This window comes from Hyposmocoma kahamanoa, unplaced genomic scaffold (assembly GCF_003589595.1).
Source record: "Hyposmocoma kahamanoa isolate Upper Pololo Valley unplaced genomic scaffold, ASM358959v1 100021, whole genome shotgun sequence".
NCBI lineage: Eukaryota > Metazoa > Arthropoda > Insecta > Lepidoptera > Cosmopterigidae > Hyposmocoma > Hyposmocoma kahamanoa.
The window spans coordinates 10,368,804-10,431,794 of NW_020653200.1; the positions used below are offsets into that span (position 1 = coordinate 10,368,804).

Here is a 62,991-nt window from a genome sequence, read left to right on the forward strand (position 1 = left end):
CAGTCTTCTGTGAAATGCCGAGAGCAAACGACGCTGTAATTGCTTGGAAACCAGTGTTCCCTTTTCATGGACGCAATCCATTTTTCCTTAAGACCCGGTTCCTTAGGAAATCTTCAAAAAACAATACAAAAATACTAAGTTTATTTCGGTACTTTTTCAACAAAACAACTGACAGTACACAACACTAACTGCCCATAGGTATATATATATAAATGTAGTCTTAAACAGAAACAATTTTCCTTAGCAATAAAAATTGGACGATTACAATAACGATTCTCTAGAGAGTCTGTCATCTACTAAATCATACCTACAATTCTACAATCTATTACACAATAGTTAGTGTTTCTTGTGCATAATCTGACATACTTATAAAATCGATACATTATACTTATGGCTCAATACTTAACTACGACGACGTTAGATGAAGATTTTTTTACTTTACCAATTGTTTAAATAAATAATTATACAGTAATAATTATACTTGTAAATATCGATACACATTATGATTTTTTCAGTGCAACATTAGTAACGCATGCCTAATGAATAGAGTGAGATAACGTAATGGGAGTTGCATTAGGTGGAAGCAAGACTCATGAATGATTTGAAACAATTGATGGGTGTCAATTCATTCATGGGTCAATTGTTTTACTTTAAATCTACCAGTTTTACTTGAGCTATGCTATAATGAAAATTTAAAAATTACATATTTAATATTTAATTACCGATGAAATATGATTCCGTTTGTTTTGTAATTACATGTTTTTTGCTGTTTTTCCTCCACCACCGAATAGAACGGCACGCCATCATTAGAGATGTTATCTTTATTACAATAAATACAGAGTATTATTTGGAATGTACAAAGACGTACACACAGGTCAGTTGTTGGCGCTATACTATTTCAGTGCAAACGAGAGTTGATATTTTTAATTGATGTATCACTGATGTGTTACCAGGAATGTATGGCCCATATTTCGTCTCTATTTCTGGTTATACCATCTCAGTGCCCACACGAAGATGTAAAAGTTATTTAATTATTCGACGACCGTGGTCGAGTGGCTTGCGCACTGGTTTTCATGATGTCGCCATCTCATGAGGTACCGGGTTCGATCCCCGGCTGAGTTATTGTAAAAAAAAACTAAATATTCTATATTGCGTCGGGTCGGGGTGTTTGCGGTACCGTCGTTGTTTCCGATTTCCGTAACATAAGTACTTTAGTTACTTACTTTTGGGGTCACACCAACCAAACCACGTATGTATATTGTCTAATATATAATTATATGTACCAAAGCAGTAGTTTGGTTGTTTTCTAAAAAAACAATAATGGTGTTGCATTGAACATCACTTTGAGTATTTAGGAAGTCCAAAAAGAAAACAAACAAAGTTTAGCAAGTCTTTAAATTTTACAAATCAATGTATGTGATAGATACTTTGCAATGCGCTCCTTCTACAAAATTAGTTTAAAAATAATCCGTATTGGTGACAAAACGGATTTAAAAAAAATTATGCTATCAAATTGCAGGTGTCGAAGTACGGTCCCTTGCCCTGCTCTGTTGTGACGACTACCCGGAAGTTCTTCACGGTTTTGGCGTCTGTGATTGTATTTGGAAACGTCCTGATGATGCGTCAATGGATTGGCGCCATTTTGGTCTTCAGTGGTAAGTCATTTAGTCTTCTCTGTGTCATTAGTCTCGTCTGTCTCTAACAGCACATGTAGTATGTACCATTTTCCAACATATCACTACAACACTCTCACGAAATATTTTACTTAAATGCGGCAACCCTGAACTGTATGTCCCGAACGAGGTATGGCGGTTCGAATCCCTAGCCTCGCACACCCCTCACGATTGCTCAGTCTAGACGAGTCCGTTAAACGACTATAGGAATCGCCTGCACGGATTACAATAACCGAATGAAAATTCTTCAGTTCTAGTTCTAGTACTCTTCATCTGGAGTCCGAGTTTTAGTAGCAGTAGAGTTCCTTGTGCAAGAGTTCGTCCAGGGAAGTACTGCCACCTTACCTATTTCTGCTACCAAGCACTAATGTCGCCATTACTGTGTTCCGGTTTTGAAGGATAAGGGTGCTGGTGTACCTGTACACATGTGACTTGTCAACTTATGTGTCAAGGTGACTGGCGCAGTGGCAGTGCCCCTCAGATCTTTGCGATTTAAAGCTCTGAGTGGCACTGCAACTGTTATGGACAGATGTGTAGCTTACCATCAGGCGCACGACTTGTTCGTCCCGCCACTTGATAAAAAAAAAAGAGTTGTGAATGATGGTGAACGCAGAACAATTACTGGTAGAAGACACCCCTATAATACATGTCTAGTGACAATAAATGCAGAAAGCGGTGCTGCTTCATATAGGCACGTGTCGTTCGCGGGTTGTTGAACCGGTCGCCCTGACTTCGGCCGACTACCATAACTGGAAAATACTATCATATCGCCTATTCCATTTAAAAATTTAATATTTTTCTTTTTGAGCGGTTACGTACGGCGACTTTTAGCAGCGATAATAAAAAGCGCGTTGATTTCATTGCGATATTAGCGATTTGGAAACGGTTACGGTACTGTGTCGCGTTTATATCGCGATCGTATCACTGCAGTTGCGACCGCATCGCGTTTGCATCGCGTATGCATCGCGATTGTATCGCTGCTTGATGATTAGCGATTGCATCGCTACAGCATCGCTGCAGACGCACTGCTAACAGTCGCCGTGTGTAATCGCACTTGGGCCTTAAAACAGGTGATACGATTGGAAATCAAACTAATTTTTTCAGATCTAAGTCGTGTATATTTTATTTTTTCAGTGCATGTTGATAAAATATTTTACAAAATGATGTAGTTAAAATATAATTATTTCATCATTCATGGTTTGCGTTCATGCAACTTGTTGATAACTAATATCATCGCAATCAGCCGCGCAATTGGACGTGTAAAGAGCCCGAAACGTTGGTTTGTTTGAAGAAACAAATATACAAACATACAAACATTTAGATCTGTAAAATTAGTCTCATTTTTATTGTATAGCAATCGTGAAAATCTAAGAATTCGATAAACAATACGTATAGATTTAAACGATAACAAAGACACCAATTATTATTATATAACGACGAGGTCGGTTTAATAAAACTTGATTTTAAAGTTAAATAAAAACTTTGTTGAGAATTTATTTTTATTTCTTAATTTAGAAATCCTTACTAAGCGATTTTATTAAAACTAGCACGAATATAAAAAAATTTAAATGAAAATGTTAGGTGAGCTCGATATATTTTTTGAAGAGGGAGAAAGCAGGATTTCGCGTATTCCGTTTCTCATTTGTAATCGGAACATCCGAACTTGTCGAATTATGGTATGAACTTTTGCCACACTAGGTACCGATGTTTTTATTTGATATTTTACCAATTTGCATCGAATGAAGAAGTGATAGCTGAAACAGAAGCTTATTTTTCAGTTTGACAAAAAATACTTTTTTTGATGGGTTGAAGAACTTGGGACATCCCTGGTCAAGGTGTAATAGAGTTAAAAGGAGACTAGACGTAGAAAAATAAATCATAATTAATAAACTTATTAAACCGCCCTCGTATATTGTAAGTATTAAATATCTTATACTAATGATTATTGTTCCAGGTTTATTCTTAGACATTATCTACAGTAAAGGTAAGGGCCAACCACCCAAACGAGTTGCTGAGAGGCGTCAGAGTCATTAGAATATTTTATATTTCTATGCTAAGATGAATGTTTTAACAACCTATTTGTTAATAATAAATGAATGTCTAAATTTCTTTGAAAAACTGCGTAATATTTCAATGGTTATTTATATAGTGCACTTGTCTATATTCCTTGTGGTAAACTGAAAATATTCATGGCATTTATAAATATTTAATTTTTATTACGGTACAATATTGAGTGCATATCGAAAAGATTCCGGTAAGGTTAGCACGACAGCGACTAGCGCGAGAGCGACAATAAGCTCGTCATACTGTACCGGGTTCGATTCCCTAGTTTTATTTTCCCTATGAGGGTAGAAAATCAAACGAGAAATTCCGATAATTGAATTAATTATAATAAAAATAAATAAATTACAATTTCAAATAAAAAATGGCGGTACATGAATTTATTAAGGGTCGTGGTAATGTGCCTTAAGACTTTAGGTTTTCCGCTGCCGAGTATGGTACTCTGGTTCAAATCTAATTGTATATATATATGGTACCATACAAAACATGAAATTAGCAAATAAAAGCGTTACAAGTGTTTTCTTTTTGTGTATCATTCAACTTACCCTAAACCGATAACTTTCACTTTCACAACTATTGAAGTACGTTTAATGTGATTGGGAAGCAATAATCTTTGATTTACAGTAACATTTTTCATATTTAAAAATACATTAACGGTTTTTTATATCGTGAGCGCGGCCAAGGCGAGTGTGGACTAGCCCTGAAGACGTTCTCACGCTGTCTGTCAGAGCCGGAGCCGGTTTCGGTTTACCGCATTTTCCCACTCTGCATCATTCGAAAATGCAACGTAAATATAGCCATAGATTTAACCAATTTTGTCTATGGTAAATCATGGTTTTAATCAATTATTATTTAAAAATAGGACATATTTGTTGAAGACAATAGTTGTGTTGAATTTTTAATACTGTTAAATTTGAAAAACGATTTATTCTAACAACGTTGTAACGTTTCGTTACAATACTGCCAATCTCATATAGAGATCACGTGCTTTATGTCCTTATCGCGCAATTCGCGCTTTATGTCGCTATCGCTCATTTCGCGCCTTGTCGTGCCAGCCCTAATGGGATTTCATAAGGATTCCGTCAAACTTTTGTACTAAAAAAGTCAAAACAAAAATATCTTCTATTTTATAAAATATATAAATATTTTACAATAAATGATACATGTAATAATACATCATATTTCAGTCGTTCAAAATCTAATAGGTGAGTATATACTTTCACTTAACAACCAACAGACTTATTTACAACTGGCGAAGACATCCAGAACGTGTAACAGAATGTTGAGAAAAAAATCAATATAGAGTATAAGGACAAGAAGACCTGGTTTATCTGGATAAACAACAGGTAGTGCTAACATCACAAAACGAGGACAAACGCGATGAAACTATTTAATAGGTTTTTGCACACCTATGTCTATCTACCATCTACCTATCTGACCGTGTTCGGTCACGGCAAACCGCTTTGACTCCTAGTTGGGTTGGCGATGATGCACTCGAAGATGACTAATATAGTGACCTCGTGCACATTGATGCCTTTATCTCGTCAGGTTTGGCATCGAGTACGACTTACGTTGCTCTTCAAACTCGTGAATTTTCCTCTTCACAATTTCCCTCCATTCAGGACCCAGTGCTGCCAAATCCTCGCATTGAGACGGCTCAATTTTACATCTTCTCATATGTCGCTTCTGAACATCTTTATACATTAGGAGTTGACCGCCACGTTCCCTCCTCAAGTTGAGAGTATCCCGACGATTCAGCTAGGTTGCTTTGTACTATATGTATTTTACTGATTGTAGCTTGCAGGTTCACTGGAGGTACGATGTTACGTTTCCAATTAGGCGGTGGAGTAGTCCACCCTCGCAATATATTTCACTGCCATACACAACAGCAAAGAAGTCTATACCTGAGCCATATTCTGATAATCAGTTGATCGCGAGAAACGATATTGAGTTTTTGCAAAATACCAAATTCCATGCTGCTGATAACTTCTATCCTCCAGATTGAAATCATTTGGATGTTATTTTCTTAAATTTGAATCACTTAATACAATTCCATCCAGTGACTTGTTCCTCTTTCCAGTATATGTTCTACAATCGCTGATTTACTGCATTGGCGAATTACAGCCATACAGTTGGGATGTGTTCTTTGACCCTGTTAGTGACAGTTCTGTTCAAACTAAAGATCATCTTAATGGATTGTGCAATTGATCATCGACGTTTGAGTGCGTTCCTGTTACAATTTGTCGCATACCGTGTATCTTTCAACCCGGTCACTGGCTTGTCCTCAGTAGGATAGAAGCCAAAACCTACCAAAAAAATGCCTTTAAAGTTCCGAAATTACAATACAATATTCTATTTTGAATAATATGATTGCTCTATTTCTACTGCCAAACTACAGTGTTGTACACCGAATCGACGAAAAGGAGAACCAATGCAACTCCAGCCATATGAGGATTGCGACCTTATGTCTGACACACATCAACGCATTTGCGATATTAAAGTGGTAGTAACCACATCCCATCGGACGGTATCTGTATACTTTCTGGCAAACTAAGAACAACTTACATTAGGCAAACAATACACAACTGAAAGGGTACCTGCATTATAGACGGCCGTCCAATTTCTAAGCAATTTCGACTTTTCTTACAAGTCGATCACTGAAAAATTGTATTCGCGATGCACCTGATGCGAGATACAGCCGTTTCTGAATAATGATAAATAGCTTTGTCGTAGCTGCAGCGCTTTGCGCCGCCGCTGTTTGCCGCATTTCGCGATGAGAAAAATTGAACGGTATTGTGCCAATGTTCAAGCACTTGTTTATCCAGTAAACCTTGGTACATTTTTCTACTAGCATTTGTCCTAACGTTGATATTTGTTTGTACTATGTACGATTTGAATTGAGTCACAATTTTTTCTGTTTATGTAAATGCTCCACAAAATTTATGCTATGCAAAAGTAAAGATTAATTATAATTTGTATTCGTAATCGAAATCATCTAGTTCAAATATCTTCCATTGATACTTAGATAAGATAGAAAAGTGTGATGATAATATACGGTATATAATATGTCGTTTTATTAAATTATATATATTTTAATTATTTATTGTCTTTATTAAATCATTCCGATAAGGCTTATGCATATTTTGAAATATATGTGTAAACAAAGTCTTTATTTATAAGTTGTATAACGAATGTACATCATTAAACGTTCTATACACATTCACGTCGGCAGTGGTTGGATATTGTTGAATTACATGTGAATGACTGTTTGAGATACGCTTACTGTCTACTATGTAATTGCTCAAATTAAAAAAAAAGAACATTAACGGAATAGATGGTATAGGCGTACCTCAGTTGACTGGCTAGTTTATATGCGCTGAAATCGCGACGTGCCCTACAGTTTGGTGGTATACCATAGGAATCGGACAAAAGTAAAAAAAGGAAGTAATAAAGAACGTTAGTATAATAAAAACGATCAGTAAAACAATACTTTGAATTGTAATATTTTAAATCTGTTATGCAAGCACCAGACACCACGCAATGTCATATGTAGGTAATCAAGGAAACGTCACCGCATTTAACGTTCGCTTTCCATCATCTAAGGTAGGCGTATTAACTTGTCCTTTCTCTTTCGCCTTTTTTAAATTATGGAGTGCTAATTAAATAAATTTCTCATTTAAATTTATCATTCAAAGAAAGTAGTCTATTAGTATGAAAAATTCTAGCTAGTGGCAAGTGCACATTGGTCAGTTTACCTACCAATGATGTCAGGCGTTCTGAGTTGACAGTAGGTACCGCTTGCGCGGCAATTTTTTTAAATTACGTTCTAACAGTTTTAGGGTCTTCAAAAGATTTATTTAAGTTAAAAAATATGTTTCTTGGCTAAATACTGTCTGAAAAGTTGTCCGATTCCCTCCATGCTCGGCCTAATTCATTAGCTCACATAATATGACTGATTACGTACTTTGTAACACTAGAATATTTTTTTAATAATTTCACTAAGAATTGTATGGAATTTCGATCATCCTAAAGATTTACAGTTCTGACACTATTGTATATTAATAATATTTTCTTGTAAGAAACTTACACTCTACTTACGTCCCTGGAATGATAAAGTTTATGTGTACACATATGTATACATTCTTTACACATACACGGTATATTTAGAGTCCCGTAAACTAGCAAAAAGCCCAAAATTATGGTTTTTCAAAAGACTGGCTGGTTTATTTTATTTTTCTTTTGGTCTAATTTTAAAATTGAATATTTATCGTCTTATTTTAATCTTTTGTTTTTGAATTTTTTACTAATATAGGTTTGCCGAGAGTAGGTTCGAGGCAATTTTGCGTTTTTGTCAATTTCGTAAACTTTACTTGAAAAAGTTTTTTGTTATTAAAGTTTGATTTAGCCAATGTTAAACCGTTGCAATTTTTTAACTTTCAAACGTTTCTGCTTTGTCACAAAAAGTAAGAAAATGCATTTTGTTTAATTGTGATTTTTTGTAAAGCCTAATCCATCTTAAAAGTTAATTTATATGCTACTTTATATGTATATCTTCTTATTGAAAAACAAATATTACTATTTTATGTTATTTTACATTGTTACGCTAAATATACCTGTATGTGTTATTTACCTCTGTAATCTGTACGTCTGAAAAAGTACATATGATTTTTTAAAGTATTTTGTACTAGGTTATTGTTCCATGACAAAAGCTACTTACTTTAATTGTTTTATTTATTTAGATACATCATCGGCACATACCTATTCATAGAGAAACTTACAAGGTTATGTCTTTCATGTCTAAAACGAAATACAAATAATATTTAGTTTTTAGGACTATATAACTGTCCAGAGAATATCACATAATATCTTCCACTTATATGATAATGGTACGTACAAGAATAATAATGTAATTGGTATTCATAGGATATATAATAATCATACATTTACCAAAAATAGATGTGTATGCATTTTTCAATAAAATAAAATGTAATAAATAACAAGCGGTTTTTTTTACGGTCAACACAAAATTATTAAGAATAAGAGATATTATATGAAAAAAGGTAAGTAAAAAAACCTATTAAGTGGACGTTTGTAGTCTCTGAAATAATCGGGAGACAACTGTGATAATATGTGTAAAAATTGAACAAATATATACGTAAATGTTCAATTTTATTACGTATTTCGTTATACTAATTCCCTTGATTTATAAACGGCCTTTTTTGCCTTTAATTTAACTGCCTGTGTGGAAGAACGATTACCATCTTGGTCTGTCACTCGAGAGGTCCCAGGTTCGATTAATATCGAGAAATATTTTTTATATGGCCTAAATTTATTTGCCCCTTTCGTGAGTTTGTGTCCATGGCACCCGCGGTTTTCTCAATAATAGTGCTATGCTGATGAATTATTTAGTTTTCGGAAAAAATAATTTACCAAATAATTTGTTAACGGAAGTGGAACGAAAGAAAGAACGACAATGCTAATTAGACATAAAAAGCACAGTCGGATGCTTGAAAGATTTGATTGTAAGTAACGTAAGTGAAGATACAGTTACTTAAATTATAATAAGAAATGGAATCTTTTAGTCTAAGATGATATTGTATTGCGGAATAACGCAATTTTCCGCATCTATTGCGTTATTACGCAATAGACGGACGTCTAAGTAAGAAAGCATAATTTATTTTCGAAGGGTTGATTTGAAGACTCCACGTCTTGCCCAGGCATCAGCAGCAGTATAACATCGAGGGCTCTACTCGCTGAACGAGACAATACGCAATCGAGTTGCCTATTTATTGCCGAATGACCATCTCAGCAGCCCGATTCAGAACTCTTCGGTATTTTAATTGAACCGTTCGATACATCGTTCTCGAATTGAACGAAGCATTGCGAGCTATTCAGAACATTCACGTCAAACGTTCGATTCGGATTAGGATACGACATCGTTATCCAACAGCGCTTAAGAATTTAGTCGGTGAAATAGATTATAAGAAAAACGAAAAACTTTTTGTGTTCATTTTTAAAACTTTAAAGGCCTAAAATATAAGTATGAATGAGTCTTACACTAAAATAAATTAATAAAATTGAACAAAATCCAAACTTTATTTAAAAGAATAAGAAACTTTCACATACATCGTCAGACGTCTCCGTCTGCTATAAAAATACATATCACACCTTCCATGGTGATAGTGAGGCACTCAACAATATTTATTTCAAATATAGATGTACTCATCGGATGCTTAGGACCACTCGATAGGTTACCGAAGAAAATAATCGAACGTTTGGTAACTTTCATTCGATAACTGTGTTTGGAATAACGGGCTACAAAGCCCTTGCTGGTCATGAAGTTCGAGTAATCGTACGGGTGTGACGTCATTTCGGATAGGATTCGAATACGACAGTTTGACGTTCGATTCGGTTATTGTAAATAAAAACAAAAAGAAATCCTATGATATCAAATCGAATCGGGCGACAACAGAGTTATCGTAAGGTTCTGAATCGGCCTGAAATTTTATTGCGTTTGCTTTTTTATTATAACCTTAGAAAGGCAAAATCCCTAGCGGCGACAACTCTCAGTTCCCACGTGAGCTGTTATTTGAAATAGGTAATTAGTTTGAAAATGGAAACCGTTACTCTACAATAATTAGGTAATTATTGAAACATTGCATGGGTCATAAGTTTATGACACTAGTGCACTATTAATAGCGCCGCGACCAGCTCACGTGTCTGAAACTGTGGTTGCTCCGGTAGAGGCTGCGGCTGTAACCGTGTCCCTTACGTAATAGTCGATCGCTATAATTATCTCCCTTAGGTAATAGTCGATCGGAAATCACGTTCATTCTTTTATTATGCGAGTGGTGCGGCACTGATACCTGAACAAAGTTTAAATTTACAATTAAATGTTCAAGCCCTGTTATAGAGATATATTAGGTACATGAATGCTTATTTAAAACATTATTATATGCACTAAACAAATACACCACAAACAGAGAATAAATGCTCAAACCATCGTTGTGAATCAAGTGAATGCATGCTTTCAGGTGCGTGGTGGCTTGTTTTTAATGTATTGTTGTGCGTTAACAAATGAACGCTAAGGCTAATTTAAAAGGATCAAATCTTGCTCATTTAAAAATTGATGTTGACGAGAGATAGCCTAGTTATCTAAGGACTCATAAAATAAAATAAAACACTGCAGTTATTTTCACTAAATATAATTTATCAGGCTCATTCACATTTATGCAGGGTATGACGACTTTTACTTTTTATTATATTTACTTTGTACCCAAATAGAGCAATATTATATTTTAACATATATATGGACGTTAACCTTTATAACTGCAGAATGTATATTTACCCAAATTGATGTATATAGTATAATGTAGACACTAACTGCGTATATTAATTATGACATTCTTACACTCTGTACAGGAGCGAAAAAACAAATTTTTCATTACTTATACATTTTTCTAAGTAAAATGAACATTTATAAAATATATAAATAATGGCGATTATTCCAAAATTTTAACTTACCATCTCAAACTTCATTATTTTACAAAACTACCTACCTATTATACAGGAGTATTTGTATAATACTAACAATCTTACAGGACTTAGTAATATACTAACGACTATTTTAAGAATAATCCTAGGTATATAATATCAACACCACTGTTACACAATTGGCGAAGATATACATATTATATGTATATTCATATTACGTATATAAAATAATTTTCATACATAAAGCCTTCAGTTCTTTGTAGATTGAAGAATTCTTATTAAACAACCTGACTTAATTGCATATGTCGGCATGGAACACTTTCTTAAGAACACACCCAAAGGTTCTATATTAGATTTTATTACTTACTTGTTCATAGATTTTATTTAATTCACCTACTTATCAATTCGTATTTCAAAAATACGAGTTTTTACACATCAAAATGCTTTTTCTATACCAAAAAGTATCTAAATGCAAAGAAATACAAATTTAAAAAATGACGCGAATGTTACGGTTATACATAATTATACTAAGTACAAATGTTGTAAAGAAAAACTTTCATAGATTTCTCACAGATTGCGCTACGGCAAAAAATAATGGTTATAACCAACCATTATCAATATTCTAATTAACCATAAATAGACAAAATTAAACTAGTATTAATTTGTTGCTATAGTGAGAAAACACTAAGGAAATTCGACTAGGATTATTTTGCAAGTTTAATTTTTCATTAATATTTTTATTTCATATTGTGTTTGCAAAACAACTATTCTATATTATTTGATGAGATCTATCTTTAACCCTGCATCAACTGGCTATATCATGAAACTCTAAATGTTAAGACATTTGCCTGAAAGACCTGACATTTAACATTGTTTTTAATGTTGGTTACAATATATCAGTATATAAGCAATCAATTATGATTCTCATGCATTGTCGATTCTTAATCCTAAATGAACCTGTAGACATTTTTTCATAAGTATTAATACGACACATTTTTCTAACCATTTATTACGCTATTGGCCAATACACAAAAGTAGAAGAATATACCATTTCATAGCACCTATACATATAGGCTCCATATACGTACATATCTTATTATCCAAAGTTCAAACTACGGGATTGTTTTGAATTTTACAGTTATCTACTTCATTTTAACCGTAACCTTAACAGAATATAACTATATATATCAAGTACATACATTTTTAAGGTAAACATCTGATTACAATAGCGAAGTAACTCTCAAGAAAACTATAGAACCAAATAGTACATTCAAGTAAACCATAATATAGAAATAGATAGATATATAAGTTCAATAAAACGCTAATAGCTATATAAATTATTGTATACGTGAAAAAACTGGAATATTTGACATTTACGTTTATAATTATTAATATAAAGATCGAACACTTAGAAAACAATTGCATTCGATCCGGCAGTATTCGAACCGACGACGTCTCCCAGCAAACCGTGGCATGCCAACTAAGCCACGGAACGAACCAGCGGACTTCAAGAAAATTTTCTATGTGCTTGTTCATCTTTGTATGACGAAAAATTTTTTTGGGTAACGAAATACTTTCATACATTTTTCATAGATGGCGTTACGGCTAAAAAATTGTTGAAAACCAAATACTGCACATAGAAAAATTCTCGAGGTCCGCTGGTTCGTTCCGTGGCTTAGTTGGCATAGCGTCTGACACGGTCTGCTGGGAAACGTAGCGTTCGGTTCGAATCCGGCCGGATCGAAGGAGTTTTTTCAAAGTGTGAAACTAGCGGAATCATTTCACAAAAATAATTGAATATCATGGTGGTGAAACATTCTGACATTCAATAAAAATTTAATTATATTTATGTTAAAATCCGAACAATGCAAATCCCTTAAATAAAATTTACACTGTAATTATTCACGGAATATATAATGTTATCTCTTAATATTTAAGCAAAATATTATCACTAATTAAACATGAAGCGTATTCTTTGCCCCTCTTTTTTATCTTACAAGAAAATTAATAAGTAACATCGTCGTAGGTTTAGGTACGAGCATAACTTTTTACGCTATGAGCTATTACGCTCGTGTTATTAGATATTATGAGAAAATAAGTTGTATTTTATCATTTTGATTGAAAGATAGTTTGATCTGGGCTCAACTTGTTAAAGAAATGAATATTAACAATATACAATAATTGACTGCCAGACAACTACACCAGTAACCTGGTCTCTAATTAAGAAATTTCTTGTATTATGAGTACCAGAGCAACATTCCGGTTCACTACTAAAATACCCAATGCAGGATTGGTCCTGGGAAATTAACTTTTCTGAATTGGTTCAGAAAATTTCATTTCCCATATTGGTCCTCCCGGGAGTCGAACCCGAGACTTGCTCGTCCAGCGCCCTCACTAAATATCGTTGGGCCACCGAGACCGTCATAATATATAAATATGAGTATAAACGCAATAGTTAATATCATGCCATAATGTTACACAAGATGGCAGGTAACTTAAACTGTCCTTACAGGATCCATTAATGATCAAAAAACAAAATCTAAATAATTGAAACTAATTCAAATCTTGTTATAATTACCTAATCTTCAATATTAATACAGATACATATTTTTCTATATGTATACAAATATATTAATTTATAGTTCTTTGATTATTATATATAACGACGTTCTTTATTATCTACATTATGTATTCAATATTTATATAATTCATTATTTGGACGCTATTTGGAATACTTAGTATTCAGTGTAATGCAAACTTTTTTATAATTTTTTGTAGTTCTTTTGTTTTTTTTTTTTTTTGGTTATTTGTAATAAATTTTATTTGGCATGACAAATACGTCTAGATGAGTGTAATGTTAATCGCTAATAGTTAATAAAACATATCAAATATTTTACGATACACGTTAAATAAAGCTCCAAAAGATATTTCTAAACGTAGAAGTTAGAACATAATATGAGCCTTCGAAATTGTATTTTTCCAATTTTTCTGGAAAAAATCCATCATTTGCATTTTTTCGGAAAATTACCCAACAGTGCTAGTAGGTACTGATTCACATAAATTAACCTTAGTACATAATTCGAACTGTAGATGGCGACACTTGGATACAATAAAGATATAAATATAGTCATAAAGTATTGAATCTCGAAAAAGATTAAAATTAAACTATAATAATCTAGTCTACAAAATAATGTCACACGCGTAGCTCCGTTCGGACGCTTATTTTGATTCTTAACGCTGATCGATAGATGGTGAAGTAAGGCACATGGGGCTTGTCAACTTATGTCTCAAGGTGACGGGCGCAGTGGCAGTGCCCCTCAGATCTTTGCCATTTGAAGCTCTGAGTGACTGTTATGGACAGGCGTGTAGCTTACCATCAGGTGCACGACGTGTTCGTCCTGCCACTTGATATTATAAAAAAAAAAAAATAAAAAATAAAACCGGCGATGCGTTTGTAATAATATTCGAAAAGGTCAATAGAAGGCAGCTATTATATTATTGTCAAGATTATTGCTCTTGTTCAGGCGATGATTAGATAATAACATTATTACAATGAAATCGCAAAGAAGCTTTTAACAAAAAGTCAGTGCTAAAACGTTATAAATTCAAAGAAGTGCCATCTATACAGTTGACTGTTGACTGCAAACTAACAAACAAAAAGAATACAATATTGAGAAATCTTCGAATTATTATCTTTTCAAGTACAAATACAGGAAAAACAAATTGTCATTTTGTGAAGGACAGAAAGTAATGGTGAGAGATCTATATAAAAATAAGAAAAGTTGGTAAAAAATAAAGTTTTAGTACCAAATACAACTTCTATGGTAGTGGTAGCAGGCCAGCAATGTAAACAACACGCAAACCAACTATTGGAATGTTCTCAAGTTTAGATTAATGTAAATAAGTGAATAAGTAGTAAAATAGTTTTAAATTATGACTTATCAATATCAAAAAATTGAGATATTCAGTACATTAAGAAAAATGTACCTTGATCTAATAATTTAAAAAAAGTATTTTTTTAAATAATTATTATTAGTTATGAATATCGAAACTAGACATATTCAATATATTATTAAGAACTATCCGACTCGCTTTATTAAATTTGCAGTTCTGAGCAATTTAAGGGACTTAATAAATAAACAAAATGATGTACGTAACTTACGTAATTTGACGTACACTTGTACGTCAAATTAATTTTAAATTATAGAAGATTTGAAGTAGCTTCAAATGATCCGAAAAATAAAAAAGCTAAGCGCTATGCCGCTTTTCTTTGGAAAAGTCTTTTCTGGCCACATTGAGTAATACACTACCGAGTATCGAAATAAAAGTTATTGAAATTATACGTTATTTAGGACTAACACACATTATAAACCTAAAATAACAGGGATTAGATGCATAAAATTAGCCGCAATACTTTTATTATTGTAAAGGTGAACGACCAATATGAAATTATTAAGTTTGTCAATGGTATGTGAATAATGTGTAAACGTTAATTATATTTGATAGTGGAATATTTGATCTTAGCATTTTGCATGCCAGTGTCTTAAAAATGTGAGATTTTGACATGATTATGTCTTCTTATCGTGGTAATGACATTCCTGTATTACCGCAGCCTAAAACTTAATAACGCTGATCACGTCTAACTTTCTGGATAAGATTGAGAATAAATTTTAGTTTTCGGGATAACTAACATTCCAAGCATAACTATCTGTTCCCGTGACCCTTCAACAATTAGTCAACACTATCTATAAGTATATATTTTAAATATTTACTTAATGAGATGTAACATTTATTAGATTATAAACTAATTGCCATGTTAATTGTAAATACATAGAGCATGATGTATATCTCTAATTAGTTTTTGTCGGTCGACATTGCATTGTCCACTTTTTTATGTTATCTATTCTTTATATCGTTCCAGAAGGTACCATATTATTTGAAAAATCATTGTTAACTTTTAGATATGCAAATACAAATAATTACAAGTAATCCAACGTATCCACAACATTGCTTAAACATTTTGATAAATGGACTGGTGAAATTACAGGCACATGGACCTTGTCGACTCATGTCTCAGGGTGACGGGCGCAATGGCAGTACTCCTCAGATCTTTGCTATTGGCACTGCAATTGTTATGGACAGGTGTGTAGCTTACCATCAGGCGCACGACTTGTACGTACCCGTCACTTGACATTATAAAAAAAAAGACCTTGAACTTACTTCTAATGTTACACAATACCGTATCAATAAGTACTTGTACAAATGTAATCAACTTTATCAGTTCGTTGATTTATAGGAAAATAGTCATTCAGTAATCAAGGAATTACAAATAAATTGGAATCTTGTACGTATGTGATGTCACTTTTGTGGCATAAGAATTCAAGCTAAATACTTTTGTATAATTCCAAGTGACGGAATACTAAGAAGCCTTTTGCTAAAAAGAGATGGGTTTCCACGTCACTGATTTATTTAATAATAATATCTCTAGCGTTCATTAAGAAATCGAAAGTACAAGTCAAGTATAGTGTATTTACAGCACGGCTTGTATGTGTGCGCAATCGCCGCGCGCCGTGTACAAACACACTTTCGCATAATAATGCAATGCGCGTATAGAGATGGGTCATGGATAAATAAATATCATTGGAATAACTATTCAGTCCATTTTTACTCGATATTTATCCAAAAACGTTAATAAATATTTTTAATCGTGGTTTATTATTTACATTTAGTAAAACAAAGTATATTTTTAAGTTTAATTGTAAATATTGATACAATTTAGTAGCATATACGTGTATAGTATATTGCTTGCTATTATACCTTTTTTCTATACGCAATGATAAAAATAATCCTTTTAAGTACAGTAAATCACTGTATTTTTGCGTAAACCTTATTATTATTTAAATGCGCACTTTGTTAAAAAAAATTGTCTTCACGCAATATTAATCAGATATCTAACATTTTGTATGGAATTTTTTTTTCGAGATACTAAGTTAGTCCGTTTTTGTACATTTGTTCAGCTTCGTATGGGTTTTTGGTTGTTCAATGTGTTATTTAAAAAATTGCACAGACTTCATTGGAAATATTAGGGGTTAAAGTATGAAATTGCCGTTTTATTGCAATAGGTTCTTTGAATTTTCATAGAATCTTCATGGTTTGAGGTTTTCGAATGAAACTTTTTTCAAATGGTTTCTGTGATTTTTTTTTTTTTAAATTTGAAACATTTGAATATCGACTTTCAATTGTTTTTGTTATTCAATTTAGACAAGAAAGATGGATACTGCGAAAATTCGAGTGATTTTTGAATACGAGTTCCGACGCGGAACTAACGTGGCAGAAACAGCCCGCAATATCAATGCTGCGTTTGGAGAGGGGTCTACTAATGAACGCACCGTGCGATTTTGGTTTAAACGCTTTCGTGATGGAAATTTCGACTTAAAGAACGAGCCACGAGGAAGACCGCCCACACAGGTGAATAACGATGAATTAAGAGAGATAGTGGAAGCCGATCCTAGTCAAACTACCCAGGAATTAGCGGCATGGTTTAACGTTACCTTACCCACAATATTGACTCACTTGCGTCAAATCAATAAAATAAAAAAATACGAAAAATGGGTGCCTCATGATTTGACTGATCTGCAGAAAGAAACGCGTGTTGAAACTTGTGTTGCCTTGTTGAACCGGTACAGAAATGAAGGAATATTGGATCGAATTGTAACATGTGATGAAAAGTGGATTCTTTATGATAACCGGAAAAGAAAAATGCAATGGCTGACCCCAGGTCAAATGCCACAACAGTGTCCTAAAGCAAAACTTACCAATAAAAAGGTAATGGTAACTGTTTGGTGGTCTCAGCATGGTGTTATTCACTATAGTTTTCTCCGATCTGGTCAAGCAATAACGGCAGATGTCTATTGTGCCGAACTCCGAACCATGTTGACAAAACTAGCAGTAAAACAGCCCCGACTTATGAATCGATCTTCACCATTATTGCTCCACGACAACGCGAGACCTCACACAGCACGAGAAACCATTTTGACCCTTCAGGAACTGCAGTTAGAAACCATTCGTCATCCTCCGTATTCACCAGACCTTGCTCCAACGGACTACCATTTTTTTCGTGATTTGGACAATTATCTACGTGACAAGAAGTTTTCTTCCCAGGAGGCAGTACAAAATGCTTTCACACAGTTTGTGCAGTCTAGATCGTCGGAGTTCTATCGCAAAGGCATTAATAACCTTCCTATTAGATGGCAGCAATGTACAGATAATAATGGCAACTATTTTGATTAAATAAATTTGTTAAAAATTTAAAAAATAAACAATTTAGATTTTCAGTACAAATCGGCAATTTCATACTTTAACCCCTATTACTTAAACGATAAGTATTCTAATACAAAGGAAATTCAATTCAAAATCACTTGGCCACTATTTTGCCAAAGCCTTAAATTCGCTACCGAATAATTTACGTGAATGCGAAAGGGACGGAGAGAGCCACTAAGGAGAATTGCAAACATTTATTTTTTTATTTTAAACATTTATATATTTAATTGATAGATTTTGTGCGTAAAATATGAAAGTAGTACGCAGTAGACCCCAAGACCATAAAGTTGCGTCACACTTTATTAATGCAGGATAGGTCAGCTCAAGGGATTACAGATTTAATAACTTTCTATCGAGTTCTTAGGTTTTCGCGATTGCTACACATAGGAAATGAAACACCTATACGTGATTTCGATCCGGAAAAATAGTTTCATTTCCTATTGATAACTTTCTGTTAAATGAAGTTTCTATACAAGGCAAGTTCTATTTTCATAGAAGTTTAGGTGAGTATGTTGCAATTAGTTTACATTCCTACCATTAGAGAGATGTTATCGACTCGAAAAACTTAGGTACTAAAACAGTATTGTTGCATAAAACAATGGCAAAATGAGATGTAATCCTACGTAATTATTTAATAAAAAATAAATTCTAATGAATTTTATTATAAAAAAGCACTAAATATAAATATCCATGTTTTAGGATAAATATAATTCTCAATAAAAACGGATATTTATTGGATGTTTATCCTTTGATGGATATATATCGGGTTAAAACCTATCTCTATGCGCGTTGCATTGGGACGACCAGTGTTGTGTAACGCAAGTGCATCGTGAGATTAAGCGAATGTGTGCGACCGTACAAGGCGCGCGGCGGGCGCGCACACATGCAAACCGCACTGCTACGTTTGTGCGGAGTTACCATACTTGTCTTATTATGCTATGTCGACACTGTTAGGTAAGAAAATAGGGAGTGTACTGTACATGCAGCCGGGGCGGCTCACCCGAGGCACTAGCCTATTGAGAACCGGATGAAGTCAGTGACAACGGTCTGTGACAACCCTGTATGTGCACTGGCTGATCCGGGGTCAGGATTTGAACTTAGAAAGTCCCTGTGCTTGCACAAGTTATTGTGCCCTCCTCGTATACCTAAAGGATCAGTGGAGAGGGTCACTATAATTAATTTATATGGAAAGGAAACGGGTTCTTAGAAATTATGTACCTTTTAAATAACGTTTATAAATATTCTTAAAAATATCTTAGGTTTGTATTTATCAAGTTTTCTTTAAATTGCATTCAAAGTTCACTTCGTAAGACTAGAAATTGTGTTTTGAAAACTTTCGAGTGTTTTTGCTGTCACGCGGAGTTTGTTCAACATGCGAATCTATTTTATATTATAGTTGGTACTTGCAGTAACATAAAGAGCCGTGTAAGTTTGTAGTATTTGATGTAAATATGCATCTTATATTCGAATAATTTCTAAAATCTTAAATGCGGCAGACACGCACGTATAAGAAATGCGAAGGTAGACGAATACGTGACAAGAAAAAATCCTCTTTTACTCCGATTCCGATTCTTCTTCATGGATCACGGTCAGGACGCGCATGCTTCTACCGAACCCAGGAAGGCTCTCGCTGGGTCACCGGTACGAACTAATAACACAACACAACAATATACAATAAAAATCACAAGTCGAGCCTCAGTCGAGGTCAGGACTACAAAATTATATCATATATCTCATTACAGCGTAGTTTTATGTGTCTATAGAGGCCCTGTAAGTGTGAATGAAGCGAGACTCAGCAGTTTTGAGTAGGTATGAGCAAGAAGTATGAATGCGATCGCGTGGTAGTTACTGAGAACCGCCGGTCTAGTGTGTTTGTGTATAATTTAGGATATTCTTGTAAAATAAATTACATTGGTGAAATTACATGTTTCATTAAGAAATTATCACAAATTTATTTACTTTATGACCAACAATCAAAAAAGTTACGCGTAAACAGGAAAGCTACTTTGTGATAATATGTACAGAATCGTATTATGTACATTTTCTATATAAAATTTGCCGATTTTAGTAAATACTTACGTAGACGGTTGTTCATCGTGGAATTCAGCAGTAGCGGTACTTTCGATAACTATAGAATTCTCATAGCTCTCCAGAGTTTGTATTTTTTGATCAGCTGTGTTGTTTTTTGGTTGTTCAGTCACAGTGTCAGGGATTTCGGGGATTTTAATTTTCGCTCTATAATAATAGACAAAATTCATATATTAAAGAGGTAATACAAGGAGATGAAGTTACATAAGTACTTATATTTCATACCATAAACATATTCGTAAAACACTAACAACCTCGCAGGACTTCATACTATCATCATAAACGAAAACTTTTGTTTCATGTCACAAATAAAAATATAGATCGCTTTAGACGGTGTAAACTCTGTGCGCAACAAAAGAAAGCGTAAACAAAAGCTACCAATCCGATGCAAAACGCAGGACAGAGGTGGGAGTCGTTGGGGAGGGCGCTTGTACATTTGAGCTTATTATTACTATCTTACTATTAAATACGGATCTGAAAAGTGTCAAAAAAAAAGTATATTTTTGGTAAATTTTTTACTGTTTTGTAAGTCATGGAACAAAAGTATTGTTTATTGTGTATGTTAGTAATATGATAATGTAGTATAACCTTGTATATTTTGTATATCGGATGACCTACACATTTTTTGGGGAATACCCGTGTCTAGTAGTAATACGCGTAGATACATGGGTTAAAATGTAAAAAGCAAAGTTCACAGAGCGTAAAGAATCAGCGCTACATCTCGGCAGTACGAAACCACGTGTGCCCTTACACGGTTATGTTCAACGTGGCCTTGTACGTTGTACGTGAAGAAAAGTTCACAGGATATTGAGCTAAAAAGCACTGCATAAATTTATCGAATTAGAAAGAATAAATCTATAAATATTTCAAAAATTATTATATCGTACATTTCACTATTTGCAACTCATTTTCACGACACATATTCTATACTATGCAAATTCGCGATGCAATATCTGTATAGCGCTTCCAAGTTTTCCATTACATGAAATCTAGGCTTTTTCTATTGTTTTAAATATTTAAAAGAATCGTGGCAAAAAGTAAAACTTTTAATTGCGGTTTTTGCTGCACGCGAATTCGTAGGTACGAGAGGCGGCTGAAAAGTAATCTCCATTTCCAATTTAAAAATAATACTTACTGACCACTACCGTGAAGCATTCGTAGTTTATTCTTTTTTAAAAATTGACGCTCTTTTGTTTATAACGTTTCGCTTTGCACGAACAAAATGTCGGAAAAAAGCAAAACAAGCAACAACTTTTTTTTATCCTTTCTAACTTTTAATTACCTTTTTTACAAATATAATAAGTGCATTTCTTACTTACATTCCCTTTGTACATTTTTGATATTGAAAAAAAGTAACTTGATCATCTTATTTTTCATACCGATTATATCTATTTATGTAGATTACTTTTCAGCCGGCCCTCGTACTCTAAGTTTAATAATTTCTTTTTAATTTAGTATTAACGCCATTTTCAATTTTTCGACCATTTATGGTTGAAATTCCCTATGAACCTATTGTGGGAGAACTCAAAAACAAAGAATGCGCCTTAAACATATTAAGAATTCTGGCTTTAGTACTTAGTTGTATAAATAAAACTTACTCTGGCCCGTCGTCGACAGTCGTTACAGTTATTTGAGGGATTATCGGAGTGGCGGGCCCCTTAAACCACTTAAGATATTTCATTGCTATAGGTGCCTTCGATTCATCTCGACTGTAAAGTAAAATAAAATTAGTCTCAATATTTCGTACATACTTAACTACCCACATATCCAGTTATAGTGATTTAATGGCACAGAAGGCGAAGGGGTATCGTGGTTGCGGATAGATGCGGAGAAATTCATTGTATGTTTCAACATTTGCCTTTTAGAAATAAAATATACTCTCCTATTGTAATATAATCTCATAATCCCTTGATGTATTTATTACAGAAGATGGGACAGAACATTTTGTGGAAATATCTCTATAACAAACGAATTAAACTAGTTTGTCCGTAGATGAATACGGGAAAAAAAAATGAAATTTTTGCGAAACTACGTGATTTTTTTTAAAGGAACTTTAGTCAATTGTGTTTCGGGACTCCAATGCATTGCCAGTATCTTCTGTTTATTATTAATTAGAAAATAAAGTTACTTTCGTATTTTTTAACGCTGAAAACCCGATTTTCCGTGTGGTCCAAATATATCGAAACGTCTATTTTGGATCTCTCTTCTCCTTAAACAAATCTTATAATGTTCAGTGTGCTTTTTAATTAGGACATTGATACGTCTGTAGTCGATAAACTGGGCATTCAATCACGAAGTATAATATAATATTTATGTTTGTTGCGACATGGATTGAGTATGATTGGTTGTCACTAAAGTGTAATACACACATAGAGCGGGTGCGAGTCGGGTGCGGGTCTGGTCGGTTTCGCGGCGGCGTGTGCGCGTGCGCTGGTCTCGCGTCCGCGCTCGGTGTGTTGTCGTCTTTATAAATACACGGAATTAGATCCACTGCGGTCCCGACCCGACCCGCACCTGCTCCCTATCTGTTTCACGCTTCTGTAATTAAGTATTTACAAATGTGTTTTCCGTGGCGTCTACTACTTCAGGTAACTAACTACCTATACTACCTTATATTTTTAGGTATAAAGGTGAAGGTTTAGGGCAGGTGTAAGTACCTACTTTATAAGGGTGAAGTGAAAATCAATGAAAAGCACTTACTGCGCCCGAGATGACTTATCACTGCTTGATAAAAAGTGAAAGAAGGATTCGCGATGTCGACAATTACCCATGTGCATGGCCTTATAATTCTCATAATGTTTCCTTAATACCTGACGAACCTGAAATTAAGAAATGAATTAAAAATACAATACAAAAACATTACAAAGGTCACGTTTTGTGTAACCTTATAAAAAGTTACGTAGTAAATATTATTTATGAATATTAATTAGTAAATATTTGAAACCAAACCTCAGAAAGTTGTATTCAAAATATTTGCCTTACGTAATGCCCAAATGGAGGATATCTTTTTTTAAACTACTAAGTGCAACTTTCTTTAAACATAAATAAAAAACCAAACTGAGAAAGACCCTTTACTTGACGGTGTGATAGACGATAGGAATCCTATATCTATGCTTGCAATTAAAGTGGCAATTAAAGGTTTTTTCTTTAAATAGAACATAACATATTATTATATATTTATAGTAAGTATATTATCATACTTTTTAATTTATTTTCCATTAATAGCGACTAAGAGGCAAAATTTATGGCTATCATCGGCATTGTCTGTTTGCGTTAAACCCACGATGAAATGTACACTTAGATCTACAATAAAATTTACATTCAAAGACTGATAAAACGCGCGCGCGCGCGTTACAGCGCGCGTTACACCGGCGAGCGGCCGCCGCGCGGTTGCAGCGCATCAAACAGCGGCTAATTTGAACGCGCCCTTATACCTACTTAAAAAAGCTAGAGCATAATGCGAGTCCATTTTGAAAAATAAAAACGCATACATGAGCGATCAAGTGACACAGCAGACTGCGTGTTGACTCTGTAGTGGACAAGGAATTGTCTCGAAACTCAAGTCGCTTTCAAGTTTCCCATGCCTATCTTGCGACCGCAAGTTACCACAAATCCTGAGACCAATTTCAATACTTTCTCCCGAGATTTTATCACAAGTAGACACTTAGCTATATTAATTTCATTATACATTATATTCAAATATTAGGCCGCAGATTATAGTATAAGTAGGTTAGGGTATTATATATAGGGTAGGATATAGTAGTCAAGTAATATTCCAACTGTAAGTAATGCATGCGTCAAAGGATATGTGCCACTTCCATGAATTTTCAGCAACAATTGTCGTTAGAGGTGGCGTAAACAAAATGCTATTTCTAATTGTGACTGCTAGGGGCGCTGTACCTACAACTTTTTGTAAAGCCATGGTAACAGGCACAGCACATTCTATTATAATTGGTTATACTAAGCCAACCGTTTATAATATTATTATATGTATATCGTAGTAACTTCTTTTGTATCCTACTTCTTTAGTAAACCCCAATTGTTACTGAACCGTAAAAATCTTTCCAATTTGTTTTATTTTCTGAATAGTGTCCGATTATAGTACAAAAGTCATGAGAAAAATAATGAAACAATTCGAGAAGTTTTGGAAAAGCCGGAAAATAGTGTTATTTTAAAGAACAGTAGTAATTTGAGTTACTATTACTTAGTATATGAATATGCTTACTCTTACACTAAAATTGTTATTGGATTGAATGAAAAACGAATGACTTTATATTTTTTATTAGAAATAAGATAAAAGAATAACTTTCATTTATATAAAAACAAAAACAAAATATCCCCTGTGTAGACATTTGAAAACAGTCGTTCGCATGCAAAGTGATTTTACACTTTGTACAAAGAATTTGGCATTCTTGTGGGAAATGTTGCGTCTTTTCTGTTTATCCCTATAACTTTAGAGGATGGGAAAAAAACTTATAACTTATCATGCCCGTTATTGTCAAAGCGAAATTTTTCATGTAATTTCTTCGAGCCAAATGCCAAATCTACGATTGCCGCTCTTTTTGAAGCTCTCCTTATACATATAGCTACAGCTCTACGAAAGCTAAGCTAATTGTAGTAACAGTAGAGCTCCTTGAGCAAGTGTTCGTCTAGGAAAGTAGAAGTTTTGGTTTTAAAGGGTAGGAGGTTTGGTGAAATTATAGGTAAATGGACTTTCAGACATACAGGTGATGGACGTAGTGATAGTGCCCCTCAAATCTTTGAGTGGCACTGCAACTGTTATGTCGCATACCACCAGGCCTACGACTTATTTGTCCCGTAAGAACGAACAACACATGCTGGTAAGCGATACGCCTGTCCATATCAATTGCAGTGCCGTCTATGGAGCACTGTCACTGCGCCCTTCACCCAGACATAAGATAAAGTCCCATATCCCTGTAATTTCACCAGCAAACGAAAACCGGAACCCTTCAAAATCGAAACGCTGTAATGCTCACGTTATCGTTATCGTTAGTGGCGGCAGAAATAGGTAAGGTGGAAGTACTTCCCTGGACGAACTCTTTAACAAGGAGCTCTACTGCTAAGTATTGCTGAGCTAGACACATGTCATCGTCACTGTCGTTTGTTCACAGTTCTCTGGAGGCAAAATTGTGATTTGAGATGGTACGTCCTTACTGTTTTCGTTATTCTCCAGCTTCTCTATAATTTCATTCAAAGTCGTAATATGAAAATAAGAATACTTTGTATAAACATAATGTAATAGTAGCCTATATTACTAGTGTTTGATATAAGGAACACCAACTTTGACTACAAAAAAATCACAGTTTTCATTTATTGTTAGAATATAAAAAGCTGTTAAAATTGTCGTAGAACATGATAATGTTACTATGCCGAAGCATCAAATACATGCAATAAAAATATCAACAACTTACCTTTTATTAGCCATCCTGTTTTTTTATCTACATTCTTCAACAATAGTACACAATATACAATATTTCACAAACACAGCTCAAATACTAATTAGTCAAATGGGTAACTTCTGGCTTAACGGTCAACACTAAAAAAAATTTTTTAAACTACCCTCAATCAACGTTAGATTTTTTCTTGAGGTGTTCCTTTAAAAGTGAGCTAGTAACAAGTGGTCGTAACTTTTAACCTTTCAGAATCTGTATTGTTTCACTACATACAATAAATTGTTATATATACTTTACACTTACATAATTTTAAGGTCCTCAACAAAGCGCGTCATTGTGTTATGAACTTAATGATATTTATTAAACTAGGATAATAGTAATAAGTACTCAATACATTTTAGATTGACATATCGGAACTTTTTATGTGCAAACGTTCGACTATCACATGCATAAATAAGTAATAACACTGTACAAACGTATTAAAGCACAATATGGTAATAGTACGTACATGTATTAATATAATAATATAATCGGATAAAATAATCCCACTCGGAGTGAAGTGATCATAAAATACAGCGTGTTATAAAAAGTCTTGCCATATTTTATCTGGTAATTTCTAAAGTAAATAAGTTAATCGTGAAAAATAAACCTTGGTTCTCCTTGTAAAACGTTTGTGGTCAGCTCGTATATTTATTGTACGGGGAATAAAAATTGGCTTTGATAATTATGAGTATTTTTTTCTCATCTTAACTGTCGTGAGCACCTACTGTCGATCTGTCGGACTTTTTGATTGCACCCTGTCTGCAAATGCCATGTGGTCGCGACAACCATAATTGAATCGACATGCCGCGATGGGGGGTCCATCCATTTGTCAGCTTTTACTATTTCAACGAGTGCGCCACGTGATCATACCCTACATTTTTGCTGAAGAAATTAATAGCTATATAAAAACCTGATACATTAAAACGTTTTCACGTTACTTTTTGTATTGGTTCGTATGCACTGTTACCTTCAAGGTATTTTTCACTGACCCTAGACAATGTGCTGAACGTTAATATGTGTGTTCTACTGCAAATCTATTTTTGAACGTTATTTAAACAAAGAAACAGTTACAAATCAGATGAAACTAACAAAATTTATATCCTTAATAAGGCAAATGCGTTGCCGTGGGACATAATATGAGAAATTTCCCGAGTCTGTGATGGCACTGGCTCTTCATGTCCTTAAAACTGGAACACAGCCAATGAAGTTGTTGGTTTGGGGAACTCACCAAATGGTAACTAGTGACAGACAGAAACATTACCACCATAAAAATCATACAAAAATATATTTAAAAAGAACGAAATGAAATGAAAATACTCTTAAAATATAAATGTTATGCTAGTAACATGAAGTGGATTTTAGTATACCACACCAAGTAATTTTCTATTTTACACGTTTATATTGTATAATAAAATCTGAATACAGAAAATTAATATGTTCTGTATTCAGATTATTACTATTCAAAACATATTTTTTGAGAATTATGGTTGCATATTGAAGTAATATTTATTGAACGTGTGAGCGTTAAATTGAATAGCAGTTTGAAATAACAAGCAACAGCTTCTTCGAATAAAAATACGTTTAAATAACACATAAGGTTCGTAAACACGTCCGAAAATTCACCAATGATCACTATGACTTCGTCTTTGTAAATTTAAATAACAAAGTACCTAACAGCAATTCATCACTGGTAAGCATTCCGGTCTGTATAAATATTAATTATAAAAAAATATTTTCTTTAAAAAGAAATAACCGGCATGTATCTACTTTATTTAGCATAATCGTAAGTATTCGCTAATCAGTTCATAAATCTCAACATCCATGGCGCTTTGTATCCTTTGTATGTTGTTTCCTTAATTATTAATTTCAAACAATATTTTTCTAATCACGCTATTACTCTGTGTTCCTTTTCGTGCACATTCTCTATATCAACTTCCATGGCTAAAGAACCTTTTAGTATGGAATTTGCATGGTTTTTTCACCCGGCTTACAGTAACGTTGACCAAATTCTTATTTTGTTTACACTGTTCATCTTCATTCACAGTTCATCTTTATATATTGATACTTTTGTAGATACGTTTCTTTTAAAAGTTTCGGGACTTTCTTCTCTTACATTGTGCTGTTTCTCCTGTTTTTCGTTTACTTTTCTTTTATTTGTAATCTCTGTTTTTAATTTTATTATAATTTATTATAATTTGACGGTCTCTGTGACCAAGTGGCTTGCACACGGTTTTCATGGTGTCGCCATTTCTGAGGTACCGGGTTTGATCCCGGCCGGGTCGTGCAGAAACTAACTTTTCTATATTGTCTCGAGTCTGGATGTTTGTGGTACCGTCGTTGTTACCAATTTCCATAACACAAGTGCTTTAGCTAGTTACTTTGGGATCAGAGCACGTAAGTGATGTTGTCTAATCTTTATTTATTTATTTATTTGTAATTGTAATCCAAAATTTGAATAGTTTTAGTGAGGTTGAATTTTTAATGTTGGTAATAACTATGGAAGAGTTTTATGTCAAGATATATACGACCACGGCGCACATTTATTTTATCTTACATCGATTTCATTTTCAACAGTTTTAGAATGAAATACTCAGCAAATTTTTCTTGGTTTAAAAATCATTTATATTATATTTTCAGTTTATTGCTTTTATTTTTTATATTTTCTATGTAAATCGGTTCTTTCTTATTTTACTTTCCTAATCTATATACCTAACCAACAGAAGTTATATGAAAATTTTAAAAACAATCATCGCCCACTATTGTCAATACTGCAAAAGTAATTTTTCCAGGAGACACGGAGTAAAAATTAGGGAACATTCTATCAGTTGATAGGGAACATTTTATCAGAGTTGTCTCCTGCGTTATAAAGTAGACGGAACGATGTTCTAAATCGAAAGTAAGTACTTACCAATGTTTTTTAAAGACACTGCTTTTATTATAAATAATAAACTTTTGATAACTTATCGAAGTTACGAGTTATTCTAAGTAAATTTAAGTGTTACTCACTTTTGCACTGAACACTTTCTTCACACACTTTACATTTTTAGTAATAGTTACGCACGACTAGTTCGTTCCATCAATTGGTATCATAAAAATAAAAACATTTTTAATGTGACAAAAGTTTCAAATTTATACGTTTCAAAGTTCTGGTAATTTACGTACTACTGAGGCATAAATTAACTATAGTTCATTCAATCCATTTCCCAAAAAGGTAATTGGCCTAACTAAACTGAACAGGTCATTGACCAGAGACGGTTTAGTGATGGCCAATTGCACTGCCAATTACATAATAAATTAATTAATTGATTGCGTCGTTTTTAAACTGAATCAGTTGGAACAATGGCTGTTTTATTGCGATTTTGCTACTGATACTAACAAAAAATTAAAAATATATGATTCGATACTGAGTTAAGATATTGTGATGGACAGGATTAGAAAATTATAATACGTGGGGGTTGTAGCGTAAAAAAATGTGACCACTAAAATTTGAACTGCCATTTGTGCGGTTGTGGCGTACGCAAAAGGACCTCCCTCGTCCATAATTAGGCTGTGGCGCTGGTTTTCAATGAGCCCTAAGATACTGCACAATTTACATTCCCGCGAAACGAATAGGATTGGAAGATAATTTTTGTAACGAAATTATACATAGCATAATGAATGAGCCATATTATTATGTCGTTTGTGTAACATACATATAAACTATATATGACGACGTAGCCTACGGGAATTCGAATTGCACGAAAATTCTCCGGAAGATGAGCTACGTGTTTTTTGTTATGCATCTAATTTTTACGTTACACAATTGACATAATTTTTTTATAACCATTGTGCAATGTCAAGTTTGTAGGTATTCGTAGGTTTTCGTGATTATTTATTTATCACTTAGGAAATGAAACTATTTTTTTCGGATTGAAATCGGCTGACTCCATGACCATTGGACCTGTAGAGGGCCCGAAACGTAGGTTTGTTTGAAAAAACAAATATACGCGCTTGCTAGCTCATACTTACATAACCTAAGTTGTTCAATTTGTTTTTTTTTTGCATCAAATTTCGCTACAAGCCATTACATCTGGCTTTTCAGCATCCAATAAAACATTCAATAATGCGGTTTAGCCAGAAATGACCTGACGTTCTGATGGAGGACTTTAAAACATGTGGATTTTACTAGCGTGGTGGCCGGTCGCCGCCGTTCGCCGAGAAGTTTTTTGGTTCTACGATATTAAATATTCTAACGGACACACCTTCCGATCAGTGTTCAGGACTAAGCACTATTTTAACTTTGTTCACCAGCACATCAATTTTATACGATGAATAATGTCCTCGCGTAACCTTCAGCTGTTCACATCAATGTACCTGGATGCCCCTCTTGGACTTAATGTGATGGATTACGTCGTCGGCGGTAGTTTCTATAGTCAAGTTGAAGACATGCAGACTAACGAGACACGGTACAGCTGCTCGTGACCCCCTGGCTGCTTCGTTGGAGCCAGGGTGATCAGTGCTGGTACAGCTGGCGTGACGGGAGGACACGGCTCAGGCGCCGTGACCTGTACAGTGGACACAGCTCGTTCGGGGAACACTTCCTTGTGGGCCGCGGTCTGTGTGGCGGGTGCGGTTCGTCTGGGAGGCTTAGTTCTTTGTTTAGTGGCTCGTATGTACTGGTAATCGACTGATGAATGTTTGGGAGTGGATACTTCTTGTGGTGCTGGGCAAGCGAATTCTCCACCTTCAGCATGCGTAACGCCCGGAGTGGTGTTGTGGATGCACGTTATTCCTTCTGGACCAGAGTCAGTGTGTGATTTGTGAAAATGTGGGAATGGTGTCGTTGTGTTGAAGACATTGGGCTCTTGTAACTTAAGGTCGGTTGATTTATTTTTCAATATATTTAATATCTCTGCATTTAGTTCTTCCTGTCGTATGAGTTGTCTTTTTTTTAATTTTTTTTATTGTGACTCGGCAAAATGACTGCACCGCGCCTGATGGAAAGTGCGAATACAGTCCAGAGATGAGAGTAACGGATGGAAAACACAAATATCTTCACTTCGTCACTATCATTTTGCCGGTCTGGCCAAATGCTTCTTCACACTACGTTTGAAGGACCCGATGTTATAGAAGGGAGGGAATACATGCGCCGGGAGTTGGTTCCACAATTTGATGGTTCGGCATAAAAACGAATTGCCAAACTTTTTAGTGCGGGACGGTATTGAACTGACCGTCCAACTGTGGCATCGCAGTCCGGCACGGGTGGTCCGCTGATGGAAAGGAGAGGAAGGGATAAGGTTGAATAACTCTTCAGAGCACTCACCGTGGTACAGGCGATAGAATACGCTAAGAGACGCTATATCTCTACGAAGCTGTAACGACTCCGCATGCTCAGTTACATGAGGATCGTTGACAACACGGAAGGCGTAGCGCTGCAGTCCATCTAGGGCATCGAGCAAGTACTTGGCAGAGCCGTCCCAAAGGTGCGAACAGTACTCCATGCTGCTTCGTACCTCGTAAGTTTTTCCCGGTTTCTCTCAGGGTCTTCCCGGCTGCTTGACGATTGCTTATAATAGCAACCGTGCACTGTGCTATCATCTGCATAGCAATGAATGTTGCCTAAAGGCAACAAGTCATTGATATGCAGAAGGAACAGCGTGGGCGACAGCACGGAACCCTGTGGCACCCCAGCATTAACTGTCACGAGCCGCGAAGTGCCTCCGTCAACAAGGACACGCAATCTTCGCTCGCGCAGAAAGCCGGAGATCCACTCACAAAGGCGGCCGGGAAGACCATATACGGGCCGGAAGCTTGGAGAGGAGACCACGGTGCCAGACCCGATCAAAGGCCTTAGCAATATCCAGACTTATCGCTAAGGTTTCGCCCTGTTTGTCGATAGCTTCACCCCAGAGATGCATTAGATACGCTAGAACGTCACCCGTTGATCGGTTCGGCCTAAACCCGTACTGTCGATCATTAAGAATAGAGTGACGTTCCAGGTGCCGGATTATCTGGATATTTAGAATCCGCTCCATCACTTTGCCGAGCACTGAAGTGACAGCTATTGGGCGATAGTTTGTCGGATCAGACCGATCTCCTTTCTTGGGGATAGGTTGCACGTTGGCCTCCCTCCAAGCTAGGGGCACGTTACCAGATTGGTATGAGAGGCGGTATAAGCGCGTTAGTACGGGAGACAACTCCGACGCACACCTTTTAAGGACGATAGGAGGTATTCCATCCGGACCATAGGCCTTCCGCACGTCAAGAGTATGCAATTCCTTGCGGACATGACATTGTCTGATAACTATATCAGGCATTGTGACTCCGCAGTGGGGAATTGACAGCGGTTGCGCATCTTGGTCGTGAATGAGCGAGTTAGCCCCAAAAAGGTCGGCCAATAAATTGGCTTTCTCTTCGGGGCCATAGGCCAAAAATCCATTGGGATACCTCAAAGGCGGCAGCGACGAACGACAAAAATTGGACTGCACGGCTTTGGCCAGGCTCCAGTAGGCACGGCTACCGGTGGGATGGGCTACCAGCTTCTGGCCAATCCGTGAAACGCGCTGGGCATCCGCTCTTATGTAAGCCCTCTTGCAAAACTTGGTTGCTTTGTTATAGGCTGCTTTAAGGGACGCAAGGTTGGGATCCTTTGTTACACGACCCTTAATCCAACCACGATATGCAGCCTGTTTCTCACTAACAGCGTCCATGCATTCGCGATTGAACAAAGGGCGTCCTCTGCAATTGGCGATGACACTGGAAGACGGTATGTAGTAATCCATAGCCGTTCCAATCTCATCGATAACAGCATCGGTAGCTGCTGAGGCATCCTTTCCTGCAAAGCAGTGCTGCAACCAAGGGATGGACGCAAAGTAGTCGCGCATACCATCCCAATCCGCCGACGAGTAGTGCCAAATGCGACGAGTGACCTCCTTCAGCTTAGTTGGAGGCATTTGGGAAACCTTACACCCAACCAAACAGTGATCAGAACTTCCCAGGGGGGCGCTGACTGATACTGTATAGTAGGTGGGGTGACTCGCGAGCAGAAGGTCAAGCAAAGAGGGTGCATGATCCGATGTGTCTGGAACCCGGGTGAGCTGGGTTAGTGGGTGAGAGCGAAAGCGTGGGCAGTTCTTCCTGCATGGTCAGTCTTGAGGGAACTCAACCATGATTCATGGTGAGCATTAAAGTCCCCCAACACGACCATCTCCGCAGATGGGAACTGCGCCTGCGCGTCAAGAGTCGCATGGCTCAGTTGGTCAAAGAGCCTAGTTGTCTCCGCATCCCCGCTGTGGGATCTATATAAGCACGCGAAGACTCTAGCTGAACAACTAGATTCTACGAGCACCCACATAGTGGAAAAGGAGGGGTCCTCCAGGCAGCGCAGACGGCGACAGCACACATCCAAACGAATATATACACATACCCCGGCTTTGGCCTGAAAGTTTTCCTCAAGCGAGTAGCCGGGGTAGTTCAAGTAACTCATATCATTCGGACGGCGGATCTGCGTCTCCGTCAGGAAAAGCAGGGCAGGCCGGGCTGTCTGGAGGTGATGGTGGACAGCTTTGAGGTTGGAGTGGAGTCCGCGGATGTTAGCGAACTCAATAATAAACGCGGTGGTCCCCATTAGGCACCGCTGAACGATCTGCATTCTTATGTTGCGCTGTCATGGTGGGTAAGAAGGACGGTAGTGTGAAGAGTTGAAGCTTTCGGCACCGCACCGAAGAAGAAAAACGAGGGGAACTGCAATACATGCCATTGATCTTTTGAAGGATAGCCGGCTGACCCGCCGAACGGAAGGGCCCCCGTACCCCCCCGGGATATGCCGCCGGGACCCCATATTCCGGTCACTAACCGGCACGACGACCTACCCCAAGATTATGCGCGTCATGGTGGGGCAGCCTCTAGGGGTAGTTAGTCCCTATTGAGCCCCTGTACTGTACCGCGGGAGGCCAGCGGACAACCATTTCTACGGGTCTCCCTGGGCGGCAGGTCAACTAGATATCCCTCAACAAGTGACATGGCGAATATCCGCCTCAGTCCTCCCAGATACCGCGCCGAAAACTCCACGTGCACTGGATGTACACCAACTGATCCCTGAACGCGATTCGCAAAAGCGTTTCACTGTGGAGGGTTTTCCGCCGTGTGTACTGTGGTCGCTATCCAGTCGGCACAAAGCCTACCACAACGCTAAGCAGATGGACACTTGTGACGCCCTCGGTCGCCTCTTACGACCCCCACGGGCATGTATGGGGACGCGACAATGTATTCTTAAGCCGTCGCCCCACGGCTAAAAATTCGTTGTTGGTTTTCAATTATATCATATGTCCTGTCTATTTTGTCTTTCATTTCCACAATTATCTTTTTCATATTTACAAGAACGTCCACTAACCTTTCGTCAGAACAATTCTCCATAAGTTTAGCTTTTGTAGAAGCCATTATCTACACTTTTTATGTCACAATTTTATATTATTTATTACCCTTAGTATTTAGTAATTTAAATACGTCAATTAGTTATTGGTCAATATAATATAAATCATTTAAATAATACGGAGCAGTACAATTAGCTACCGGTATCTTCTTTTTTGAAGTTTTAATCGTGAATGTGAGCCATTCACGATTAAAACTTCTTCATAAATAAAATCGATTGTTATAAAAAATCGAATCGGAAACGCATTAGGACATCACTAATTGATTACAATTCGAGCTATCAAAAGTTAAATGGTTGGATGGAGCATACAATCGAAACTGACACTGGCCCATGCCTAGTGTCCGCCATTAAGGAAATGGAATAGAATAGAGTAGACAATAGTAAATCCTGCTCTGGAAATGGTCTTGTAACATTCTAGATAATAATCACTCCTAACACTACCTATAGCCATTAACACTACTCATGTGATCTACTAATAAAGTTGTAGCCATTTTCAATATTTATTTCCTAATATAGACAATGGAATTAAATTACATTAGAATATATATTTTATTTAGATATAGATGTGCTCCTTGGGCAGCATCAAAGTATACGTAAGGTGGTGACTTGCGGAGTCCCCGTTACGAGTCCTCGAGATTTGAGAAGTCAGCCTTATTTTTTACATTATGGCGCAAAGGACCCGTCTTGAAGTGGACAAAAGGCCAGGCGAAATCACTGTACTTATTAAAAAACATGTTTTTTTTAAATCGCTTTTTATATTGAATAGCATTTAAATGACACAAATGTTTACAAAATAAGAATAAATGGAAATGCGCGGCATTTGAACATTTAGTAAGTAAATAAGAGTTAATATCAATATAGTTTCAATCACTGGATGGAAGGAAGAAAACAAACACTAAAATGAAGGTTTCGAAGTATTTTACAAAGAAATTCACCTGAAACGTTCGCATCGCATCGAGCTATTAATCTGTCTGAGTAGGTACTTTGCTTTAAAGGATTGCAAGAATTTCTCAATTGTTTCATAAAACAGTTCTAGAAAGAAACCCATCTCATTGTTTGTTATTATTAATCAGTACCTACTCAATTGTATATAACCGTGTACTGCCGCCTCTCAAGCAGAGATCGCGGGTTCGAATACGCGCGCTTTTGAGTTTTTCGGAATGCATGTGCGAAATTTAATTTTAAGTTTACCATGAGCTTTCGGTAACGAAAAAACATGTGATGTGTCTTCTCCAGCTTTATGAACTATGGCCTAAACCGACGCCTGAAAGAAGACCCGTGCCCAGCAGTGGAAAGTATAAATGGGTTCATTATGATTGTGATGTCTACTTATAATGACCTCACATGTTTACATGCTTTATTTCAAAGTACCAAAGACTTTCGTAGCTTGACAATGACTATGGTAAATGTTTGGCACGACACGTCTCTTTGTAAATAAAAAGGTCAACAAACAGTCTATGTACCGAAATCTAATTCTAAATTTAAAAAATAATAGAAGTAGACGAAAAAAGCTCTTTTCATAAGACACCCTCAACCTACATACACACTATGCTGCATTTATTTCATCTCGGTTTGTGGATGTAGTTAAAACCAGCCAATAGATTGAGAAAACAAAACAAACTGCTATACTAAAAATAATACAAATATATCGATGTTCGCATATGTAGAGTCGTTTTACTAAAAAGTATTCATAATCAGTAGCGTTTTAAACTACATCGATCTTATTTTTAAATAAATTCATAAATAAATAAAAGTAATACGGAAACTAAGTAAAGTCACCCAAGCTTAAATATATTATTGTCCTTTTGGGCTCATGTCAAAGCAAACATTCTTAAAACAGACTAGTCAGTTAACCACTCACCTCACCGTTGAGAAAACAATAGATGAGTGCTATAAAAAATCCCTGAAACGAGCGCAGGAAGTGGGTGCTGTAGCTCCATAAGCCGAATTCCCACACTGTTCCGTCGAGAGGCGCTTCGATCATGTTTAGGATGTTGGTGATCCCCAGTAGAGGGAGTAGTACAAGAGCCGCACGTACTGCTTTCCTGTGTGCGATGGAAAGACGTCATTTATCATGACGTAATATTATTGTACACTTTACGGTAGAAAATATTGAAAGCAAATATCTGAATGTCTGAAATATCTGAAAAAATCACCGCAAAACACAGCCCGGATTGAAACATATTCTCAAAATCATAGTCAAACAACATGATTTTGCATGTTATTTCCATTTAATTATTAATTAACTTCTTACTTAAAATTGCTAAAACGATAAGATTGAATTAATTTCCATGTATTTAGTTTTACTCCAGTCAAATTTTGTGTGGACATAGCTCCGTATTTTACGCAAGATTCCGCCAACGTCAGGGTTGGAAACTCAGTGCAATAATGATGGGACAAATTGTCGGTTATTGACACAATTTAGCGGTATTTATGAGAGGGTTTTTACGTTAGTCCGAATAAGACTTTGCTTAGTATTTAGTTGGAATAAAATATTGTGGATTGTATATAGTCAGAAAAGAAAAAAAAGCAATTGGATGCTGATTACAGTTTAAGAATACTGGATGAAGGTACTTTAAGAGTGAAGTTTAGAAAATTATAATCTCTACGGGTTGTACTAAACTCCGCATATTGACCATCGTGGAGATAACTGGTAGAAAGCGGAGTAAAGTCAAGAACATTATCTAGCTTGATAGTGTGAACTTTAGACCATTTTTAACGTAAGCGATTTAGACTTTAATTTGAATTGTAAAATTGACGGTGTTCTTAACCTAGAACATGAAAAACGTTTCGATCGTTGCTAGCGTAATACATCAAAATAACTATTAACAGTTAAATAATAAAATCAGTTATTAATCGATTTCTAAAAATTTTATAATAAACATGTTTGTTTACATAGTTTATTAAAATTGATTGGAATATACTAATGGTATACCAACTTATGGCTTAAATATGTTTATTATTCTAAAATACTCAACCATTAAAAAAACTCTTGACATCGTCTACTAAATTCAAAATAAGTGTTTACGTTAAGCTATGCTACGAGGTTAGTGATATGTACTGTGCTTAATCTAAATATCGATAACTACAAATTATCGTACTTTTAATAAATTAAATTAACGTACTTAGACTTGAATGGAGTAATTGAATTTCCACTGCCCTTTTCTGTTATACACTGTGTAGTTACTTACCTAACTTTTTCGACTTCGCTGCTTTGACTCTTGCGCAACTTCACGATTAACACTCGCATTATATTCAAAAGGAAAACCATATTAATCTGAAATCAAAATAAACGAGGGCGTTAGTTAATTGACAAATTGGTGGCTATGTCTACTAGCCATGGAGCGAGAGCGTATTTAGAATTTATTCGAGAAACGTTTTTGTGGTTTGATGTTCATTAAACAACATGGAAGAGTAGATAAAACTTTTTATAAAAGCAATTTGTACAACTTTTTAACCCGTTTAATTTTGTAAGTATATAACTATATAGTCTAACGGAAAAGTGTAGTTTCCTATACCTACATTCTACGATACCCGCTAGTAGGGCGGTGAAAAGGGCCTACGGGAGGCGCCCTAGAGGCCAACTATCGTTTGGTCGGCTCAAATACCGATGATGGAGGGACGAAATGGAGAAAGTCCTTCGCGCTCTGCACGTAGAGAACTGGGAGGAGATCGCACAAGACAGATCGTGCTGGCGCCAACTCGTATCGGAAGCCAAGACCCACGTCGCTGAGCCAGCGGAGTGAGTATGAGTGAGTCGAATCAAATCTCTACCGCGCTGTGGCATCGCGAGTATCGCTTATGATATCTACATATCGCGCATAACAAGATAGTTTGTGACAGCTCGCCTGTGCCCCCAAGACTTTGCTACACATATTGCTATTTGGATGTACTTGCTCTTTTATTTATTGTTTCGTTAAGAAGAAAAAAAGGGTTAATTTTTTTTAATGCTCGAACATATTTTAGTATCAAAACGCTCGTATAAATTTGTAAAATTAACTATGTGTTTCAAGATTTTAATTACTTATAACTCTACAGTATTCGCATAAGCTTACTAATTGTATTACATAACTGTTAGCATGTAAGTTTTATAATATAATAAGAAAATTTAATAAAAATATTAGTAATATAAATAAAAATAAAACCTTATAATATTTTCTTTTATATTAATTATTATTGTTTATGTTAATATCGATCGTATTATCCCTTGACGTTGTATTATAAATTGTAATAATGTGACATTAATAACATATTATCATGTACTTACCATTATGACTGCCAGGCGGGGGGCTTGGACAATCCAGTACAAGGGTGAAAAGTTGTAACCATACCAGCAACTGCAATATACATAAAATTATAGGTACAAATGCTAAAAAGCGACAGCAACGGAATATTACATTATCGTCAAGGTCCACCTCGACCGAATAAACGTGCAAAAGCTTTTACCGTAAGTTTTTTGAACATTCGGATTTTTTTCCACTCACAACACTTCTCAGAATTATTTCCCAATTAATTTTATAATTGCTTTATTCGATACTCAAACGTTTAGTCTAAAGAAAATAAAAACAACAATCTCACACGAAATTGCAAGTATGTATTTTGCACGGTTACCTATCAGCAGCCCGAAATGACATTTTCCAGAAATAACGTTTGGTCGAAATTTCATGACCTCTTCTATCTATATTTCCTTTTTTTCCATTAATATATCGTTTTTACTTAAACAGAAAATTAAAAAAACTATTACGAGTGTTGGGATCAAACATTTAAGTAATCAAAATTATTAGCTTTTAAATGCCTGTAAACAATTTATGTTTACACATTTGTACCGCTATGGTTTAAATAGACCTCTACCTAATTAATGCAAGGAAATGATACTAGATGTATCATATATGTATAATTATTGTAATTGTGTATAAGTAACTTTTAAAATTAAATCTATCTACTATAAATTAAACAGAATTAAGAAAAACTGTTATGAAGCCAACTAACTTGCCCATTGGCATGGCATCAGCGTTTGAACTGTGTTAAATTGAAAAAACAAAACTAATTGCCTGTGGTATTAACTACGGTTTTTGCGTTTAATTATAGAGATACTCCTAACATTGCCAGGCGTCCAGATAAAGCCGGACGTAGTAAGTCTTTTCGGTTTAATTAGACGGTGTCTGGTTTGTCCGCGTTTCGTTAGGTTTTGTATATTTCGACTCATATCCGAAGAACAAAGTGCGATGTGATTATACAACGAAAAGAGGTTAAAACATAATCTCGTTATTCAACAGGCCTATATAAAGGTGTTTTCAGATTTTTTATGTATTTATTATTTCGTTTCGGAAATATAAAATCGAACAACAGTCGATCTTGAGTGTGGATATCCGCAGTCAAGAACAACAAACGAAATGTACAATGTCGCGAGAATAAGCAGCATCTTGCACATAGGTATTTGTTCTACGGATGAGTCGAATTTGACAGTTTTATTTTGTTTCATTTGATCGATGGGCAGCCATTGCAATAATAGATGACTGATTTATTTAATAATATTGTCATTTAATCAGAATTTATGAAGATTTTGTAATAAATAATCATAAAAGCCTAGTTTTACATTTCAAAAAACTATTGCATTAAAACGACGATGCAAAATCCTTAAAAAATTTAGGGTGTCCGGATTTTTTACCCAAATGTCCGACTAAACTGGTTAGTCTATCTGACTTTTCAGTTTTAAGAGTTGGCAACGATATCTGTACCTCATTTTGGGTATGTAGTTAGTTAGTAATAGTACGTAGGTTAAAAAAATAAAGTGGCTTGGTGGTCATTTTTGGATTGAATATTTTTTTATATACAATCAATAATCCTGGAAAAACAATAACCGTTTTCTTTCAGCAATCATCTTAACATGCCAAATAGTACTTTTAACTTTAATTATTATTTTTTAGTCTTTGCTTCGTATTGTTGGAGAAAGCATAGTGCTTTAGACAGCGGCTGTAGTGCAGCAGTGGATTTTATCACTTTGTAATCGGAGGTGGAGTTCTATTTCATCTTGAGCGTCGGCTTCAGTCACTCCTGCCGCTCCAAACTCACTTAGTGAAGTGAGGAACACAGTCCAGGTAGGAGGAGCGTAACGTGAAGACGAGGTTTAGCGTGAGGCAATCGAGGAACTGGTCATCAGCCAGACGCGTAAGCGCAGTAGGAGTAAGGCCAGGTGTAGGGTTTCGAAAAGGTGAGACTTCGTGTATTTACTAGGTCTGGTGAAGACCAGATGCATCCAAGGTCAGTACAAGAATCACGAGCATTTGGTAGAGCGAGAGAGAGCATCGAAATTCGAATCGCCAATTTTGAATTTGAAATGAAGAGCCAAAATGAGAGCAGTCAGGAGCGGGAACGCTTCTACTGTTAAGATTGCATATCAAAGGAAGAGTAATTTATAGAATAATCTATGGAAGAATAGATTGTAGAGGACTTAGAGGATGGAAAAAAGTAAAAGAATAGAGTCTAAGGTAAAAGGGCAACAATCTGTCAATCAATGTCAACATATAAAAATATTAAATACGGAATAAAAATGTTGCACTAACACTATATTTAACATATTATACATGTTTCTAACGACTTGTCTATTTTGTTCTAGAATTCAATTTGTGCAAAAATCTCTTCGATTCTACCTCTGAGTCACCGAACAAAATTCTAACACACCCTCCATAACGTTTATGAAACTAGAAAACGGACACTGGCAGAATTGAGACTAAGTAGTCTCACAAGCCATTCATTAAGAAAATAAATAAATAAATAAAAATGTTTATAAAAAAACTGATTGTTGAAATAGTACGTTAAATACGATTGCTCTAAGAGCTCATAGTAGGCTCCCTGCCATTCGAGTTCAGTGATTACTGCGGTAGTGACTGTGGATATATCAAAATGTTGCAAAAATCATTCAAATTCGGAACTGCTAATAATATTAAGTTGCTCTAAATACATTTTTTATAATATTTAATATATTTTTTTAATTTTATAACATTTTTAACCCAACTTTTTTTCTATTTAACACTGCGCACTCCTTGCGCACTGCACTCATGGTAGCGACTGACTGGCCCAAAAACTCGAAACACAATTTTTGTTTTCAAGTTCTGTTTACACGAAGGAGTACAATATCCAAATTCGAGGCGAGTGTCGCTCACGTGGAAGATAATCGCGTATGTTTAGACGAGGAAAGTTTTTTATGTTCTTTCGATAATCGCAACTTCGAGACAAGAAACTCTCTCCATCTAAATGGGCCTTAACAGATTCGACGACTCGAGTTACTTTTAAAAAGATTCACACCTTATTCATGCATGATATTGAAAAACAGCACTAGCTGCTAATATGCAATTTAGTTATTTCTCTTTTATATCTTATTGAAGCCGACGCTTATAAAGAAAAATGAAGTAGTATGTTGCATATAATCATGTGTGTTGTATTCAACCTTTTTGTATGTGTATAACATACATTAAATTTGTAATATAGGAATACTTGAATGACCGTAACCAAAGACACGTGTCTTACATGACTCGTAACCATAGATTTAGTATATACTAAAATATACTGTTAACTTTTTTTACATAGAAACTACTCGATGAACGGTTCCAGTGAATTCCAATTGAATGACCTTAATTAATCCTCAATAAACACTACCCCAAACTGTAAAAATATTCCCCTATATAATGTGTGAGTGGACAAAGGTAGATGTTACAATAACTTGTTCATAAGTTCTTGACTGATTAATTGAATAAAAATATTTTAATATATGTAATAATAATATATCGAGACTGACCCGGGACTATTAGCTGCCAATGCTTTTAGTCCTATAAACCTTTTAAGTAACTACGTAGATTTTAATTCCTGGGGTTAAAAGACTTCGACTCAAATTATTCTTCAGTTTTAGTCCAATGACTCAAGATTTAAGGATTAAAAGACTATTCTAGTCGCGAGGCGTAAAAATTTGTCGAGTTTCTTTAATAGGTCTTAAAAGACTGAGTCACTTTCATCACTAGTTTGTCAGGAGCGTAGCAGGTGGAAATCCATGGTCTCTGGCTACACCGGTGGGAGACAGGCGTGATGATATGTAGTAATAGCAACACATCGGTCTAATAGTAAGTAGATAGGGAAACGTATTTGAAGTACAACTTGAAGAAATGTTGAAACTAGTAACTATTAAACATTGTATGGAAAAAGTAATAATAGGAAATCTAATGTGAACACCTTGAATAATACAAATAATATAAACGTATGGGCACACTGTTCAGAGGTAGGTCCTTTCGGGATTCGCTCTGGGCCTTTTGGAGGGAAAAGTGTCGTTTTTATTTTGACTTTCAATGTGAAATCTAGTTTAAAGTGGAATAGGATAGTGCTATTGTGCCTTAATCGAAGATTAAAACGCGAAATTATACGAATCTCGAACTAAAATACCCGTATCGGCCCGTTCTAAGGAATCCCGAGTCAATCCAAGCACGCCGCCTCAAATTGCCTATTCTCTTTGTGGTGGCCATATTTACAGAAATATAATTAAACGTTTATGTTTTCGGCTGAAGGACTTTGTTTCCATGGCCAGCAATAATTTTAAAAAAAGTAGGTCCTTTCACATTTATTATCCGGTGGCTGAAAGGGACATGCAGTCTCATAAAAATTGCATTGTTGAACATCTCGTTACAAGCGAGAACGACGTTTTATCTCATTGTATACGACCTTGTTGTGCAATGTCACTTGAGATGTTTTATGGAAACAAATTGTATATAACAAACACATGGCGATTCGTTCCTAGAAAATCTGTTACATCTCCTTCTACAATTTGAGATAATCAGCGAAATATAAATATCGTCGGAGTTCTACAAATCTCCGAACCGAAGTTTTGAATCCATTGCTTGTTTTTTTTTAATACCCTAAATGAGTTCTTTATACCTATCAGTCAGAGCTACTGTAAAGTAATCCTGAAGGTAGAACGGTTGTTTCCTTCTCAAGCAATAAAACAAAATGAAAACTTGAAGAGTATAAAAACATGAGGGGTGCGAAATGATTTTAATACAATATTATAATTTTCGTGCATTAGCTCTCTCATCTACATTACAAAACCATTTTAAATTGCAATGGCAAGAAATTCAATAGGTATTCCAATAGACTTATCGTCAAAAACGTTTTCGTTAAATAAGATCAACATTAACAACCGGGAGTATATTATATTGTAGTAGGTAATTTATTAACCGAGTTCAAAAAGGAAGAACTTTTCAATTCGACTGTATTTTTTGTGTGTGTGTATGTAAGTGATTACTCCGACTTTTGTAAACCGATTTCAATGAATGTTTTTTGTTGGAAAAGGGGTACCGCATAGCGGTCCGAAAAATTGTATGTTTTAACGATGGTAAATTTGACGATTAATCTGGTTTATTGTGTTTCACTGATTTCAATAAAATTTGGCACTTAGATGTAATTCCGATGAATATAAAATGTTTTGGTGAGCGGGAGCTGATCTGATGTCACAAATGGCAGACAGAAGAGAGGAACAGCAGCGCTCGTTGTGAAAGAGTTCGTACAGAGAAGTACTGCCACCTTACGTATTTCTGCCGCCAAGCTGTAGTCTCAGGTTAACGAGCGCAGTGGTAGTGCCCTCAGATCTTTGCGATTAATAGCTCTGAGTGGCACTGCAACTGCTATGGACAGGCGTGTCGCTTACCACAAGGCGCACGATGTATTCGTCCCGTCCCTTGGTAACATAAAACTCTAATTGTATTTATTACTAGAGACAGTTGTTTATTACAAAAGCTTTGATAGTTTACTAAATAAATATAGTACGATGCCGCGAAATTTGTGCCTCAATATTGTTTATTTATTCTATGCTTAACACCTTTTACAATTTTGTGTACTCGAATGTAGGATTGTGAAATAACTTTCAGATCGTTATCAATTAAACTTGTTTAACCTCGCGCCGTTAAATAAGTGCTGTACTTTGTGCAAACAGCATTTAAGTTTTAAATAACAAACTTTTTTTGAAGTACCTCATGTTGAAACTGATTGAATAAATAATGAAAAACAGCTATCCACATATCATACTCGAGCCAGAATCTTGACGACAAATGCGTTAATGTGATTTAAAATATGCCACAATTATACGAGAAACGTAAAGGACATCAGAAGGCGCCGATTAACACACTCGCGAGAGCATCGTGCTTTTGCTAATTGATGCGCTGTGGCTGACATGCTTCTCATACATTAATGCAAACAAACGTTTATAAACGATTCGTCTACAGGCTATTGAATGAATGTAACAAATAATGACATTGATGTCAATAAACGTTGACGTCTATAAATGTGTGAGTAGCGCTTACTTATCCTGTCAAGTTTCAATACTGCATGTCGCTAGAGATTCAATATTTTGATATGTTGTAAAGCAATGACGTCTCTAATAAGATATTGTATGACTAAATAGCGTTCTGTAAAGTTCATTCGATGAAATAAAAGAATTTGAACGACTTTGGTACGTTGTTTTACATCATTTACTAACGTTTAGGGTGGCACAGTAGGTGCGTAGCTCGCGCGAATGTGATAACCAAAGATTTTAATTATAATTTCACTGTAAAACAAGTGATATTGAAAAAAAATAACTATACTTAAATGAATAAGAATTTTAGTTGATTTTTTTACCGATTACTTTTATTCATTTTTTCTATTCTTTTAACTTACTATATATAATAAGTACGTAAAAATACGGCACGTGCAAGAGTCAAATACAAAGATGGAGGTTAAATGCGCATTTAGTTTATCCATAAAAAAGTGACTTACCTTTTGATTGTTTCCTCAGAATAATGCAAGGCAGTCATCGTGGCCCATACAGCTGTGACAATGAGAGGCAATCCCCACCCTGTGGCGTAGTAAAATAGATGGGATATCCTCTCTCTTAGTGCATTAGCTGTCACCAGGTTGTGTAAGTACAAACCCTCGATAAACATCCACATGAACATAACCGAAATTGCGTACTCCAACATGACGTATGACGATTCGCAAACGTAGGGCTGCAAATATATTATAAATAATAATTTAACACAAGAACCAATTCAAATATCAGAGTTTTCAAAAGTAATAACTGGTCTGTTTTCGGAACCTACGAAACTCAGACCCGTATACACATACAAATAGAAGATTTGCCTGACCCTCTAAGGTCGGCTTTAAATGACATGAAATCTGATTTTACAGAAGCGTGCACTTTACATGTTACAGCGTATTGAAATTTCAGTCTGATAATAATATAACCTTCGTACAGAATTTCCTTAATGCATAAATTCATGCACATAAGTTTTACATTTAATATATGTCATGGTACTATTTCATATAACGGAAACGTGAGAAGAGTATATTTTATTAAAAGTCTTATCTGAAAGAAGTCTTCCTTAGGAATTGAAAATATTTTTTCCGCATCTAAATAGTGTTATTTGTTTTTTCAAACAAACCAACGTTTCGGACCTGATTGACCAGTCAGAAACGTCTCAATGTAAAAAAACAGTTCGTTTCCTATGAGTAACAATCGCAAAAATTTCGAGTTCTTAACTCGATATAAGCCTAAAATTTTATATTACTCTACCTTCTCATATATTTTATGCTTCTCGTAAAACAAACTTGAGCGGAAACCGTGTTACGTGTGACGGTGAACCTAATTACTTGATGAAATGTGGGATGTAATTACAATATGGTGTCTGGCTAATGGGTGTTAATATAGTTAGGCAACTACAATTATCCTATTTATTTAGGTAAGTGAACAGGGTAACCGCGTAAAAAAACCAGCGTGGTGGCATTGATATTCCACATCTTCAGCTCAGTCTTGTCTTTTAAACAACTATTTCTACTACTTTGTGTCCAAAAGTCTTTCCGATCATTACAAACATTTCAACAACAACACTAAATTTAATTCAGAACAGCCCACGGGAAAATAAGTGGTTCTATTCGGACCAAGAAACACATTTGAGCCTATAGCGGTTGCGTTATTAACCCGTTCATAGACGGTACTTTTATAGTACCGCAAACAAAAATTTTACTACTTTTCTTAATGCCGTAGTGCTTATACTAGTTCAATATTAATATGCTGATTCAATGATAATATGTTGAGTGTGTGCATTATTATTATTACTATTATTATTAATATAAAATTATCATTGAATATAAAATTATCAATGTAAATCATTGAATTTTGTCAGTATGCAGCAGGCGGTAACTGCACAGAAAGCACCTGGGAAACGCACTGTCATGTATTTGTTTTCTTGAGAAGAGAGAAGATAACGTATGTAGATTGAATTTGGCAAAAAAATCATAACCATTTCATGAATAATTTGTTTTCTATTTAAGAAATATTTTAGAAGTAGGTACATACACAAAACATTTTTCATGTACACAGTTAAATATAATTATGAACAATAATTATTAACATTTCCGTTACATGTTCAAAATCTAACGTAATTTAAAGGCTTAAAGTTCCTCTTGTTTTAATATTTGTTTAATTAGTATTAGTAGAACGTGGATCAAAAACCAAATAAACAGTTAGAAATTTCAAATTTCGCAAAAGCAAATTAGATGTCTGTCGCAAAGCGAAACGATAGAAACTTGGCATAGATTTCGCAATTCAGTTGCTGGAACACAAATATACGTCAAGGGTCTTACGTAACCGTTGATTTCAGCTACCAGAAGCATCGAAGTGCCCTGAGGTCCAAGTTTCGTCAAACTTTTGCCTCTTAAAAAGCAATAGGCGACGTGAACTCGGTAAGAATCTTGTTATATTTCAATATCTACTTGTGATTTCTTAGACATGACTAGAACATTCACGACCCTAAAGCGAGGTGAAAACTTTCTTTGGAGGAGTTCCATATTGTAGCAGTGTAACGTAATATGTTGAAGCAGTAACAGTTCAAAGATCTTTTAATCACAGGACAAAATGAAAACTCTCTAAGAAAAGAGATGTAATTAAAAAAAAACACTTTCCCTACAAAATTGCTTCATTGGCTGCATTGCATAGGATAATAAAAAAAATATTTTTCTCTTTTTTTCTTTTTGATGCAAAACAATATAGTTATCAAGTGCTGTATATCGGATTACGGTGAATATAGCTTTTTAGTATGTTGGTAAAAAAGGAGATTAAAAAAATTAGGTCAATGTATTCAAAGTTTCAATAGGAATTTACCTAATTTCGCGAAACTACGCCTTAAGCGCTGAACTACAGAAACTATTTTTCAACAAATAACGTCTCATTCTATCTTGCAATGACATATTATGTATACTCTGAGATTAAATCGAAGTCCCAAAATGTAAACAAAGGTGATGCCATTACAAAAAACTAAAAATGACTTAGTGTTAAATTAAAAAGGTCTAAAAATTAATGCAAGTTGTTTTATATTGTTTTTAAATTGCGTGCATTACAAACAAAATATTATAAAACCTTATATTTAAAACAACGTATTTAGTAAGATAAGTTTAAAAAATTGATTCCAGGTTAAAGATGTTTAATCCTATTGGGGATGCAAAAACCTTTGGCTGCCCTTTTCATTTATTCAGTTATTAATTTTTGTACAAATACTTTTAAATCTAAGCGCAATGAACAATATTTTATTGATGTAACACTATTACTTTTATGTTTTATTAAGAATAATAACAAAAGATACTAAGTTGATTTATTACTAAATAGTTTTAATTACAATTAGGTAATAACAAAAATAAAAAGTCAGTTTTTGATCGATAGGGATGGACATCGGGTCAGGTCATTGGCTTGCAACCCCACCAGGCCGAGCTGCATTGTCGCGATTTTGGTCATTCGGTTTCAGGTGCTTGTTGTTGTCGAATGTGCTTCTTGCTTAATATGCATCGTGTCTTGCATGAGTTATACTTCCTTATAATAGTTTTTAAACAATACCAAAAAAACAACTGATAGGCTTTAAGTTTACCTATACATGAAATACATTATTCAACCCTATTTTCGCCTTAAATAATATAGGCAATGACATGTTAGCTAGCTACTGACATCAAACACAAAACTAAACAGAGTTTTTATGTTCATAATCTAAAAAAAATTGAGTTATGTTTTTGGCGCCGTGTATGGAATAGCTTTTCCAAGGGCCCAGGCCCTTCTCTTTTCTTCATATCATAATTTCTCAATCAATAATATTTGAAGACACTAAAACCCTAAAAAGTGCTGTAAGTAATTTAACCCAAAAGATTTTTTTTTCATCATAATTATTATTCGTAATATGAAGAGTGGAACCAGTTAAATAACGAGCCGAAAAAAAGGTTAATGATGTGAAATGTCACTTTGACAGTGACAGTTGTTTTTTATATTTTGGAACTTCGATTTCATCTCAGAGTGTACCGAATCCTTTTCAATTACATTCAATTCTGCAGATTTAGTAAGAACATACACGGACACTACAGATATTTTAGCTAAACAAAATTCTGTGTCGATACAAGGGAATGATTAACTTATTCATTTATAATAATGAATGAATGTACAACAGGCAAAGCTGTACTATCACACTGTTAGAAACAATATTTGCGGGTGAATATGTACACGTACAACATAACATAAGTACGCATTATACGGTACAACATAAGTACGTATTATACACAGGCTTACATGTTCTCATTAAAGACTTAGATGTACTAGAGGTCGTCACGTAATATGCACGGTTCTTGGTGTACTAATAATGTTCGGATCACAAGTACTTAACTAATTTCCTCGATAATTATAATGCTTTATTAAATATACAAAATTATTGACAGCGTGTGAACAGTGCTATAGCTATTTACTCACCATGTTATCAATACCGCGAAGTGTAGCGTTTTCGTAATTTGATTCATCTCCTTCTACGCTTCTGACGAGCTCTTGATCTATGTATACTGTCAATCGAATTAGAACCTGGACTACCATAGCCATGAATAAGCTTTTATGAATCCGTGTGCGGTTGTTGCGAAGAGACCTACAAACAATAATGTGAAATTAAACATTGACTGCATACATCAGGATCAACATGGAGGAACATCAAATAAATCTATAAACGCAAAAGTTGTGTAACCCACATTTAAAGTGGGTTACACAACTTACATCACTTTAGTATCATTTACAGTAACTTTGAATATTTTTTTTTCAACAATTTTACTTTAAATTACAATATATTTTAATATTTGAGGATGCTATTTTCATGTATAAAAAAGGAATAAAAAACATGCCAGTATTATTTATTGGTTAGTATTGCAATAATGTCACGATAAATTTACTGAAACGCATTATGGTCGTAATAGTACAACATGACTTATTTCAGAATATATATGTGCTTAAAACGATAACTAATATTGTAACTCATATTATAAGTTACTTAGATGGTAATCGGTACTAAATCATTGGATGAATACTGGTATATTCGTACATGTCGTACATAATATTCAGTTGTAAGTATGTTTTCCGTATATGAAACTATTCATTGCTTGTTGTTCCATCTTTACAATTTCTTCTATTTTTCGTTAAGAATTAATGGTAAATTTTTTAATTGAAGTTGGTTTGAAAGACTTCTCTGTATTTTAATATCCTATTTATAGTTGAATTTTTTGCAGATATTCTATACTATCAATTTTGTCGCAACAAACATGTAATTTTGTGATTTATACTACTCGTTTTTTGATACTTTACCAACGTAATTTGAAGCCCAGTGCTGTTTCATTTTGTTTAAGAAAACTTTAACCAAATTTCCTTGCCTGCCTTCCGTCAAAGTGATGACGCCACATTTTTAAGCCTATTTAGTTCTTGATATTTCTTTGAATTATTTTTCCTGGGCAATAATTGTCTTGTATAATTATGTCCCAATACATTTTGCAATTATATTCACGTCATTATTATACAAGAACATAGTTTCTTTTGTTTAATTGTGGACTTTATTATTCAGTGTCAGTGACATTGTAACCTTACAATAACAGGGTAACGTTGATCTGATGCTGCAAACATGACAGTCTGTAGACTACCCAAATCCTCACATATATCAGACCTATTGCTTTTGGACTCTATTTTTTTAAAGCCCCATACTAGGGAAACTCCGTATAGCGGGTGCCATGGACATACATATACACAACCACCAATTACACCCAAACTCGAATTTTCATTATACCGAAAACCGAAGTAAAACGAAACCATTGTTCCTTCAGGATACAAGTACGTTGGATGTTTATCGCAAAGACATGATTAGATTCGGTTAGGTTAGGTTAAGTTAGGTTTAAAAGAAAATATATTTATCCTTTCAAAATTACTTTCCAGGTTATGAAAATTCGAGCAAACGTTATTTCTGGAAAATATCATTTCGGACTACTGATAGGTAACCCACGGGAGAAATAAATGTATCGATGAATGATGATGAAATGAATCGAACCCGGAACTCTGCGTGGCAGAGCAGCATGGTAACCGTTCGGCCACAGAAGCAGTACGATAGACACGCCGAGTTTGTAGTCGTTGGATTGGAGTAAGTCGTGGAGTAAGTCGATAGATGATTGACTTTTTACAATTCGTTGATGTGCCTCCTCAATTCTGTTCTACCACATATTGATTTATTTGATAGCACGATTGGATGTCTGATGAGTGAATGTAGGAAAATATTTGAACAAATGGTGCCTATAAGTTCAGTTCTGTGAAATGTATTATGGTTATTTTATTTTATTAATTTTTTTTCGATGTTTTTTTGTTTGTAGCGATTTGGACTTTTGTCTGTCAATTTACAAATGTTAAACATATAAATAAATGTATATATGTGTATAGGTGTTTGTTTTCAATTTTAATTTAAGTGTTACAAAAGAATCTGTTTACAAGATGTACTAGGGTGTTTCTTAGCTTATATCCTCTAATACACCAAACTTACATAACGTTATCCATAGCCTCTGACTTGCTCGATACCGAGCGTCGTCGGTGCAAAGTTTAATACATAGTGGTGCTCTCAACATTTGTCTTTTTAATGGGTGATGTGTGACAATAATCAATGGGTTGGCACCGATTTATACCTTTACAGACTTACAGCGAGGCACAGAATGTTCTACAAATTACCTGAGTCTTTAATTAAAATACTGTACTTTACTTTGTCAAAGCAAAATAAAGTTAACGAAGAGCGAAAGCCACGACAAAGGTGGATAACATTCAGAATTATTTTGTAATTTCTTAACTATTTTTACAAAAAAATAGGTATGAAATGAAACTATTTTTCCGGATTTAAATCGCGTATATTTGTTTTTTCAAACAAGCCAACGTTTCGGGCCCTTTACAGGTCCCAAGGTCACGGTTGAAAAACATATATATATATATATACATATAGCGATTTAAAGTCGGAGAAATAATTTCATGTCCTATGTATAACAATCGCGAAAATCTAAGAACTCGGTAAATAGTTACGTATGTCACTCGATTGTGAATTACAATAATTTTCGCGTGTCTATGATAAAGACTATTTATGAAATAATAATCTTTAATTGAATTGATAATATCGGTACAGTTATATTTTGACAGTATATCCTTAACAGCATTTGAAACAATTACACCGAAATGCTGTTAAGAATATTCTGGCGCATATATACATTATGTGATAATAAAATAAACAAAAAAAAATTAAGTTCTTGCTGTCAATGTGAATATTACTTAAATCCTAACACAAAACAAGACACAAATAAATATTAACCGCTCACCTGTAGTGTGAAAATATAATGAGAGAAATTGTTAAAGCCACTAACGAAATGCTGAAACCGACGATCTCCATATGTCGGGTTCGTTGTGCGATCTCAAATTTGAGCTAAAGGACAAAAAAACATTAATTATATTATCGTTGTTGTAAAATTAGGCACTGACAACCAGGCAAATCGTTCAATCATTAATTCTTGCTTCAATAACAATTTTAACAAATTTTCAACCCATTATAAGATTATTCAAGACAAGTTATGCATCAGTATAGAACTTGCTGTCTCTTCATTTTTAGTGACGAAGTAATTTAGCAAATATTGTTTATTGTTAATTTTTTGTCTGTACCTGATGTGATAAATTGTCAGGAATATCGCAATTATGCGTAACTAGCATTTATTATGAGTCACCATTTCAGTAATTTAGTCGCCAAATCTAATCCGCGTAAATTTCGTGGCAACCAAATTAGCGTGATTTACGGGAATCTATTGTTATCAGTCCGTAGACAACATAAATTAATACTTACTGAGCAAAAATGAAAGTTGTAGGCATTTAAATAACAAAGCAATAACGTTAAATCCCTCTCTTGTGAAGTTTGGTTTGATGCAGACACGCGCATTTTACCAATACTACATACGCTTATTTGCATTATCCCCGACGTAATGTATTTTTATGAATTTTCTGTTGGCGTGTATTATTATTATATTAATACTTTTTAAATTGGTTAACAGAGTATGATCTACTTATATACTGTTTTATACTACCACGACGACGCATTTGCTGTTTTGTCAACTCATTTTTTTATCTGACCGTGTAGTCAGTATATATTATTAGTTATTATTTATATAATTATTATTAATATTATTAGGTAACTTACCTTCTACCAGTGGGCACTGTTCGCTTACTATTGTTATTTCAATTTGTATTATGTTGTATAAGCTGTTGGAGGATACACCTCCAAGATAAATAAATTATATAAAAAAAAATTAATTCCTAGCGCGCGAGCATAATTTGCCAATGCTGCCAATGGCATGTGCCAATTAATGCATTTCAATAGTACTTACTAAATTTCATACAAACTATCTCGCGGCGCAATATAATATAGTATTTTGCGGTCAAAATTTATTTTTCGTCTTTTTTCAATATGGCTGTCATATAAACTTTTTTAACAGCAGTAAAGATTTGCTCTAATTCGATTGAACATGGACATGTCGGTGTCTCTATTTTGTAATTCGACTGAAAATGGCATAGCTTCAATCATAATTTGGGGTAAAAATTTTGTTTTGTTTTTCGACATGGCCGTAATTTTTTATGTAAATGGCTTTTGAAAAAACTTGCTTTGTTTGGACTGAAAATTGGCACGAAAAGATTTCTAAATTGTTTGATAAAAATTAGTGGTCAAAATATATTTTTGCAATTTTTAAATATGGCCGAAATTAAAGAGCTATTTCTTTGTTTTTTTTTAAACAAAGTCATAAGTGCCGAGGCCGTACGCCGAGGTCCACGGAGGGCGAAGCCAGAAGCATACGGGCGCTGTCGTAAGGAGGTAATTATATGCAGGCGTAATAGATTACGAGTACAAGATCTCTCAATTGTAAAAATGTAAGGCGTACTTCCCGATAGAGTGGAAATGAGATACTTATTATAGCGTTGTTGTATCTCAACCGTCTCTCTGTTATATTCCATTTTCTTGAAAGCTACGCCAAAGAGAAATATTTAGGGGGAAAAATGCCAAACTACTGCCGAATTTCCTGTATTATGAATACCAAAAGAACGATAACCCAGAATACTCAGACCGAAACCAACTTAGAAATGTTCGTTTCTTAAATTGGCCCAAATCGGGAATCGACCTCCTCATCGAGCGCTTGTAGTACCTAGTAACTGCTGTGCCACTGAAGAGCATGAGCACACCCGTAAACTCAATCGAACCACGCGCCGCAGGCCGAGCCCGACCCCACCTAAGGTCAGGGCTCAGGGGTCAGGGCTCGTAATCTGTATGTGTGAATGCATGACAGGGAAAACGAGATTTTTTTTATGTAATACTAAGTGACGGGACGAACAAGTCATACGCCTAGTAGTAAGCGAGACGCCTATCCGTGACAGTGGCGGTGCCACTCAGAGCTTTTAATCGCAAAGATATTAGGGGCACTGCGACTGTGCCCGTCGCCCTGAGACGTAAGTTAATAAGTCCCATATGCCTGTAATTTCACCAGCACCCTTGCTCTTCGAAACCGGAACGCCGTAATGCTTACATTACTGCTGGCGGCGGAGACAGGTTAGCTTAGAGCTCGCTAGGTACTAAAATGGAGTGGTATCGTAATAATCAGATAATACGGATTTCGATTCATGGGCAATAATTTTTTTTAGAACGAAATTTACTAATCTAGACTTCTAAATAAGGCCTTGAATTAAAATGCTGGTAGTGAAAAAGACGCTGTGCGGGCCTACTGTCACCAGAATCGTTCACTAAAGACCACTCATGGCAGAAACATATTATTATATCCCTTTGATTATAAATTTTAAATGCGTAACAAGTTTTTATAATCACAAAATCCTACAGTACCTATAATCCATTACTCCTTACCGTACTTCCGTACTTCCTTACTTAAAAATGCCGTTTCATATACAGAGAACTAAAAAAAAAGAAAAATATAAGTAATTAATCCAAGTAGTATTGATCAATATTGTCGACTATTTTATTTATTAAATGGAAGTTCATTGATGCCTCTGGTATAAAAATCTTGGCTGTTTAAAGGCATTTTTCATATCCTCATCGGATTTGAAATTTCTTTTTCGATTTCCTGCATTGCAATTGTTGTGTGAATTTACTTACCATGGCGTATGAAAATAATTTCGATTAAATGATAGCATACTTTAGGAAACACAAAAACATATAATTAGTGGTATCGCGAACGATATCCCGATAGAGAAACATCGTCTCGATTTGTTTTGAAAAGTTTGGTGGATAATTTGAAAATAATTTGGATTTTTATAAACCGTCGCTTCGCCCAGCCACAATACCAAATGACAAACGTTAACAATGATTAACTCGACATTTTGATTTACTTTGAGGCGAACTCGAAGAGTTGAGTAAAGGAAGGTGAAGAAGAAATTGGAATTTCAAGAAGCAAATACACCGCACATTGAAGAATATATCATATAAATATATAATATATAATAATAATACAAATTCAAACTTGAATTTGTATTTTTCCAATATGCGGTTTTTGAACCAATTACCCATCAACATACTCTTCTTGGTGGGTAATTGGTTCAAAAATCGCCCGAGTGAAGCCGAAAGCCGACTTATTTTCTTCCATCAAACCGATTTTGTTCCGTGGCTTAGTTGGTATAGCGTCTGGCACGGTATGCAAGAAGACGTCGGTTCGAATCAGACCGGATCGAAGGAATGTTTTCTGAGTGTTTTTTCTGAGTGTTCGATCTTTGTATTAATAATTATAACAAAGTAGTGGAGTAATTTCACAAAAAATAATTGAATATCAATTCAATAAAAATTTAATTAATACAATGAATAGCGACATCTCTCGCCAGGACTGGTAGCTGTAAAGGTACTAACTGGGTGATAAATCTGCAATAGATTTCTCATAGATGGCGCTACGACTAAAAAGTCGTTGAAAGACCAAGTACAAAGACACGACGCAAGCACATAGAAAAATTCGTGAGGTCCGTTGGTTCGTTCCGTGGCTTAGTTGGTATAGCGTCTGGCACGGTATGCAAGAAGACGTCGGTTCGAATCCGACCGGATCGAAGGAATTTTTTCTCAGTGTTCGATATTTGTATTAATAATTATAACAAACTAGTGGAGTAATTTCACAAAAAATAATTGAATATCAATTAAAAAAAAAAATTTAATTAATGTAAAGATATAGTTTACAGGAACCAGTATGAGAGTGTGCAGGAGTTACAAACTGAACTTAGACTTATTATTTTAAACATTCACCATGGAAACATAAATAAATCAACGTAAGCGAAATTATGAAAAGGGTGAGATTTTGTACGTTACAGAAAGGAAGACTAAGAAATTTTAATTAAATTTCTTAGTCTTTCTTTTATTTAAGATGGTAGGTTATTTAGAAAAAAACAATGCTTATGATTGAGACTCGAGAAGTACATATGTACACTTACAGATGTTTTTCACATTTGGCGGGTTCAATTCTCGGTTCAGAGAGGCTATTATTTAAAAATCTTTGAATGCAGTTTGAATTGTTTTTAAAAACGAAATGAAGTCTTCTTTCAGTAAAATTTTCTACCTACGGTATTTAAGGTACTTTCCCTCCGTGTGTGTGATTTGAATATACGCCTTGTATATTAAATGTATAAATATAATGTGTGAGTGTGCAAGGACGAGGGAATAGTACGAACATTGGAAGAGTATTGGTATGCTGGCATAGCGATTTTTAAGTACAAAGTTTTATTTTACAAATGAAACCTTATGGGTCATAAAAATTAACGAAAAAAATATAGCGTGGAAAAGTGCTTTAAATATTGTAGATAGGATATTTTGCTTCATGAAGACGTTATTTTATTTTTAAAAGTAAATATTACTCGTAACATTAATTAATTCCAAACCTACAAAGTTTAATGGATCGGAGTGTGCAACGTTACTTTCTAATTCTTAATATGTTCTTAATACATAGTTTTATTCAGTATCTCAAACGTTCTCAACATTCAGACAAAAATGCTCACAATGTTTCGTATAATTTATTTGTGTCATATGTGTTGTTCTTAGTCAACATTTTGGAATTTTAATTTTAACTTTTTTACTCAGGTGTGTGAGAGTGTTTAATATTTTTTGTGTGATCAGAAGATAAGAGAAGCGAGGGCTTCATAGTTTCTGTAGCTGAATTTGAAATGTTTATTTTATTATAAATTTGTATTTTTCACTGTATTGCGTGTCAAATAAAATCATTTTAATTTTAATGTGTCATAGCGGTTAGCTTTATTAATTAAATGATTTTTTACTATTAAGACTATTGCGTCCTACATGTTTCACTAAAGTCAATTAACTGTTAATAATTATTCATCTATCCATGATAAGAGGCTGTGCGAGAACGTACTGTGCAATTTTCATTCGAATGTTATTGTGTAGTCATTAGATTTTTAAATCGTATTAGAGAGAAATACAGTAAAATGTGGGTTTTGTTAATAGTATTACACCAGCTCTCCAGCTTGTTTACTCGGTCAACATTGCCAGGAATTCTGCTTTTGAATTCTATTATAAAATTATGGTAAAGTCAATCAGACAGCTTTCGTGAAGACGACAAATAGTGTATGAAAAGTGCACTCTCGTTAGCGTAGCACTCGCGTACGCGCATGTTAGCATTTCTGACTTTACTTTAGATATATTGGCACCTACACAGGGTGCAAGTGTGCCTACTTGCTCCCCGAATAGTGGGCGCCGCATCGGCGTTGGGCAGGTTCCTGCCCAACCTCGGGAGGCCGGGAGCCCCATGCAGAAGGCTATACGCCGGGGTGACCCGGAGTATGGCCTTATACGGGGCTCCCATTTGGAGTGGGGCCCCAGAGGGTGGTCGCCCTGTGAATGTGCAGGGCGTAAATGACGGTGGCCTGCGCTGCCGCATGCGTCCTCGCCGGTACTCCGCCGTGGGACCTCGAAGCCGAGGTCCTGGCGGAGGTCCGCACCTACCGGCGGGGAATGAGGGACCGAGGCGAGCGACCCGCTCCCCAAGAGGTGAAGCGGGAGCGCCGCCTCGCGGCGCAGCGCATGCGGGACCGGTGGAAAGAGGGCTTGGCGGATCCCCCCTATGGTGCTCGTACCATAGAGGCGATTCGCCCTGTCCTCGTACAGTGGGTAAACCGGTCCCACGGGCCACTGTCGTACCACCTTGTGCAGGTGCTGACCGGGCACGGCTGCTTCGGTCACTACCTGCACAAGGTGGCGAGGAGGGAACCGTCACCGTCGTGCCACGAGTGCGGCGCTGCGGATGACACCGCGCAGTACACCCTAGAGGTGTGTAGCCGGTGGGATGAGCAGCGCCGCACTCTGACGGGAACTATAGGGCAGGACCTCTCGTTGCCGAGGGTGGTTGCCGCCATGCTATGCCGTGTAGGCCTTCCAGTGTGGAGGGAGAGTCCCCACATAACCCCTGAGTCTCCCTGGGCCCAGGGGTATCCATAAAGATTTCCCCCGTCAAAAAAAAAAAAAGTGTGTATACGCGAATACTCTTTTTTTTTTTTTTTTTTTATACATGACAGGCAAATGACTCCACTCCACCTGATGTTAAGTGGAAAGTGGTATCCAAACGTGAAGGAACCTAGTGCAGCGATGAAACCCTCACTGCACTAGCCACCTCCACCCTGCCTGCCTACAATATGCCTCTTCACGCCTCGTTTGAAGGACCCCATATCATAAGAGGGAGGGAAGACATGTGCCGGAAGGGAATTCCATTTGTCAACCGTGCGGCAGAGAAAGGAGCCACCAAACCTTTTAGTACGCGATGGAATGCGGCAGGTAGTGAAACGGTGACTACGAAGGCCAGCACGCGTGCTTCTGAGCAGGAACGGGGAAGGGGGGATGAGGTTGAACAGCTCTTCAGAGCACTCATCATGGTACATGCGGTAAAAGGCGCTAAGCGATGCAACATCTCTACGCAGTTGCAGAGGTTCAAGGCGTGATGAAACCTCTTCGTCGCCTATAATTCGAGTAGCACGACGCTGTAATTTATCCAAGGCATCGAGTAGGTACTTGGCGGAGCCGTCCCACAAGTGCGAACAATACTCAACGCAAGACCGGACCTGTGTTTTGTACAGCAGGCATAACTGGTCCGGCGTGAAAAAACGTCGCACCTTGTTCAGGACTCCGAGTTTCCGTGAGGCGGTTTTGATCACAGATTCGATGTAGCTCCTTGGATTCAAATCACAGCAGATTTCCATACCGAGCAAGGTAAAACTGCTCTGAGGTGAGAGTGCTGTGCTCATCAGAGAAGGCATGGGAAGGAACGGCGACAATTTTGTTGTTAACGCGCAAATCTGTGTTTTCTTGGCGTTGAACTCAACAAGATTTCTAGATCCCCATGCAGAGATGAGGTCCAATATCCTATTGAGCTCACCGACAAGATTAGATCGCTCTCTGTCAGTATCGGCGCGCCCAGCTGCGGGGAATCCGTGATATCCCCCATGAACAGTGCTATCATCTGCATAACAATGAATATTCCCAAGTGGAAGCATATCATTGATATGCAGAAGGAAAAGCGTGGGAGATAGGACGGATCCCTGCGGTACGCCGGCGTTCACATTCACGAACCTCGAAATGCTGCCGTCAGAAACGACGCGAATTCTCCGCTCACGAAGGTAAATACAGGGTAACAGGTTGACCGAGATAAATATTTAAAACGAGTAGCTGATATTGAATCCGAATGTATAAAAATGTTTTTTTTAGGTAAGCATTATTACACTTGAAATCGTCACATTGGTTAAACTCTACCCGCTCATTCGTAAGACAGATTTCCCTGAGAAGAATGAGCAAGAAACTCTAGGGGTTGCTCTTTGTAAACAATACCTGAACACATTCAACATTTACAATATTTTTTTTTTTGCTTTCAAACATCAGAGATCGAGACTACCTCCATGAGCTAAACGGGTTACTCCCACGAATTTTTGTCGTCCAAGTACGCAGAAGTTATATAATAACCTTTAGTATAAAGTTTACGTTTCACTATAGTTTTAAACCTCGTGAATGGCAAATTTTGTATATCAACCGGAATTTTGTTATAGAAGCTAGCATTGCCCCTTGAATGAATTTGTGACTTTGTGAAGACGACTATCAAGAACAACTACTTTATTTTTATTCCTCGTATTAATGTTATGTCTGTCACTATGTTTCATAAAGAAATTACTATTCCTCTTAACATAAATTTTCATAAATGTACTGTGACGCTAGTGTAAGAATGTTGTTGAATGAATGAGTTGTTGATGTTGTTTTATTCATTACGTCGTGGGCCTGGTGGTAAGCGACAGGCCTGTCATTACGTCATTACAGCTGCAGTGCTGGTCAGAGGCTTTCGATATCGCTTTGAAGGTTTTTGATATCTCTTATATTTTTGGAATAAACGCTTGGGGACATTTATCGATTACACCCTGTATATTATATTTTTGAAGGAAAATTAAAAAACATAGTTTGATAAGTAGCACATTTAAACATACAGTACACATTGTGCTTACCTTGGCTTGATCGTCGTTGTCATGCTCGTAGACCTTAACGAACAAAATCTGGACCTCTGATGGAAAACATGGAGTGTAATTTGTCCAGCCCAGTGAGCTCTCTTCACCTATCTTCCTGCCCTGCCAGAGTCCACCTTCGCCGCAACGGCGATATGCGAACCCTGAATCCAAGAGAAATATTTGTGGAAATGTTCTCAAAATAGCAACTTTTATAAAGTAAACTATTGCGTGTGTATCATGAGGATATAATAAATCGTACCGATGTGGTTACTTGCCAATATTTGATGCTTCATGTTAACATTCAATAAAACAAACATTTCTTTAAAACATATTTTTGTGTTTCTCATTTCAGAGTTTATAATTTTATAAAAAAATATTGAAAAGATATGCATCCACTATGTCTGAGTACTCACTTTATTACACTAATACTATGCGTATATGTAAATTAAAATTCATAATTGATTTATTGTTGCGCTTTGGCATATAAAAATGATTGAGATAGTTTTTGTAGTTCTTACTTTAATAAACTTTTACGATTCTAATTTATAAATTTTCTCTTTCTAATAATATTTATTACCTTGAGGAAAATATACGTACATTTCATGGTACCGAGAAATTAATTTCTAGGTAATGTTTTTAGTACCCCCTTTCCTACACTCTGATTCAATTAATTGCAATTGCAACGATGACTTGCAGCGATTCATAGAAAACAGATTATTAGTAATATTTCCGATATTTCGATGTAATGTTAGTAACAATAATATTTTCTAGAAATAAGATTTCTCTGTTTCGAGTATAACAGATTGTATTTCATGTTTACGAACAAATTCAAAGCCGAATGAAGTTCATTTGCAATTCACTTTGTACATCAATTTGCCTATGAAATTATTCTTCGGAGCACATTTAGTCATTTGTATATCAGAAACAATATAATATATTAGTATTTTTTTCATAATAAATGTACGTGAATCGAAATAAAACGTCATTTCTTTGTGCGACATAAATTTATTGATATTTATTTGTATGTAAACAAAAGGTTTCTTATGAGAAACTCAACAATTTTAAAGTTTGTATACAAAGCAACCTTTTACAGTAGAGAACCCAAGGAGCACACCTTAAACGCCTTAAAACTGTTATATCTATAAACAGTCTTAATATGGTATAGATTTAGATAATAGTTCTCTATAAATGGTTTTAGAAAAAAGAAATTGTTCTTATAGACTTATTTCACTCACGTCCAAATTTTAAAACCTTCTCAATACCAAACAACTTAATTAAGTGTAATCTCTCTTAAGATTTACTCTTATAATCATTATTTAAAGTTCATCTGTAGAACAACTGATTATTTTTAGTAAAATTGTTCTATACACATCCAGTAAAGCCTATTAATACTCTAAAAACTAGTGTTCCTAAGTATATTCTAGATATTTTAATTTATAGACATTCTGTAGTGTTTGTACTTATTGACAAACACGTTATAGCGCGTCTTCAGTAGATTTTATTTAAAAACATACTACTTTTTTTTTTTTTACTTTATTGGACGTTGTAAGAGTTTATGCAAAATGGATAAAGTAAAGAATACTAAAAGATCTGGTGGAGGTGGTAAACCTTGCATATTAAGTCACATCATTCAGTACAATCAGCGTTGCCAATGCCAATTGTTCAAAATCCCCAAAAATCACTATAAGAATAATAACGTACACACTCAACATAGCCCCGTACTAGGGAAACCTTGTGTCGCGGGTGCCATGGACACACACGTAGACAACCACAAATTACATCCAAACTCACGAGAGAAATAAATGTAGGCCATACAAATATTTCTCCCGACCCGGGAATTGAACCTGGGACCTCTGCATGGCAGTCCGGCATGGTAACCGTTCGGCCACGGAGGCAGTAAAAATATTTTCAGTAAGTATTACATTGTGTTATCATAATTATCATTTAAAAGTGTTATTTTATGCACTAGTATATAGAGTATTAACTTGGGGTTACGAATCAGAAGACCGAAAATACATTTGCCCGAAATAACGTTTGCATGGATTTCCATAATCCCGAAAATATTTTTTTAGGTTTTTTTCTAGAATATTACAAAACAAACCTAAGCTAACTTAGTCTTTTCTTTGTAATAAGTATCCAAAACTCCCTAAAGCATAACGGTTTTATTATGAATCGGTTTTCAGGATTATGATAGTTTGGCTTTACGTTAAATTTGAATTTAAAAAAATCGAAACATCGGTACATTTCTTATGGCATGGCATAATAAATGTATTTGTTTCAGTTTTCCTCGAGATATATTTACCTATACTTTGCTCACTATGGAGAAATATAATAGCTGAATCGCGACGAGAAGAACATTTTATCCTGAAAATATACAAATTTGTTTGCTCGGCTCATTTCAGACAATCGGATATGTACATAACCAGCAAAGGCTTACGAAAATTAAAAAAAACAGCTTTGCCGCCAACATTGCTAGTAAGAACTGGTTTTTGGTGCCTAGGAATTATATTAAATTTTATTAAATTTATAGTAAAGTTTTGGTATGTGATTACAACAATGAGTGAACTGTGCATAGAAAGGAGAGAATACAGGAATTTATCC

General features: G+C 35.5%; 2 protein-coding genes across 4 annotated transcripts in view; one reads left to right on the forward strand and one right to left on the reverse strand.

The window, feature by feature from the left end:
• The window catches only part of LOC113228486 (solute carrier family 35 member B1 homolog), a 48,236-nt gene extending 43,325 nt beyond the window's left edge, over positions 1-4,911 (forward strand). For 2 of the 3 annotated variants that reach the window (XM_026461980.1, XM_026461921.1), the window contains 2 exons: positions 1,520-1,655; positions 3,628-4,911. In XM_026461980.1, the coding sequence (XP_026317765.1) occupies positions 1,520-1,655; positions 3,628-3,707 (216 nt within the window). In that variant the 3' untranslated portion in view covers positions 3,708-4,911. The remainder of the gene's footprint in view (positions 1-1,519; positions 1,656-3,627) is intronic. The other variant, XM_026461850.1, reaches the window with a different exon arrangement.
• A 14,182-nt stretch (positions 4,912-19,093) lies between these two features.
• Positions 19,094-60,683, reverse strand: LOC113225570 (PDF receptor-like). Its single transcript, XM_026457902.1, has 12 exons — positions 60,650-60,683; positions 60,391-60,551; positions 52,200-52,303; positions 49,300-49,465; positions 45,297-45,526; positions 38,770-38,839; positions 37,694-37,779; positions 36,364-36,547; positions 23,337-23,455; positions 22,235-22,345; positions 20,628-20,783; positions 19,094-20,196 (listed from the first exon to the last, which is right to left on the reverse strand). Exons 1-12 carry the CDS (start codon positions 60,681-60,683, stop codon positions 20,184-20,186), a joined length of 1,434 nt encoding a protein of 477 aa, XP_026313687.1. The 3' UTR covers positions 19,094-20,183.
• Positions 60,684-62,991: the final 2,308 nt, after the last annotated feature.

Coding starts and splice junctions, on each gene's coding strand:
- LOC113225570 (XM_026457902.1), bottom strand. CDS start 60,683: ATGAAGCATCAAATATTGGCAAGTAACCACATCG. Junction 52,304..60,390: donor ACAACGACGATCAAGCCAAG/GTAAGCACAATG, acceptor TTTGTCCTTTAG/CTCAAATTTGAGATCGCACA. Junction 45,527..49,299: donor TTCGCGGTATTGATAACATG/GTGAGTAAATAG, acceptor ATATATTTGCAG/CCCTACGTTTGCGAATCGTC.